Source organism: Rhinolophus sinicus, chromosome 16 (genome assembly GCF_057876585.1).
Source record: "Rhinolophus sinicus isolate RSI-liver-muscle chromosome 16, RSI-T2T, whole genome shotgun sequence".
NCBI lineage: Eukaryota > Metazoa > Chordata > Mammalia > Chiroptera > Rhinolophidae > Rhinolophus > Rhinolophus sinicus.
In genome coordinates this window covers 145457565-145529653 of record NC_142516.1, presented here as the reverse complement: position 1 = coordinate 145529653, position 72089 = coordinate 145457565, and the positions used below count along the sequence as shown (strand labels likewise).

Sequence of the window (72089 nt, the reverse complement as noted above, 5' to 3'; positions counted from 1 at the left end):
ATATATTATTCATTTTGGAAATTTTAATCTTGAATTTAACATTCTTAAAAAGTGGTTTGACTACACTTTTGGGGTTAAGTAGAGGCGATATTTTGATGAAATGCCATTAGGAATGTCATATGAGGATAAAAGATGGTAAATGTCCTTACAAAACAGTAATATGCTCAACAAATTATCAACATAATATGCTCAACAAATTGTCAATTAAGTGGCTTCATTGATGATAACCTTTGTAGGTTAAGATAGAGTAGGGGAGATAGAGTTGTAGCAAATATAGTGTCATATAAATAATATGGATTCTGTTATCCAGATTATTACTCCACTTTGTTGTTCTTGGGAAGGATGGAGCCTTTGTGGTTCACTACTTTTTCTCAATTCCTCGGAGGTATATGATGAACTCAGTGGTTTGTCATAGGTTTTAATGTAGGGCTACATTATCACAACCAAGAAAACAGGGTAAATCGGAGGTCAGAACTGTGGATGAAAGGCAGGAGTCTGAGTTTGTGATTCGCTCCATTATTTTAGTTAATGATAGAAGATGTTGCAGCTCTTGTTAGATGAAGCCCCAAAGTTAGGATCTTATCAGTCATGCTGATTCGATGAGCTTCCGCAGTCTTGTACTTTTTCCTTCTCTCTCTTCTGTTTCTTAGATTATGGATTAAGGAAACACATCATGTAGAGCGCTTCTCATCCCTTGCCCATTTTGGACTAGGCAATCTTAAATAAAAATAGTGAGATAATATCAAGGTTAGGACATATCAATAGGATTGTCTAGGAGTCACAAACACACATGCATCCTATCTGCTTCAAAGGGTTATTGAGAAAGCAAATGATCTAAAGGTAAGTGGAATCAAATTGGAAAAGGTAGTTAATTTTTGTGTTCAGGAATGGCATTGTGCCTTAGTCTGTTCAGGCTGCTATAACAAAATACCACAGACTGGGTGGCTTCTAAACAACAGATATTTATTTCTCACAGTTCTGGAGGCTGGACGTCCAAGATCAAGTGCCAGCCTGGTCAGGTGAGGGCCCTCCTCTCGTTTGCAGACTTCTTGTATCCTCACATGGTAGAAGGGACTAGGGAGCTCTGTGAGGTCTCTTTTATAAGAGCACTAATCCCATTTACAAGGACTCCACCCACATGACCTAATCACCCAAAGGCCATACCTCCTAATACCATCGCATTAGGTATTAGGATTTCAACATATGAATTTTGGGGGGAACACAAACATTTAGACCATAGCACATTGGATCACATTACTCCACATAGCACATTATTGCACAAAAAAGTGGACTAATAACCTGGGTAACAGAACCCATGTTATTTACATGACACTGTATTTGCTACAACTTTATGTCCACAGTTTCATTTCTTATTTCTCAGTAGCCAGTAACATTTCAAGGTCAAGAAAGTAGTTTGAGATTATAGAGAATATACTCTTATAATCTTAGTTTACAAGCAGAGATGTATCCTCAATCAAATCCTTTGTAACCAGAGTCACTGTGTGTATAGTATGCATCTGAAATATGTGAGTGGAACTGTTTCCTCCAGCCAGATGATTCTGATCTTTATTATCATGGGAAGTGATAATGTATGTGATGTCAAAATTCCTCCCTCTTTTTATGTTTTTGATCAATAGTAGCACTTTGGATAGTAATACTGTATGCTACCAAGTCTCCAAAAATGGCCCCAATAAACTATGCCTTGAGGTCGCCACCTCTTTGTGTAGTCTTCTCCCACAGTAAGTCTGAGGTCATGTATGGCTCATATTAACCATGGAATGCAGTGGAAGTGACATTGTGCCAGTTCTAGGCCTATCTTTTAAGGACAGGCAGCTTCTGTTTCCTCCCTCTTAGAACACTTACTTTTTGGGTCTCCTGAATCACCATGCAGAAGTTTGGCATCTTGCTGAAGAAAACATGTGAGAGGCCCTGGAACTATGAGGAGAGGGGAGGGGCTCAGTCTCTCCAAATCCTAGTTAAGCGTCCAGATGACTCCAGCCCCAGCCAACATCTGATTACAATCTCATAAAAGATTCACAGAGAGACTATCAGAATGATTTGTTACATAGCAATAGATAACCAAAATAGTGTCAAAATATCAAAATCATATCACAGAATCTCTAGTATAAAATTATACATTAGAAAATGATTGGTTCTTTGTTTCCAAGAGGGCTCAAATTGCTGTTGGGCAGATGGAGGCTGTTGGAAGCCTGGTTCAACTATGATTTAAGGTGAACCTTATAGTGAAAAGATATAATAACTTAGTTGCAAGGATACTCTTCATTGTAAGAACCCCAAGATGACCCATGTAGTTTAGGAATAAAGGATGTTTTTAGAAACTCTCATCTTACCTCCACAGAAGGCCTTGGAAATCAAAATTCTTCCCAACATTGTTTTGTATTCCCCAGGCCTCATACTTGCAATCAAATCTTCTTATCTTGTTCTAATATTCATAGTCTCAGTCTTTGTCAGAAGTAAAAGGAATAGATAGAAGAATAAGATATACCAAGCTTACGATTTTGTACAAAGATTGAACCTGCAAAGATCCAGGGATGGATGGATGAGTAAGAAAGGGAGAAAGGAAAAAGGAAAAACATAATTAAGATATATGAATTCTTTCTTAAATCTCAAATCTTTTCTTATTTCTTATAATTTTTGTAATGCTTTATAATTATAAAGCTCTTTGTGATTTTCAAAACCTTTTTCACTTACAGTTGATTATTTGATTCTTAAAACAATCCTGTGAAGTAAGCAGGATATTATTCTTCCTAGTTAAGAGGTTGGTTTTAAAAATTATTTTAAGCAATGGGAGCCCCTTTTATGGTAAACTCTCATATGGAGCCACAGTACATAAAAGTGATATCAGTGTTTCTATTCTGGTTCAGTTGGGGGGTTGGGGGGTGGGGGTGGGGAGCTGGGGCTGCCCTCCCTTGGCTTCTCTCCAGCTTCCTCTTCGTCATCCTGCAGCCAAACTTGGGGCACTTTTGTAGAATGAGAGCAATACTCAACTCTGCATTTTGATTTGATCCCAAACTTGGTGAAATAAATATGTTTTGTTTGCCTGAAGAATTCTTCCAGCTAACACTACTCATTTCTAATCCAGCTTAGTTCTTCCTTGTCTTTATGGATGTTCTATTCGCCCAGATAGAGCTCCTACTGGACGCCATTTGAGTCTTTGTGGACTCACTTGTGGCATAAAATTGCATCTTAAGTTATGGTCAGCAGTACCATCCATCCATGTATCCATCCACTTACCATTTATCCATTCATTCATTATCCATCCATCCATACATCCACCCTTCCATCCTTCTATTTCTATAGCCTACATCCATTCACTCACATCTTCATTCACCAATCCATATATTCATTTTTCCATTCACTCACTTTGTCAGATATCAAACATTTGGAGGAAGAGATAACATATACCAAAATTATATATCTATATCTATATCTATATCTATATCTATATCTATATCTATATCTATATCTATATCTATCTATCTATCTATCTATCTATCTATCTATCTATCTATCTATCTATCTCTATATCTATGTCTATATCTATATATCCATCTATCCATCCATTTAGTAAAAAACACAAAATATCTATTCTCATGAAGCCTAAATATCAGGAATACACTATGACTCTCATTTGATTATTAAGTAATTAATAAGTAGGCATCTTATTTCCCTGAGTAGGATGATACGCATATTTTCAAAAATAGATTAATCATAGTGCTATTTCTACTTTCCAAGGCTTCTGTGAGGATTTAAGAGATAAAACACTGACCAGTGTTGCTTGGAGTTCTCTGAAGAAAGATGCCAGTGGAACAAAGAATACCACAATTGATGCTCTCAGTTACTTACAATTATGGCCCCAAAGCAGAAGCAAAGTTGATAATTCAAGTCCAGAGTATTAAAATTCCATAATGATCCTCCAGAGAGGTTAAAAAATGGAAGTAAAGTTGTGCCCAAAATGATTTCTTCTAAATTAAAAAAATTTTTTGGCTGTGATAGTTTTCCTCTGTCCCTAAGAATGGGGGGGGGGGGGTTTGGCTATTATGAGTTGACAGGAAGAAACTGAAGCAAGCTGCTGAATTTACAAGTCACTTTTAAAAATAAGTTTTGTAGCACAGGGAATTGGAGTAGTTTGTCTACTACCCACAGTCACTGTTGAAACTTGGATAGTTACAAATGCTGGTAAAGGGTGAGGAAATGAAGTAGTTTTTTAGGCTCAGATTCAGGAAAGAAACCTACCCAGACTCTGGTTGTAATGTCTGATAGGAGACAGCATATTCCCTTGCTACTTGTGGAAATGTCACTTGATAATGAGTTTTGACCCAATTTCTTTCCTCATAGCAGCATAATAATTTCAATCACTGGGGACACATTCTGAAACCTTTAAAAAAAATTATTCTCCTTGATTAAACAAAAATGGCCCCCTTAATCCGACCTAATCTTTCACAGCATCCCATTCTCACACAACATTTTACTCAAGATTACAGTGGTTTTGGCCCACAAAATATTAACCGTTAGATCAGTTGTCTTTTAGAGTTTTCCTGGAGCACATTCCTGGACATGTTACATTGTCATGAAAATTCTATTTATGTATTATTTGTAGAGCATTTATATATGTTCACCTAGATTGATTTTTCCCTCCTCAGTTTACTTTCAAGTTAAAATGTGATCAGTGGTATTCTTAAGGCTGTTCTTTCCTGACTGAAATTTGTTGAAGTTTTTATTTATTTATTTAGTCTTCTCCAAGAAGCAGAAGGAGAAATAGGACATAAACACTGAGCGTTCACATAGTAAGAACACTTTAAAATCATTACTGATTTCTGTTTTTTATAAGCTGTTTATCAGAATGCACAATGATGCTTATTTATGTGAAGACTACAAGGTCAAATTTTGAAAACAGTCTCTAGTTTTAATTTGTATTCATTTGGAAGAAAGAATTTGAAAGGACAAAAGGAGTTCAAATGGGGCATATCCTCAGTACCAGTGGAATATAGTGGGCAATGATTGGATTAGAAGTGAGGTAAAAGTTTAATCCTGGTGCTCTTGTTACCTGTGTGAGTAGCCAAGTCTCAACCTCTCTGAGCATCCTTTTTCTAATCTTACAAATGAAAGTGGCAATTCAATGGGCTGGAAAGAACACAGAAATGTCCCAGTTTACAGATAGATGAGGGTGATGAATCAGATTGCTTTCACATTGGTTTGCTACCAAACCAGCCAAAAAGCAGAGCAAAGGTTGTATGTGACATTCAGGGCACAAAGCAGTGGAACTGGATCTCTGATGATGTGAGTTTGTCCCTCAGGGAAGCCTACGAAAACTAGAGGTCCCAGCTGCCTAGGTTGTGTGAGGAATCCCCTCTTCCACTTAGGCTAGCAGTGTGAGGGGGTCACCACTGTTCTTACCTCATTCTCTAGCACTCTTCTGGACTGCTTCTCAACTTCTTTACATTTCTTTTTTTTTTTTCCTACCTGCCTAATGGATGTTATTACCTAGAGTTTCCCCTGCATCTTTTTTTTTGCACACCCCTTACCCCGCCTTTTGCATGATCCCCATTGATCTGACACCATTTGACGAACTCAGCATTTCCATGGCTTCCACTGCCTCCTACATCCAGAAAATACTCAAATTCATGTCTAGCGTGTATCTGTAGCCTTGATGTCCTACTGGACACCTGTACTTGGATATCCCAGAGGAAACCCGAATTCATTCAGTCCAAACTCAGTCGCTAAACTCAGCCCTCCTCAAACAGTCTCTGATATATTTATATATATTAGGTGCAATTAGGAAATAATCTATGTTTTTAAAATTGAAAAAAAATTCAATTGTAGTTGTCATGTAATACTATATTAGTTTTGGGTGTATGGCGTAATGGTTAGACATTTATATAACTTATGAATTGATCCCCCTGATAAGTCTAGTACCTGTCTAGCATCATACATAATTATTACAATATTATTGACTACATTCCCTATGCTGTACTTTACATCCCTGTGACTATTTTTTAACTGCCAATTTATACTTCTTTATCCCTTCACCTTTTACACCAAGCCCCCAACCCCACTCCCATCTGGCAACCATCAATTTGTTCTCTGCATCTATGAGGGGTTTTGTTGTTGTTGTTCATTTACTTTGCTTTGGGGATTCCACATATATGTGAAATCAAATGGTATTTGTCTTTTTGTATGACTTATTTCTCTTAGAACAATACCCTCTAGGTCCACCCATGTTGTCACAAATGGCAAGATTGCATTCTTTTTTATGGCCAAATAATATCCCACTGTATATAAAACATAGTTCCTTTTGGTCAATGGAACTGTAAGTCCTCTGTCTCCAAAGCCAGAAGTTTGGAAATCCTCCTGTATTCCTCACTGCTCTGTCCTGGTTCAGGCTACTTCTGTTGCCATATGAGCTCTTACACGGATTCCTTCTATGTTGCTGCTATAGTCATTTTTGTGATGTTCAAATTAAATGTGATTTCTTGTCTGAAGTGCCACTAGGATCTATCATACACTCCATAGTTGGACTGCTGCCTTCTGTCTTGTCACTGTTCTGGCACTCTCAAGTGCAACAAATGCTCTATCCCTGGCCAATGAACCCAGTTCCCTGGGTGCAACATTTTCAATCTCACTTCTGAACATGAGCCCCTTCTCCTGTCCCCCTTCTCTCTCTCCGTTAAGTGCTTTTCTCTCTTTTATCCCCATGGCAAACTCCTTGTCTTTAAAACTCACTTCAGGGTTTCTTTCTTGTTTAATAGACTCTACCCGGCTGGAATTTTTTTTTTCTGCAGCACTACGGAAATACTTCTTTCAAAGCAATTGTCCCACTATCTTGTAAGTGATGGTTATTTTTTTTCTCTCTCTCCTCCTTACACCTTCCGTGAGTGCCTTGACAGTGGGGATTCTTCTTCCATCTATTCATCCCTGGCCCCAAGCAAATTGCCTGGCATATAGGGAGATCTAAATAATGCCTTTTAAAAAAGTGAATTTATTTAATAAAACATTATCCTGAGACAATACTTACATCATTGTTTTGCAACTGTGTTGTTATTAACATTTTATGATAAGGTTGTTTGCCCATCTGCACTGAAAGTCCATGTGAAAAACAGCTGTGTGTTGTGATTCTTCATACGGTCTCATCACAAGGAAATCAGGCCCTCAAAGTTTGTTTTTGACTAATGAAGCTATGTTAGGTGACGGAGAAGGAAGAGAGTAGACTATATCATGCGCTGGCCTGAAGCTGTAATGAGCCATTGTCAATCTCCTTTCCCATTGCTACTGTAAATGAGATGACCTTAGAAGGAATTTTATCTCTATTTATTCTCCAGCTTATCTGCTCCGTAAGCTGCAGTGGTAGATGCATTAGCAGATACAGTTACTGATGATCTAAGATGGTACACAATAAATACAGGCTAGTATAGTCTTTGGTTAATCTAGCATTGATTATAAAGAAAACATTTGAAGCAATTACCATTGCCAAAGGGGTCGCTGAGCATCAATAAAGGGACACTGGTGATCCTGAGGTATGTCAATCAAGCTTTCTTGGGCTCAGTTTGAGTGAGTTGTAGAGAGGATGCTGATGGTGAGAGAAGAGGCTGCCCATTGGGCCAAGTCCTGCAGGAAACTGTGGGCGCCATCACCCAGAGAACAGACAACACAGGTGATTCACATGGTAGGAAGTGTTTTCATACATCTTTTCAAATACAATTAGGTGGAGCTGAAATGGAATTATTTAGCTTTCACTACACCTTGACATCAGAAAACCCTGAATAAATAAAATTACAAAGTCAAAATGCAATTCAAAAGGAGTCCATATGATAATGCCTTTTTCAATAAGCGCTGCAGAAAGAAAACTGTGATAAACCGTATCATTTCAATTTTATCCTCAGGGATTTTATAGCCATATGCTTTTATGTAGAAAAAGGTGATTAAAAAAGAGCTCTGCAACCATGACTTCTGAATCCCTGGTAGGTGTCCAATGGTGAGACGAGGCATGGAGGGGCTACAGGGACCTGTGCTAGGCTGGCTGCATTTCCCCATGACATTTCCTGGGACTGGAAAGGCTCTGCCCCTCCCTTGTCCCTCAAGGGACTATCAGTTGCACAAGAGTTTCTCTCCCTAGGGATTGTTCCCTTGGGTGAACATATATTTCTAGGAAGTTCAAGTTAAATTATAAAACATTAGTAGGGACAAAGAGCACATTAATCCAATTATAAGCATAGAAGCCTTAATGCATTTTACAGAATGTTATTTCTGAGAAATATATGTAAACCCAGGGGTCTCTGGTCAGATAAGCTTGGCAAACACTGGCTTAAACAGAAACAAATTCTTCTCCTCCTTCTCCTCCTCCTCCTCTTCCTCTTTCTCCATCTCTTTCTCATTCTTTTTTTAGCTATGAATTTCCCAAAGGCTTTAGTATATGCGGAGTGAATTTCTAAGAAGGGAATATAATCAACAGTTTCCAAAACTTATTTGTACTTGACAAACTTTTTGTTTGTGTGTTCAGAGAAACACAGTTTGGAAAATTCTGTCTTTGTAACAATTAGGTTGTCACCCTTGGGACTCGAAGATGTGGGAAACGAAGGTTCTGATTTTGAGTGAGGCAGGGGCTGCAGGCATGGGAGCTTTAGAGGGTAGGTGTGAATGAGTCTACAGCAAAGAGGCACTGGGCACGTGGGAGGGGGCTCAGGAGAGGAGAGTTTAGAGGGCAATGAAGGCAAGCTTGTTTTTAACTCCCAATTTTACCTTCTGAGGAAAGCCAGAGGAACAGGCAGGTGGGAGAAAACAGGAGTTGTCTATTTGTCCTGGGCTTCAGTTTCAGATGTGGTTTTGTGCTCAACTTAGTAACTGCATGAGAAAACCTGTTTAGGGATGAGTTTGGACCTTCTCCAAATCAACTGTCTCTCTTAGAATTGATTGGCCTTAAGTTTCTTCGTTTGTCTTAGGCCCAGGCTGGTCTCCCCCTGTTCTCCTGGGATGGTTGGGTTTCCAACATTGACTCTGGGATTTATAGGCTGGGAAGGAGACAGCAAAGCAGCGTGACAGAATGAAAAGTTCATGAGTTTGGGCTTTAGAAAGGACAGGTTCTGAATCCCAGACATGTTTAGTCTGAGCTCTGCCACTTACCCAAAAGATGACCTTGATAGATTACTTCAACTCTCCTGCCTCAGTTCTTTTCCTAGATGAAATGTGAATATATAAGTTGGGTCTCAAGGTTTCATCTGTCAAATAAAAGTATCACACTAGGTGACCTGTAAAATTATATCTAGTTCTAATATTCTGAGATCGATTTTACATATTTATGTCTATATCATCTGTATCTGTATCTATATCTATCTATATGTAGGTATATATGCATATACATGTATAAATAGGTCATCAAACAATTTTTTCGTAATGAAGAAATGTCTAAAATAATTTATTTGCTCTCATGTATACAATATTTTCTTCTGCTTACATCTCAGGTATATTTTGAATGATTATAACAAAAACACAAACTCTCAGAAGGAAAGAACATAGTTTATAAGTCTGAGGTAATATCTGTTTAAATGATTTAACTAAGCAGGGAACTTTTAGCACTTAAATATCTAACTTTTGAGTTTATTCTTTGACTAATGTATGGCTTGATAATCAAGTTTTGAGTTACGATTTCAGAAGTTCCTGATCAAAAACATTTAATTGTTAAAGTTAGTTGTTCTACTGACATGTGTACTTATAAGTTGTGTGTCTTGGCATACTAATTTTTATGTTTGCATAGCAGTATTATTTTTGGAGGGCTTCAATTATTCACAAATGCTGTCTCACTCATTTAAAAATAAATTTATGAGGTAAAAAAAGGAGTATTTGTCTATTTCTATTTTGTTAGATGGGAGCAGGTGTAGGTAGCAGCACTCTCTTGGAAACTTAGAAGTTAGAGACAGAACTTGAAATTATGCCAAACTGAGCATAATTCTTCTAGGTTCTTACTTTTTGATTGGCCAACCCATGAATAAAGACTTAATGCTCTATATTAATAATGAAGATGATTATAATAACAATGTTTGAGTTTCTTATTTTGAGCAATTCAACCTGCTTACTCCAAGCTTCCCATCCATTAAAATATACCCGGGTACCAAAACATGTACATACAGTTTAAGAGATGTTAACACTTTGTCAGCGTTGCTCAAGCAGTAGTTCACCGTAATCAGAAGTGTCTGGACACTGATGGTAACCACTTTGAGCACCTCTTGTCATTTCAGGAGTTAAACGTGACTTCTTTCATCTGTTGTTATCCATATATATTAATACAATTTTTTCCTTTCTTAGGATTCAGGCCGACTCTTCCCTCTCCTTTATTCCCAGTTACTGGACACTGTTGTAGAAATCTTAGAAATGCTCGTTAGAGTCACTCCCTCATCGCTATATTTCCGGTTATTATTTACATCACACTATACGTGGATAATAAAAACAGCTTCCTAGCTTGCGTCTCTGTTTCCAGCCTCATTCCTTTCCATTTCTCCCTGTACACCATAACCAAGATAATATTCCAGGGACACCCATTTACTTTTGTCACTCCCCTCAAGAACACATAACCTACTGTATTCGGCCTAATCCTTCTGTCTGGTTTTTGAGGCTTTCCATATTTGGAGCTTGTTTTAGTCAGCTCAGGCTGCCGTAACAAAATACCATGGGCTGGGTGGCTTAAACAACAGACACTTATTCCTCACAGTTCTGGAGGCTGGGAAGTCCAAGAACAAGGTGCCAGCAAGGGTGGATTTTTTCTGAGGTCTCTCCTTTTGGCTTGCAGGCAGTGCTATCTCTCTGGGTGCTCACATGACCTCTTGGTGAGGAGAGCACAGGCTCTATGGTGTCTCTTCTTGTAAAGGCATTAATTGTATCAGACTAGGGCCCCACCCTCATTACCTAATCTAATCCTAACTACCTCCCCAAAACTCCATCTCCAAATACTATCACATTGGAAGTTATGGATTCAACATAAGAATTTGGGGAGGACACACACATTCAGTCCGTAACAGGGCTCCTTCAGTCTCCTCAGTCTCATCTCTGTTGCTCCTGGGTGTGTACCCTCATCTCCAGTTTTCTCACTACCAGCACCTGTCGCCCATACCAAGTGATTTTTACCTGTATGCTTTTGCATCTGCTGCCCACAAGCCCCTTTCCTCCCCCAGCTCCTTTCATACTCCTCTCTTCCAGAAGAATTTCTTCTTCCTTTGTACTTCCTCAGATTGGACACATCCTTCAAGGTCCACTTCACATTGCACTTGCTCCAAAGAACACTTTCTAATCTTCTCCAGTTTATACTAAGACCCTCTTTCTATGAACTAGTACTATAGTCACACCATAATTTAGCAATTAATTATTCTCTAATTCTTTTATAATATTACTAAAATATCTTATTGGGATTAATATTCTATGGGGTATTTTCAATCTATAGTACATGTGATTCTCTCAAAAGCCCTGTCATATAGAAATCATTATAATTTCTATTTTACACATAAGAAAATTGAGGCTCAGTGAGGTTAAAGGACTTACCACTGGTTACAGAGCTAGTTTCCAATGCTGTTTCCTGACTCTAAGTTTCATGGTCCGTCAACTTATTCCTTACTCCATTTCATGAATTTTTACATGAGTTTTCTTCTTTCTCATCTATTCTAATTTACGTTATCTTGTGTTTTATGTATCTTTATAGGTAAAACTTAGTTATTTTTTGGGAGGCAAAGAAACACAACGAATATCCTTGAAGAAGTTCAGTGTGTTCCAATTGAGTTTCTTACCACTAAATAATAAACTAGATAATTCTATGATAAACAGTAGTCTCTCCATCTAATAAATGAAGAAACAAGGACATAATTTCTGCATTATATCTACTGGATTAAATAATTCCTTTTTATTTTTTTCCAAGTAAAAATGTTACTGAGAAGCTCTTTGCAAAGAGAACACATTTATTCAACAAAGCAACAAATCATTTTTACTTTGCTGTGATTGCGATATATCAATCTAACTTTTCCAGTGCCTAATCTCAGAATATTTTGGCCTCCCACACAGAAGATGAACTCTGAGGTTACAGCCATTAGGTGGGGGGTGAGGGAGTGTGAAATAATTTAATAGTGGAAACCCACCCATCACACCTGACCCCAATTCGTCCAGACATAAGTGCAAAGAAACCACTTACAAATTCTTTTAGAATGATACCAAATCAGAAACATTTAATGTGCACTGAAAAAGCCAAGTTAAGAATCAAATTCAGACATGTAGAGGTGTGATATCTACAATGAGAGCCAAGTCAGAAAAGGGTTAGCCCTTTAAATGGCCAAATTAAACAAGACACAATTGAGGGTAACTCATCCCTCTAGGCACCTATAAACCTACACGTGGGAACTTTTGAAAATGAAGTTAGCACCGATTGTGTCTTATTTTGCTTGGCCATTTAATGGGCTAACCCTTTAGGAATTTGGCTCTGACTGGAGATATCGCACTTTTATGTGTCTGACCTTCCCTTTCAACTCTCTTTTTTTTTCTTGCATATATAAAATTTTTAAAAATCAGATATGGTGTTACATTGTTAGGTTTAATAAGAGGGAAAGATAAAAACAAAATATGAAAAAGAACAGAATGTGTTGAAATAACAATGTAATTAGACTCCCAAGGACACACTGCTGCTTTCTTGCCGGTCTACTTTACAATTAAGAGCCGAGTTGCAAAGTGCTGGTTCAGGTCAGCAAAGAAGCTGCTTGGAGGAATTCTCAAACCCACCCTCGCTGACTTACGGCCTGTACACTCAGAAACAGGCAAGCTTCAAAGGGACAGCTGAGTATGTGGGCACAGGAAGGCATGTGTTGGGAGTCACACAGAAGACAGATAATCTAGTTAAGTCCAAAGATGGCTCCTGTCCAATTTGTTCAGTGTTTGCAACTAATAGAGTGCGTGTCATTACTGAGGAGCTGTCAGTTCCTGGGGCTGTTATGCATAGGTGGGGAAGAGGATGTTGAGAACATGATGAAAAAATTGCTTTCAAGAGTGTTTTCCTACTAAGATGTTCTGTGTCATTACCTGTCAGCAAACTCCCCCTGCTCTGAAGCTGTAAATTTAAACAGCTACTTGCCAATGTAGTGCTGGCTGCATAGATTATCAGGGAAAAATTTCATGGCATTTGATTAACTTGTAAATTGTTATTGCAATGCACTGAAGAAGGCATCTCTCCTGAATCCCTTAAGCACCCAATTCTGAGCCACTATCTCAAGTGACCTCATACTGAGATACATTTATATAGAAAACTATATTTTTGGGCCAATAACCAAGTAATGATATTTTACCATTCCTTTAACAAGGCATTCCGTTGAAAGGAACATAAAGTTTAATAAGTTACAATAGATATATTTACTGTTATGTTTTCTAGATTTAGGTCCTGCAAATTGCTATTTTCCCTTTTAACATTTATGTATCTCAGCATTGCTATGCCTATGTGATAAATAGCCTCAACTATATCTTTCATGGTCTGATTTAAGGTTTTATCCTGAGGTTGATTTTGAAACAAAACTGGTGAAATGATGTTTTCTGCTGTCAAACATTAGGCAAGATTCAATGCATTGAGCTCAGGACAAGACACTATAAATATGTGCCTTTTAATCCTTGCTCAGCCCTCTGACTGTTGTGCAGCTAAGGGTAATTCTCTTAAAAATTTGTTGGCACTTTTTATTTGGCAGTTTAGTGCTGAGGTAAATGTTGGCAAGTGAACAAACAGCTTCTGTTCCAGCTTCCCTATGGTTCTGTTCCAGGTCAATCCCAGGATTCTGGTGTAATTTGAGAAGTTTCTGCTTGTCTATACCATTTCTGGTCAAGGAGACCTCTGGAGGCCAGCTTAGAATGGTAACTGCTCTGCTAAACCGTTGTTCATTGGATGACTAACTTGGTCATCCAGTTTTTTCTCTGTGCAAATTTCCTGGATATATCTATCTACTACTGAAATTCCTAGACAAAGATAGCATTTTATAATTTGACCAGTGGTTGTGTGTGTGTGTGTTTTTTCTTAAAAAACTGGGGCTAGCTTTGCTAAGCATCTGTTCTGTTAATGTTGGTCTGTAGTTCCCAGGGCTCACTTCTAAAAATCAAAGACCCCTTTGAAGTGGCTCATTCTATGAAATTACTAAACCCTTATTTTTCTCTTTCTACAACACCCCCTTCACATTTTTTTTTTTTAGTATCGCTAACGGTGTTTATAAATTTATAATTAGTTTCTCTTCATGACAAAACTGGTGGTGTCAAAATGTACACTGATAGAGAATGCTAGTATATTGGAAAGACTCTTCATGTAGAGAGATGAGAAATGAAAGGACATTTTATGCATTCATCAGACATTAATTATATAGTTGCTCTGTGCAAGGTGCATAGTAGATGCATATTGACATTTATATTTTAGAATAATCTAGATATCTTATGAAATTGATTGGGATGTGCTTTATTTGAGGGAACATTGTGACTGACCCTATGTGTAAAAGGATTTCCTAGGAGACATAATCTATTGCTTGAATTTAAGAAAAGCAATTACGTCTTAGTAGAGATAGAGTGGAAAGAACATTTCCCAAGAAGGGGCAAGATGGCAAAAAATTGCGAAATAAAAGTTTGAAAGGACTAAATCAAGTATGCATTTATGGCATAGAAGCTATGACTAACTGACTTTAGCTAAGATAATATATTTGATGTCTTGAAAAATGGGAAGAATTTACATCTGTACCCAAACAGTTTGCAGAAGTAAAGGTTTAAAAAAAAAATAAAAAAGAAGAAGAAAAATGATAACGATGTTGGAGAGCTGCTCTTATGGAATATCTTTGAAGACCATAGCCAGGAAGTTTATTCGACCATGTAAAATTGCTGGTAACTTGACGTTAAACTCGTTTGTTCAGATCAATCTTCTGGAGTGGCAATGTTCTCTGACTTGCTAGTCAGATCATTTTAAATAAGAACTGAGATATAAAAGACAATCTATAGTATCCTAAAGAAAGGCAATTGATCTACTCTCAATGCTTAGTGCAAGGCCTAGAGTATACTTGCTCAACGAAGAAGTGATATTCAGATGAATGAGAGGTCCAGAGCAAGTTCACCTCCTGGGCGTGAGCGTTTACTGCACACACTTATAGTTGATTGGCAATTCCTCTTTCACTGAATAATTACTACTCTTTATATTTTGAAATCTCCCTCTTAATCAATTTATAGGAACTCAAACTTTTCTAAATAGAAACACTCCATCTGAGAGGTGGTAAACAAGATGTTAAAGTCTGCATAATGGAAAACAAATTATGCACAAGAACTGTGTGCAATGACTTAGAAGGAAAACAAATGGACAATTTTTAACCCACTCCTGCTTTTTTAATTGTTTCAGCATGTGAGAATCAGACAGTCACTCAGGCGTGCAGATTTTTGCATCCCTGAAGACTGCCATTGGGCTGCTCAGATCCCTTTCTGGTTTACTTTTATTCTTCAGAAAAGACTCCTATATGGGATGAAGCAAGCAAATGTTGTTATGTTTGAAACGAGTGAAGGTGCTTTTGAATTTTCTCACTGAAGCCAGTGTCATGGGTTAAAGACTTCAACCAAGACTGCAATGAACCATAAAATCTTCTCTAGAACCCAGCAGATTGTTCATAACTGAGGTTGGATACCCATCAAGGATTACAAAGTGGTATTTGACAGGAAGGATTTTTCCAGTATCATTTGTTTGGGTCTTTAAGACTGAACATATATATTATAAATGTTTCCTTTCCTTTGTTTTTATTGCCTTCCCATCCTTTTATGAGTTTGGAAGAAAAACTTCAGAAAAATACAGTGATAAGAGTCAGTAAATTTTCTGCAGAGAATTTAATGGGACAGTTAAAATTTCCTAAATAAAGAATTCTTTCTTGCTATAGGCATGGCTATTCTTCCAGTTATGGATGGAAGGAGATCATTAACAACAACACAACCCTGACAGTACCAAAAGCCATACTGAGAATACCTGATGATGCTCACATTTTGCAGATGCAACACCTGAGATTGGTGGAGGATAAGTAACAAAGCCAAGGTCACACTGCTCCTGCTAGTAAGTGATGAAGCCCCAATTTGACTCCAGGTCCTCTAGCTCTGAACCACTCTGTTGCATTTATTAAACACATGTTTGCTGAGTTCCCAGTTATTTCTCAGTACATGTATGAAACTGCTTGTCTTGGTGGTTGAATCACACTATATAAGACAAAGCCCTGCTCTTAAGAAGCTTATACTTTTGTCAGGGAGATAGGAGATGTTTAAACAAAAACCAACCAAAATAGAAGGCAGAAAACAAGGTGTAAAGATTTAACAGGAACTCCACACAGGAAAGTGCAAGAAAGAATTAAAAGAATAGGTAGGCATTTTCAACAAGGTAGGCTCGTATTCTTGGTCCAAATATAAAACACGGTATCATTCTACCAGGACAGGCACACCTACTTGAGGAGAGAAGGCATAGCATTTGCATGAATGTTACAGCACTGCAGTGTTTCTGAAGACTCTGATGTGATCAGGGAGTGCTCCACAGAGGAGGTGGGACTTTAGTGGGACCTTGAAAGATGAGTGAAATTTGAATAGGTGGGTAGGTGACAGGAAGATGTTAGAGGTTCCCATTAAGGTTTGGAGTCCCATTAAGTGGTTCCCATTAATATGTGTGAGGAGTGATTGTAAATATTGAGTAGATTGGCCTTATTGGACAATAACTTTTCTGGGGAAGTGATATGAGTTAAGACCTGAAATTTATAATGACCCACAGGGAGCACCTGGCAGGAAGAGGGCGGCAGTACGCTGGGTAAAGAAGATACACAGTTCAGCTCACAGGATGGCCTTTCGTGGGGCTCTCTTCACATATTGGTATTTTTGTCTGGGATCTTTTCTTAAAAACTCTTATTTTATTAGTAGGAACCAAAGCCAAATAATGCTGAAGTAATTATCTGAAAGCAAAAAAACAAAACAAAAAAATAAACCAGGATAAAGATTGGGTAATTATTTCCATGAACAGCAGGGTATTTCCTGACGCTAAAAAATGTGAATTATTTCCTTTGTTATTTTTAATACTTTACTAAATGCCCGCTAGTCTTTGGAGGGTCAAAAATAAACTCTTATCTTCATTCATTCTTATCTTTGAAACTTATCCAATAAGAGCATTTGCAACTTTTGGGTTGCAGGAACAAGCATTCTTAGTAAAATTACATGGTACTTTCTTTGATATCTGATTTCTATTTCCATTTATTGTCTTTCTTTTGACATTACTATTACTGGATACTTTTAAAAAACAGGTTGTGTAGATTTGTTATTTTTAAATATGTAGAAAATGGTAACATTAAATAAATATCTCTAGATATTTATTATCTAAGAACAGGAATATATATATTATTTTTGGGGGGTCAATTTTGGCATTTCAGAATGCAATAATAAAAAAGTAAAATATTCTGTTTCTAATTCTGAACTTTTTACTCTCTCCCCTCCGCCCCCAACCACTTCATGGCTAAATGTAAGCATTTAGAAAGCTCTAGTTACAAAGGTCCTCTTAAGTTATATGCTTCATGTTAATCAATTGGTGTAGAACGTGGGTTTTCTCTCCTTTCAGGAGCCTGCTATGTGTAGATTTTGTTCTGCTTTAAAATTTGTTTCTTTTTCATTCTTCACAGGAAGTATACAAAGGCAAAATAAAGCATGCAGAGTGTTTTATATCATTGTAGTCGGTCAAGCCAAGATCTTAAGACGTAGTGTCCATTTTCTAGGATTATGTAAATCTTGCTGAGGGAAGTAAACACGTGCAAGAAATAGTGAAGTGACATTGCAGATTACAATGCTAAATTTTATTACTGGGAATGTTAAAAGAATTCAGAGAAGATGGATGGCTAATTAAGGGCACACATCAATCTAGATGTTTATTTATGTAAGTAATAAGACAAATTTTGCATGTGTGAAAAGAAGGGATGCTTTTCAGAGCTAGAAAATCTTGAGTCCGCCTTGCTTAGCAAAAGCAACCTAGGACAGTGGGGTAGTTTGGAAAGACTGGACAAAAGTTGGAGTTAGATTGTAGACAGATTTGAAGTCTGAGTTGAGACGTATTGGGACAGGAGTGACTATTATGAACTAAATGTCTAAGGCACATTATGATAATATATTAATTAACTAATTCATTCATTCATTGAACAAATTGTACTTAATTTCTAATATTTGTTGAATATGCTGTCAAGTGTTGGGTGTATAGGATTTTGGAGGGAAGATGAACTGGAGGAAGGGAAATCAAGAGGCTAACATAGTTTCTCATGTCTAGCCTCCAGATATGAGAAAATGAAGCCCAGTATTGGAATATGGAGATAGAAACAAGGAGGAAAGGCTGAATTTAGAAGGCTTTTTGAATTAATGCTAAACTAGTCATTTTAACTGGTTGGCTCTAGGAAATAAAGAAAAAGGAAGAGTGAAAGATGGCTTCAGATTTTCAACCTGGGCTGACTTGGAGAATGCTATTGACAGAAAGACTGGAATTAGGTATATGGTTATGACTTTGGTATAAAGAGGACAGATGTTACTCTATAGTAGTGGTGTCCTATATGCAATTAGAGGTCTAGGACTAGAGCTTAAATGAGAGATCAGGGTTGGAAATATAGACATTTCAGTCATTGGCAGTGTAAAGTTAAAGCAATTAAACATAATTTAATGAGACAAATTACTTATTTACTGTAGTTGAATATCATAGAGTTAAGAAATAAATATTGGAGATGGTCACAGCTGGCACAAGGGATCAGGGAAAGATAAGAAAAGAGCAAGGAGCAAAGTAACTGGAGGAAAATGGGAGAAGCAAAATGTTTTATGTGTTGATATATTCAACATAGATTTTATTGTAATAGACTTTTATTCAACAAGTATGATTGAGCACCTATTCTGAGCTAGGCACTATTTTAGGTGCTAAGGCTTAGGATTGCATATAAAAGTCCCTGACCTCATGGAGGTTGTGTATTTGTGGGGAGAATGCGAGAGAGGTTAAAATAGTCTAATGCCATGGGATACAACACACAGGCATTTTAATGAATGGATATGCAATATGTTAAGTTTCAAAATATGGATACAACCTCCAAATAGTATAAAATATATTTTTAAATGGAATTTTCCCCTTTAGGTTTATGATTCAGTAATCCCAATGACAATAAAATAGAGTCATAAAAAAAGAGATAAGATGGAGTGTAGAATGAACAGAACTTTAGGTGTATGATTGATATCATCATCAGATATAATAGTTTCTTTACAAGTCCATAAAGTGCTCAAGTCCTTGAAAAAGGGAGTTGTAGAAGAGGTGGGGCAGGGACTAGGTCCTTAAGGCAGATTGCCTTGGGAAATGAAGCTGCTGAGTAGATTTTAACTACTAGACATGGCCTTTTCTGAATTGTCAGAAGTGAGTGTAATAGACAAAGGGAAGGAAGCAAGCTTCAGAGAGACTGACAACTCATACTAAAGTCATCGTCAAATGTTCTCTCCTTTGCAAATATGCAGGTTGCCTTTGCAAGGATAGTGTTGTTTCTCATGGAAAACATCTTTCCCATAAATATCAGGATTGTGTTTGCACTAATTGGACACACACACACACACACACAGACACACACACACATAATTATACAATTTGCCCTTTGGTAACTGCCGTCATTACTCGCAGGTCTTTCCAAGGATTGTATGAGCCCTAGATAAATGCTTGTTTGTTTTACAGGAAACTTTTGGTAAGAATAAGAAGGTATAACTGTAAGTGGGCTGTTGGCACCTGTGTATGGAGCCAATGTATATGTTGTGAGTTATGAAATAATATGTTGTAGGACTAATGAATTTCTGAAAAACAAGAATAAGAAAGCTTTTTGGCCAGGTGTCATGGAAAAGGAATAAAGATACTTTGAGTCTTTTAAAGATCTATACTACTTTAAGACAGTCATGAGCTGCTTAATGAAGGAAATATGTTCTGAGAAATGTGTCCTTAGGTGATTTTGCCATTTTGTGAACATTGTACTTACACTAACCTCGATGGTAGAGCCTACTATACACACCTAGGTTATATGGTACAGCCTATTGCTCCTAGACTATAAACCTGTACAGCATGTTATTGTACTGAATACTATAGGCAATTGCAACCCTTTGGTAAGAATTTGTGTATCTACACATAGCTAAATATAGAAAAGGTACAATAGAAATACGGTATAAAAGGTAAAAAAATGGTACACGTGCATAGGGCACTTACCATGAATGGAGCTTGCAGAACTGGGAGTTGCTCTGGGTGAGTCAGTGAGTGAGTGGTGAGTGAATGTGAAGGCCTAGGACATCACTGTCCTACTGTGGACTTTATAAATGCTATACACTTAAGCTACACTAAATGTATAAAACAGCATGAGATTAAATCAAGCACAAGAGAAAATGATGTAATTAAGAAACACGGTAAACAAGATGTACAAGGCTGCTGCTGGTGTAAAATGGCATACTGTTTTACACCAAACTTTGTTTTTATATAAGTAGAAAGAGTACCCTCTAAAATAACGATAATAAGTATAGTACAGTAAATACACTGCCCAGTAACATAGTCACTTTATCATCACCAAGTATTATGTACTGTACCTCTCTGTGTGTGCTATGCTTGTGCACGGCTGGCAGCACAGTAAGTTTCTTGACACCAACATCACTACGAACACATGAGTAACGCATTGCGCTATGAGATTATGACAGTGATGTCACTAGGCGATAGGAATTTTTCAGCTCTCTTTTAATCTTATGGGACCACCATCATATATGTAGTCTGTCGTTGACTGAAAAGTTGTTAGGTGGTGCATGACTGTATATCCACTATTGAACGAATGCTCATCAAATCCTAGCTATATGAGGCTTGGAGAAAGGGAAAGAAAACTAACCGCACAAGCGTCTGGGAAACACCAAATGACAGTGACGATAATAAAAACTATGGGTGTAGAAAATAATAAGGAGATAACCAAACCTGAAAGTTAAGTATTCTTCAGCATGCGGTGTGTGTTATGTAAGATAAAATGATTCCTTTAGAGATACCAATTCGTGCTGGACAAGTGATTTTCTCGTCTCCTTGGTCTCTAACTAGATGGAGGATTTTACAAAGGGAGGCTGGATTTAGCAGCAAGTTCTAGCAGTAGACCTTGTCTAGTGCTCTGGGGGTAGGCATCAGAGTTTGGTTTGAGGAAATTTCTTAGACTCAATAGTAGACACTCCAGATGAAGAAGAAAGTGATCAAGTGTCTAGTGTGAATGCAGAGGTGGGGGCTGAAAGTGTGGGAAAACAACGTTTGGGTGGTTTAGAAACCAAAGGTAACAAAGCTCTTTATAATGTTGGTGATTCATTCATGGCACTTTATGCCATGAGAGTTAATGCTTGGCTTCTAAAGTTAATCATATTATATCATTTAACCATTTTGGAGAATATCATTGACACAGTACATTAGAAATCTCTGGTTTATGAATATATTACTTTGGGATTCTAAGAAGGTCTAATGAATAAATATATAACAGTTAAGCAATTTCCTATGAACCTAGTCTAGATTCACTTGGTAAACCAGATAAGCTCACTGCTGTGTTTGTTCTATGTGGCTGAGCTAATAATGAGTGCTTAAAATCACACCTAATGCATATTTACTTAATAGTCAAAGAATAGTCTGAGTGATGATTGTGTAATTAGAAACCCAATGTAATAAATATGTATTTGGAAGCTTTAAAAACTATTACTATACATTAGAATTACATAATTTAATTTTTTGTTTTCTGTCCTTCTAATCCCACCTGATCACTATATGGCAGGACTTCACTTTCATTACAGCAAATAAGTAGTGTAATTATCCTTTAAAGAAATTAGCAGAGTCTGGGGAGTATTAATAAAAAGTATAATCAGACTGCGTACAAAGTGAAATATTTCAACACATAGCTTGGCAGTAACTATTTAGAAATTAAAAAAAAATCCTATTCCCTATATATGTAACTTATGGGCTTATTAGCTTTAATTTTAAGTCTATGGAGAAGATTCTTTTGGCTTGAAAATGAGCAACACTTTTCATAATCTGATTCATGGCCAACATATTCAATTTCACAAGCATGTACTGAGCTGCTTTTGTGATAGGAGATATGACAAACTAAATGTTATAGTCATCGCCTTTCCAGAACTTGCCACCGTGTTGTGCCGTGAGCCTGAGCAAAACTGTACATGGAGAAAGTTTGTCTTCACAGTCCCCCTAGAACTTTCAGCCTCCTTTTGTCCACCATGGCTGCTTCATTAGATGTTTTTTTGGTGGGGAACCTTATACCCAAGACAACTCCAGTTACAGTAGTCACCAGGCCTGTAAGTTTGGAATGCTTCTAGTTGCTGGTAATAACACATTTGGGCAACAACAGCTAAAATGAGTAGGTGTTTGTTCTTCTCAGGTATCACTAAGTCGAGAGGCAGGCAGCTGCTGGCATTTGTTCAGTGGCTCAGCAGCTGTTGAACTGGTGTCTGTGCAGGTCCATGTTCATTCTCTCGTGGTCACTCCTGCAGCAGCAGGCACCCGTTTGTCTTGGAGGAACAAGGATGTGGAGGAAGGAGCAATGTCAGATGCACCTATTACCTTTACAGCAACACCAACAAAAATTTACCAAAGGCTTTACTAAAATCTCCCTGGAGATCCCTGATTATGTGCAATTGTCTAGAACCGTGGCATACGGCCATCTAGCTTCTTGTGAAGGTACGAACCCGAGTCTCTAGTTGAGGTGAGAATGGGAGAAGGGAATTGGAAATGTGTGTTGGGTTAACCAGACAATAGTGTTTGCCACACCTGGAGAAGCTGTGCTTTACTGGTTAGGAGCAGAGACTCATAGGAACCAACTGGGAAGACAAAAGGTGTAGGTGGCAGAAGCTGTTAGAAGGAGTGGGGGCATATTTCTCCCTCTCCAGCCAACCTCACCCAGAGACACATATTGATGTGAGGGGACACAGCTTATTCCTCAAGGCTATTCTTAATGTTTCTTTCTTCTCTTGACTTTATTTAGTTCTCACATATCATATAGTAGTAAAGACAAATATTGAAAAATCATCTCGTAGTCCCATTTCCTTAAACTGTTTTCATGTTTCCATTTTTTCTTTTGATCCTTATCATTTGCATGCATTTCAATATAAAAATGATACTTATTTTTTCACTAAATATTATTTCATAATGTTTTCCCCCCTTGCTGTTCCATTTTGTTTTTAATAAATGTCTGTATCATCTTCACCCATTCCTTTAAAGTATTGACACTAGGGATATTAGATTAGTAACCACAGCCATTATGTTTCTTAGTCCCATGAAACTGCTTATGAAAGAGTCATTATATCCATAGTCGTAGAAGGACAGAATCATATTTGTTATATTTTAAAAGATATTTTTTGTTTTTATTTTATTTTTTATTTAATATTTTTAAAATTAAATTTATGGGGTGACATTGGGTAGTAAAATTATATAGGTTTTAAGCATACAGTTTTATAATACATCATCTATACGTTGCTTTTTTAAACTCTCCTAGTTTGAGAATGATGTAAACACGATGACTGAAGAACTTATTCATAACGAATGGATCAGCAATTCAGCTGGAAACCCTACTGGTTCAACATGCAAGTAATCTTTGTGTTTAAACATCCCAAGTCGCTTTTTAAATTTTGAATAATGATGCTTTCTCTCATTATTTTAGCACTGTATACAATTATATTTGTGTGTGTATGTATTTAACTTGCCGAAAAATTGATCATTCATTTGCTTCCCTTACCATCTTTATAACACTGACGAGGCTTTTAAATACTTCGCAAGTTAATAAAAAGCTAGAACACTGGAATTAAAACAAATAGAAATTAGATTATATACCCCAGCAAATACCTTTTATAAATGCTTTGTACCTTTTTAAGTGATATTTGCTGTTTGTCATTAAGTAACACCAAATTCAGTTTCTGAAGATAGTTGCAAATACAATTTTGTAAATACTGAAACTTTAGTATTAAATTGTTACATCACTTTTAAAATTATCCAATGGAATCTGCTTACCTCAGATGTATGATACTTATTGTCAGTTTTTTTAAAAAAAAGTTGGAAAAGTTCTGCCTTCACATTTGGGAATTTCACATTATTTTCTTCTATTTGAGTTTATATTTTATTTCCATGTTCACTGCAAAATTTATTCGAATGTAATGTATTTATGAAAAGTTTTAAATTCCACATATCAGTGGGTGAATATTATGTAGTTTATCACTGTGGTCAACAGTACGGAATGTGCAGCCAGATTTCTTGAGTTCAAATCAAGTTTTGCCACTTATCAACTGTATTGAGAAAGTTACTTATCTCTGTGCCTAAATTACCTCATCTGTAAAGGTGTGTGTGTTGGGGAATATTACACATCCCATAGAATTGTTGTGAGGACTAAATGAGTTCCCATATGCACAGAAGTTAGAGAGCCTGGAAGAAAATAAGCACCGCATAACAATTTGCTGTTACTGTCAGACTGAGAGGCTTCAGCATCTACTCTGTTCCTCTTTTTTTGTATTTATAGATTTTAATGCTGATCAACCTTGTTTCACATAATGAGGTAGATGACAATGGGAAGACTTTTGGTGTATGTTGTCCCTCAAATGTGAATGCCTTCCAAGTTGACATGCTAAAGAAATCAGTGATCTAGTGTTAAAACTTTTTTTTTTTTTTTTTAATGCAAGGGTTCGCAACTTGATGGGAACCTCTTTAAGTTTTGTTGAAAACTAAGAATTGGAAGTACCTGTTTTTCAAAATATTTCTGGAACTTGAGCTATTAACTGTTTCAGTTTCTAGAAAGCATACTACAAAAGTCTTTACTAGACTTACCAAATAGATCTTAGAGCCTGTTACTCTCTGAGTCTCCAAATGTAACTCAATATTCTCAGAGACTCAGGTTGGGAAAAATGAAATAAATTTTCTTTCTGCATCATAACCAATAAAATTTTTAAGCAGCTTTTTAACCGTATAATTTACATAGAATACAATTCACCAATTCTAACTATAGAGTTCTATGCATTTTGACAAATGAAGTTTTATAACCACCACCAAAGTCATGATACAGAACATTTCCATCACCCCAAAATGTTCCTTCATGCCTCTTGTAGTCAGTTCCTTCTGCAGGTTTCTGGCTCCAGATCTTTCTGTTACTATGGTTTACTTCTAGTAGCTAGGTAAATTCCTAGGAGTGAGATTGTTGGCTTATATGGTTAGTGTGTGTTTAATTTTATAATAAACTGCAAACCGTTTTTTGAAAGTAACTACTACCAGTGATCTATAAGAGTTACAGTTTGTAGTCTCATCAGTACTTGCTATCATCAGTAGTTTTTTATATTAGCTATTTCATTGGGCATGCAGTGGTACCTCGTTGTGGTTTTAATTTCCACTTATCTAACTTAACGGTGTTGAGCATCTTTTCATATATTTATTTGCTATTACCAGGTACTTATTTGCTTTAGTAGCTATTCTTTGCTGAGGTTTGTTCAAATTGTTTTGCTCACTTTTTTAATTGAATTACTTACTTTCTTGTTATTAGGTTGTAAGAGTCTTTATATATTCTAGATCAATTACTAGATTTTGATATTATCACATGTTTTTAATATATTTTTAAAACCTAGGAGCTGCAGATTTAGCTCATTTAATTTATGGAAAATGTCCTTCATATTTCCTAATTGGCAAAGCAAGGGCCTCTGTCAAACCAATCAGCGAAATCAGACTTTATCTCTGTCAGGAAAAAAAAAAAAAAATCTGACTTCATTTTTCAATTCTAACCAATGCATTAATATGAGTCCCTGTGTCAGTTCTCTCACATCTGAATTCCAATTCCAAGATAGATAAGGTTCAGGCATTTGCCATATATTTGTTATCCCTTGGATGAAAAAAAAGTATTCTCTTTCAGTGTTTCTAACCAGTGCTCCTTTGTTTGCTCTCACAGGATTACCCTCAAGTGTGATGCTTTTTTGGGTAAATAGTTGGGGATGGAAGTGCTAGCTACCATGTTAATGGAAAAATATCTTCATTCCCACTCCACTTCATAGTATTTCTATATCCAAAGTACTCCAACATAGGTCAAAATACTCCATTTCTAAATTCTTAAATAAATATGTATACAACTGAGAAAGATAAGAAGCCTTTCTCAGATACCAATATTCTGAATTGTTTCTTTAGTTGATGTTCAAAAGTTTTTCTACTCTGGGCCAATGAACCATAGCAAGACTACGGATGGTGAGAATAAAGGTATTCCTTTTTAAAAAGGTGGGACGATGCCATAAAGAGGAGGTAGGAAACGAGAACTCAGGGCAACTCAAGCATTTAAAACAGGGCAGTTTTGGGAAAGTAAACATATGGAAGTTGAAGAAATGGAAACTGTTCATGGCCCTTGGACAATTTGTATCCATACTGCAGTTTGAAGAGTCTTGTTCTAAACTAAAGTGGTTTATGAAGTTAGGATAAAGGCTTGAGAGGTTGTCAGATGTCCCAAGGAAGATAAGTTGTTTCCTGCAGAAAGAGATAAGAGTTTCTTGGATGGAAAACAGAGTGATGTTTTTGAGTAGTGAAATTAGGCTTATAACCTGAATTTCTTCAAGTCTTGTTGATGAGAAATTTTAATGCACTGGTACTGTATCTGAAGTCTTTCCCCGCCCCCATATATAGTGATGGTAGTCTTATTTATAAGTACCCGTATGCTTTTATTATTATTTTTAAATAAGCTGTTGTCATTACACCATTTTAAAGAGTGTATGATCAATGTTCTCCTGGTATGGATTTCTTGGGGACAACCTCAATCTGTTTCAGTGGGAGACCTTTAATTAGAGTATTTAATTAAGAGTTTCTTTCAGGAACTTTTCAAAGGACAACTTAATATTTGAGTAACTTCACCTTATTTATATCTCTAGAATTGAACAGTGAAGAAATCTTGACAGTTGTCACAAAGACTCAAAGAGACCAAACATTACAAAAATTATTTTCATTTATTCAAGACTTTCAAATAAAATATTCATTTAATATGATACTCACAGAGGCAATAAAATACATAATTTATTTGGCGTTTCAAAGTCATTTAAAAATAGAGAGCTGTCATTTTAAAAAGCTCCGCTATTTTTCTTCCCTCTAGCACATTAGGAAAAAAAAACACAACTCACAAGATACCACATCATGTAAGAAAGCCAAGTTCTGTCTCACTCACATATCTTGATCAACAGGGAGGAAAAACCTGCTTGCTGCAGCTGCTGGCATCCAGTCCCTTGAATTTGGGTGTGCTGAAATTATGATATGAATTCACGGTGTGTCTTTAGTGCACCTGCCTGTTGTCTATTTGACGAGGAAACTGTGGGAAGTACTTCACAGATAGACTGAAAGTCTTCCTTTTGCACTGTTGGAAGCGTATTCTCTGACACTCCCTAATAAGAAAATCTGTACCACCTGTCACCTATTATTTTTTAATAAAAGTCCCCAGTCCCTTTTAATATATCTGTTTCATGATAGAAAAGTATAGGGGCCTTATTCAATTGTAAATGTGAGCCTTGTATAAAAAGGTATAAATATTACAACATTGAAAGGCAGAATCTCCCAGCCCTCCACTGAAAGTGAAGAGTGGTGTTCATATTCCTGTAACACTGAGGTGTACCAGCAGGATCTGAACTCACATCATCCAAAGGCAGAGGGCCCTGTGGAGTCAAAACAAGTGAAGGAGAGTCTCTGAGGCAGCGAAAATGTCCAAATGGAAAGGTAACTAAACCACTATGAACTGAGTTAAGATTGCGCCTGCATCTTGCTGCAGAATGAGGGAAAGGAAATTGAATTAGACACTATAACTGAGAAGCCAACACTCAGCCAGTTATTTGTCTCTTGCCATAAAACCCTGCTGTCACTTATCAAATCCCCTTTGCTTCCTCTTGTTACACATACTAACAGCATTCAAGGAACTCACTCAGCAACGCCCTTCCTGCTTCCAGCCCTGGGCATGTTCTCCTCTTTCTCAAGTAATGTTTAATACTCACTCCCCCATGGCTCCCCAACTTCACTCTTCTTACTGCTACTTACTTCTGCACATCTCCTGGATGCCAGTCATGCATTTCAAGTAGGCTTCTGTTATTTGTGCTTTTCCATTTATTTCCTACTATGTCCCATTGAAGTGAATTCACCCAGTAGAGCAGTGGTCTCTCTTCCCATACTTCTACTGTCTTTGTGCCTCTTGCCACCTCCCCACTCCATGCTGTCTACTGTGGTGCTTTGTGTGACCCAACTGGCTGTCATATTAGCCGGTGTGGGCCTGACTTACGCAGGCAAACCTTGAAGAAGTCCCTCTCCAGGGCGTAAAGAGTGCTTTGCTAAATTCAAGCCATTTACTAAAACGTCTAGTGGGTGTCATTGGACTCCTGAGGCAGAGCGAACGGTGTACAATATTACTGATGAGTTATGGGCATGATTCTAATTTGGTTATTCTATTTAGTAACTCTTTTCTCTTAATTTTTCTTTTGGATTCTCACTTAGAGAAGGCTAATGTTTTTAAATACAGGAAGTCAGATATTTGCCCATGTTACACTGCAAAGTTATATAAATAAGTTGCAACATTTTCAAAATAATAATATGTCAGCAAAAGACATTCATTTCAATCTTTTTACAATCATAAATACTGGAAAAAATCTTGATCACTTTATAATAATAATTCATTGGATCTATTTTAACATACAAAAAGTCAGGTGCTCTTCTCTGGGTTATGAGATTCTGGGTAAGAATTCAGTTCAGGAGTTACGAGGTTCTCGGTGTTACGTATGTCAGGTTTAGTTTGAGGTCTGAGGATATTTTGGGGGGGATATTTCAAAGACACAAAAATATTTATATACATATAAATATTTGTCACATTAAATATTTGGACCATCAGTCACTTGGTACCAAAACCAATATATGGATTCAATTGGAATTTAAGTTTTCACTTTAACTTTTTCCTGCCAAATATCCCATCAAAACAAACAATTAAATATTGTTACAGCTGAAGCTTGATCTTTAGAATTCTTCTTTTTTGTCCACTTGGTGTCTACTTTTCCTGTGGTTGAAATCCTTCATTCACCTTATAGAGTGATTACTCGGAGACTGTTTCATTGTCTTTGATCTGGAAATTCCTCGTTGTTTTTTCCATAACATTTCTTATATGCCACATACACTAGAAAACAACACATGGAAGGTTAAGCAAATTTTGTAACAATTAGCTGCAAACTTACTTTGGACAGTGACTATAAGCTATGGCTCAAAAAGCAGCCTGCACATCCTGCAGGCAGGAGACTACTTAGAACAATCACCAGTCCTAATTGCATGAGCACTCCTGGTAAGAGGAATGACTGCATTTCAGGAAGACCTACCATACAGCTGCACAGAAGACTTGCTCCCATGATTTCTGCAGGTGGTACTCGCCAACAGCCACAGCAGCAAGCATTTATTCTGTACCTGTCTCCCAGTGAATGTGTTAGTCCTCAATAAATATGGTGCCTGTGAAGGGTCAATGTTTAGGACCTTGGTCTAATGGCCTATGTGGGAGGACTTGAGCTGGAATAATACTCCATTTCTCCCAGGCCTCATTCATTCCTTCCCACCAGGAGGGGGGCCTGGTTAGTGATCAGCCTTCCTCTCTTCCAGGGAGCTGCTAGTCTCTGGTAGCAGCCATTTCTCAGTATGTTTTTGAGGTTAGATGGCCCTGCAAGGGGAGACTTGCAGTTCATGTGTATATATGTGAATTATGTGCACATGTGTGAGGCATTGGAAGGGAGCAGTATTAACCAGCCCGTTTGGTTGCAGTTTCGAGCTATATTTTCTTTTTATCTGTAATAAAAGTGCTTTTTTGTTATCTATATATTTGATTTTTTTTTCTTCTACCGCTTAATTCCAAAGTCCACAGGGAAAGAGAAGGTATTATTTACCCTCAAATTGCAATAACTCACACTTAAAATTGGTATAATAATGTTGACTACCTCATAGGGCAATTCTAATCATTAAATGGCATAAAATAGTAAAGTGCCTACTATGGGAAAATAGTAAGTGCTCAGTAAATGTTAACTATCATTATGATACACAGCTGAGAGAAGTAATCTCCTGCTTCCAAGATCTTACTATGTCAACATCAATATCTCCTTGGATTGGTCCCTGCACTTTTTGAAGCCACTGAGCTATTGAATTGCACTTATGATTAATTAAAATATCCCAACACTTTTATTATAAGCTCTTTTCAGCTGGGATTACCTCAATTTATACTTAGATCACTGATTTTGTTTAATCAAACTGTTTATTCCTTTTCTTTCTCCCCATCCTCCCTCCCTTCCTTCCTTCCTCCCTTCTTTCCTTCCTTCCTTTCTTCCTTTTTTCCTTCTTTCTTCCCTCCCCACTTTTTCTTGTTCCAAAAAATAGATTTCTAATCCTTTTACCAAAATATATTTCCAAGCATTGCATATACTTAGTAAAAATCCTTTCCTTGTTTTCAAAACCAATACATGGATTCAATTGGAATTTAAATTTTACTGCTAAAACTGCGGGAAAGTATAAGATAATACTAGTGCTCACTTTTCCATCATTCCTTCAGCTTATCTATTAATTCCTTTTGAGTTATTCAACTAGTAAAGGTATTTAATTGCTCTATCAACCAGAGTACTTTCTCTGGCTTGTCTACTGGACATCACTAGCTAATTATTTGGAAAAATCTCAAGGTGCACTAAATTGGGTATATCTGTATCATATAGGAAAACAGGGAATTAGGCCATGAGTGCCTGTCACCTGCATTAGTGATAAATCAGTGGAAGGTTTCCAATGGTTTCAGAGAGTCCTATAATAGAAAGCAAAACTCTGCTCCGAGAATGACATTCAAAACAGTAATACAGAAAATGATTCACACCCACAGGCAAGTTGAATACCTAATGAAGCTAAGTAAAAAAGGAAAACCAAACCCAAACAAAACTGTACCTTCAGGCATTCTATAACTTAATATTCACATCATTTGCATCATTCACCTTCACTATACAGTCCCTGCTAAATGTCATTAAGCTTAAAACAGCAGTTCATTTATTAAAAAAAAAAAAAAAAAAAGAATTAAAAAATAGAGGTTAAAATTCCAGTCAAAATAGCAGAGTAGGTAAATGCTGTGTTTGCTTCCTCCAAAGACCACATCAAAATTACACCTAAACTATAAAACAACCATCATTGAGAATAGCCTAAAGTCTAGTAGAGCAGAAGTCCTATAACTAAGGATATACAGAAAAAGCCATGTCAAGACTGGTAGGAGGGGCAGAGATGCGGAATGGGCTGGCACATGTGGTGCTTAAAAATTGGAAGGGGTATCTCAACTGCAGAGGAACCCTCGAGGAGTGAGGGCTCCCAGCCCCACACCAGGCTTCCCAACCCAAGCTTCCTGTGCTATGGAGAGAAGTCCCTACAACTTCTATGTATGAAACCAGTGAAGATTATGGATGGAGGATGGCTGGAGTCCAAGGCATTCCTCTTAAAGGGCCCACACATGGGACTCACTGATGGACTCACTCACTCTGAGTTCCAGTGCTGGGGCAGAAGCTTGAAAGGTGCTGGAAACATACAGGGAGGAACTGAATTTCTGGCTTTAGAGTGAGAGCTGGAGAAGCAGCTTTCTCCCAAACAGAGGAGCTAGCAGTTAGCAGAAGCCATTGTTCTTTTGTTGGGCCCTTCCCCCACCGAGCCTGCATGTGTAAGTGGGCACAGTTGCTGAGTCTGCATCAATCTGACTACCACCCTTGGCCTGCCCTGATGATTCCCTGATACCTCACCCCACCCAACTTGTGGGCCACCCAAGCTGCTTCTAGTGGCATTTCCATACACTGTCTTGGCTCATGCTGTAGATTTTTAAAAAATCTCCCAAACAAACATCTAGTCTCAGTGTGCCCTGTAGCACTTGCTAAGCAGCCCTAAGTCTGGAAGTAGGTGCAGCCAGCCTCAGATTGCTGCTTAGCCTCTCGCAGGCACCTCCAAGCCTAGCACAGGTAGCAACTGTCTGCAGAACACTTTATAGCTTATACCAAGGGGCCCTGGGCAAGGAACAGGCAATGGCTGATCTTGGCCTGCACCAGAGTCCCTCCCAATAAGCTCCAGAGCCAACACACCTGGTGGCCAGCTTCAGAACACACTTAAGTACTGCCCAACTGTCTCCACAAATGACACACCAAAGGGCAGGCTCAGCAGGTACCAGGACCCTTTTAAAGCGAATCCTACTTCATAGGATCATCCCCTGCACAACAGCTCCTCCACTGTAGTCATGGTCAGTCCTCACAACTAATCAGACTGAGAGTCAATAGCTCCCATCAATGTGCCAACAGTAATCGAGGTTCAACTACAATAGGAGGGCACATATGACCCACAGAATGGACATACCTCGTGCACCCAGCTCCAAGGAGACTATGCCACTGGGCCCAACAGGACACCTATGGGCTACTGGGCCCATAAGGACACTCTACCAAGACTGGGAGACATAGTTGATCTACCTAATACATAGAAACAAACACAGTGGGGCAGCCAAAATGAGGAGACAAAGAAGCACGTTCCAAATAAAAAAACAGAAAAAAGCTCCAGAGAAAGAACTAACCAAAGTGGAGACAAGGGATCTACCTGATGCAGAGTTCAAAACACTGGTTATAAAGGATGCTCAATGATCTCAGAGAGAACTTCAAAAAACAGATAGGAAAATAAAAATGTAGATAGAAAACATAAAAAAGAACCAGTCAGTAATAAAGAATACAATAACTGAAATGAAGAATACATTAGAGAGAATCAACAGTAGATTAGACAAAGCAGAGAATCGAATGAGCAATTTAGAAGATAAGGTTGCAGAACATTCAATCAGAACAGCAAAAAGAGAAAAGAATAAAAAAAAATGAGGATAATTTAAGGGGCCTCTGGGACAACATCAAGTGTACCAACATTCACACTATAAGGGACCCAGAAGAAGAGAGAGAACAAGGAATTGAAAACCTACTTGAAGAAATAATGACAGAAAATTTCCCTAACTTGGTGAAGGAAATAAACATACAAACCAAGGAAGTGCAGAGTCCCAAACAAAATGAACCCAAAGAGGCCCACACCAAGACACATCTGAATTAAACTGCCAAAGGTTAAAGACAAAGAGAAAGTCTTAAAAGCAGCAAGAGGCAAGTCGTTAGTTACCTACAAGGGAGCTCCCATAACACTGTCATCTGATTTCTCAATAGAAACTTTTTGGACCGGAAGGGATTGGCATGGAATATTCAAAGTGATGAAAAGCAAGCATCTATAACCAAGATTATTTTACCCAACAAAGGTAGCATTTAGAATGGAAGGACATTCTAGATAAAAAGCTTCCCAGACAAGAAAAAGCTAAAGGAGTTGATCACCACTAAACCAGAATTACAAAAAAGATTAGAGGGACTTCTTGAGGAAGAAGGAAAAGGAGGAGAAAAAAGAGGAGGAGGAAGAGGAGGAGGAGGAGGAGGAGGAGGAGGAGGAGAAGAAGGAGGAGAAGAAGGAGGAGGAGAAGAAGAAAAGATAAAAAATATGGATAATAAAATGACAATAGCTACATATCTATCAACAATCACTTTAAATGTAAATGAATTAAATGCTCCAATCAAAAGACATAGGGTGACTGAATGGATAAGAAAACAAAACCCTTACATATGCTGCGTACAAGAGACTCACTTCAGATGGAAAGACATACACAGGCTAAAAGTAAAGAGATGGAAAAAGATATTCATGAAAATGGAAATGAAAAATAAAAAACTTGGGTAGCAATACTTATACCAGACAAAATAGACTTTAAAACAAAGGCTGTAACAAGAGACAAAGAAGGACTCACTAATTTTGCTTCTGGGTATTTATCCACAGAAACCCAGAAACACTAATTCAGAAAGACATATGCATCCAGAAGCTGATTGCAGCATTATTTACAATAGCCAAGATATGGAAGCAACTTTAGTGTCCATCAATAAATCAATGGATAAAGAAGTGGTATATATATACAATGGAATATTATTCAGCCATAAAAAAGAATGAAATGTTGCCATCTCCAACAAGAATGGACCTAGAGGGTATTGTGGTGAGTGGAGTAAGTCGGATAGAGAAACACAAACACCATATGATTTCACTTATATGTAGAATCTAAAAAACAAAATAAATTAACAAACAAAAAAGAACAAACTCACAGATATAGAAAACACTTTGATAGCTGCCAGATGGGAGGGATGTTGGGGGACAGGGTGAAAGGGGAAGGAATTAAGAAGCACAAATTGGTAGTTACAAAATAGTTATGGGAATGTAAAGTACAGCATAGGGAATGTAGTCAATAATATTGTAATAACTATGTATGGTGTCAGATGGGTACTAGATTTATCAGGGTGATCACTTTGTAAATTATATAAATGTGTAATCACTGTTGTACACCTGAAATTAATATAATATTGTACGTCAACTGTAATTGAAAAATAAAAAATATATATTAAAAAAATAGCGGTCAACTATCATCAGTCCTTGGAAAACAAAATTTAGAGAAAAGTTTCAACTAATTGAAGGCCAGCAGATGGCAGGGGCTAATGGATCAAAGATACATGATACATCAGTGTAAAATTAAAGATCAGCTTAACTACCCCTAGTACTTGATATAAAGAACCCGTTTGCATCAACTGTTTCAAGTATATGGGTATTAAAATATATATGCATACACACACACACACATATCTGTCTTCCAATATAACTTAGCTTGATAAATAGTCTTAGTATACATTTTTTTCTGATAAATTTCCTATATTTACAAAGCATATCAAAACGATGTTTTGAAAAAAAAATAATGACCAGTTCCTGGAAGCCGGTAGGAAGGCATACAAATAAAATGGTTCTAGCAGGTTAATGTGCTTCCCTAATTACTGAGGAAAAGAAAGTCAGTGGAATGAATCGATCTCCATTACTTTTCACTTAAAAGTAATCTTTACTAGAATGTTTTGGTAAAATTACAATCTTTTCATCAGTAGTTGGGAAGTCATGATAATATTATGGGTGACTTTTTCCACCCAGTTATTTCACTTTTAGAAAAAGGGCACTTAACCTAATTTATATAATTAATTGCCAGAAAAATGTATTTTAAAAAGCACCATATTAGCAACTCCAGTATTTCTCAAAGAAGAACATTATAATGAAATGTGATTAGCATTATTGCTTACTTCCTAAGAATATTGCTGCGAAGGCGAGCTGGAAAATGCTGTAGATGAGTGGGAAGGTAAACACCTGATTAAGTTGCTCTTGGGTGAAGGAGAGCTGGACTACGGTGGAACACAGTTGTGTGTTCTGCATCCCTGTTTCCAAAGCAACTGTTCGGCACCTAAAAGAAATGTTAAGAGAATATACATTTTTATTGTTTGTTTTGCTTTGCGATTGTATAAAATTCAAAGCTGATATGAGAACAAGTACATAAAAAGTGAATATATAAGTATATATTATATATATATACTATATAGTTTGCTTTTAATATATATATATTCAATATATAATTTTATTTATATTGAATAAGTATATAACGTATTTATATGTTATAATATAGTATAAATAAATATTATCTCTCTATATATACACATAAATAAAATCTTACCCGTGTCATCTTTTACGATTGTTATGATAATGAGAAAATGAATATAAAACCCTATGAAAGTTGAAAAGACATATGCAAACAAATGACACTGTTATTGTTTTTTTTCTTTTCACATCAAAAAAATAGATTAGAACATCTTTTTATCCAGAGAAACAAAGAACACCAATTAGCTCATTTTGCCCCTGAACAGTGGGATATATCTACATCTACATGTGTAAATATATATACATAAAATATTTATATTTAATATATTATATAATAATGTTTATTAATAAGTTATGTATTTATTAAATATAAATAAAAGTATTAGGTTGGTGCAAAAGTAATTGTGGTTTAAAAGTTAAAAACAATTGCAAAAACTGCAATTACTTTTGCATCAACCTAATACATATTGAATAAATATATATACATAAAAACAGATATAGATATATATAAATAAAAATATGTATGTATCAAAGGAGGAAGCTCATTTATGTTAGTGGTCCATAAATGGCAAAGGGGGTTCATTTCAGAAACTCTTTTCAATTCTGTCCATGGGAACTATACAGAGCACAGAGGAAAGGCTGAGAAAACACTCAAGATAGAGTATTTGTTATAGTTGTTTTATTATTAAATTGGTTCTGTTTTACTGATTAAATCTCGATCAAAAATCTGCAAGGTAGGTGTTACCGCCTCCAATCTACAGATAAGAAATGTCAGAGCAAAAGTACCTGGTCCCACAGCTGGTGAGGGGCAGGTCAGAGTGCAAGTCCAGGTCAGCCTGACTCACACGTCCAACTCGTTCCACTGTCTAGGGCTGGTTATCTCTTTCCCAACTTCATACATGCAGCAGCTCCTACACCTACTTTTCCCACTGTCTATTGATTCAGTTGGGTTAGTAGGAGAGGAAATGTTTTTACTCAGTGCCAAACCCATAAATGCTAACCCTGGTTCTAATATTTAGCAACCTTGAATGATAAGTTCCTCCTGTTGCTGCCTGGAGGAATCCTTGTGTATTACAAGGCCAGCGTAACTTCTCTTTTCTTTTTTTCTCAACCTAAGTGCTTTTGTTAAGTTACTTTGTTTGGAGACTAAGGATGCAAGACAATGGAAGAGCTCACTCTGCATTGTATAGAGAATGGTCCGGAAGAATTTGAGTAAAAGAGGGGCTGTCAGTATTTTCTTTCTGGGGAACTTGCATAATTTAGGAATGAATAAGTCTATTTAGAATTACATATTCAGAAATAGTTATCACAGCTGAAATAGTTTGAATTTATTACCGGTATCTACAGCTGTTATGGGATTGATTGTATCCTCCCAATAGCATATGCTGATGTCCTAATCCCCAGTACCTCAAAATATGACCTTATTTGGAAGTAGGGTCATTGCAGATGTAATTAGTTAAGGTGATTAGGGTGTGTCCTAAACTACTATAACTGGTGTCCTTACAACAAAGGGAAATTTGGACAGAGAGACACATAAGAGGAAGAGAACATGAAGAGAAATAGGGAGAAGACGGCCATCTACAAGCCAAGAGGAGAGGCCTTGGACAGATTCCCCTTCACATCCCTCAGAAGGAACCAATCCAGCCACACACTGATTTTGGACTTCCAGCCTCTAGAACTGTAAGACAATACATGTCCGTTGTTTAAGCCATCCCGTTTGTGAAAGCAGCCCTAGTAAACGAATACAACAGCTATTACAGGAGAAAATTCCCAGTCTGATTTACCAAAACACCATACCTGTGCCAGGGTTGACCAGCTATTCTAGCCAGAAAAAACCCTAGAGAGTAACCGGCCACAGGAAATATTGTTCCTACAATCCACAGTTTAGGAGCGATGATCCAGGCACTCTGGTACAGAATTCCTCCAACCACAGCTATGAGCACGATAAGGATTGCACCTGTGACGGACCCAATCTGGAAAAAGACACAAGCAGACCCAATCGTTGTCATAATGATGTTACACCTCTGTATTCCTTGTCTGATGGCTGTGGTCAGACTACCAGAAATGCTGTTGCTTGTCCCATGTTTTAATTTTTAAGAAAATAACAGAACAAACAGTATGCACACTCAATTAGCCTGAAGAATGTTCTAGCTTGCAAAGTATCCTTGACAGAGAGAAAGAAAATCCATTCAATAAAAACTAGAAGACCTGGCCTCCAGATTCCACTCCTGCTGCTCTCCTTCCTTTTGTAAATCACTTCTCTGTCTTAGTTTCTTCATCTGTAATTAAAAATAAAATCTTGCCCTAGTCACCTTTTATGATTGTTACGTTAAGGTGAAAATGGATAAAACTCTACAAAAGTCAAAAAAGACATATATATACAAATACCACTGTTCTTGTTTTCTCCCTTTCACATTAAAAAAAAAAAGTTTGGATTTTATAACTTATTTTTTTCATTCAGAGAAACAAAGAATACCACCTAGCTTATTTTGCTCCCTGATCAGTGGATTGTCTGTATCTCTATCTCATCATCTATCTTTATATCTATGTCTATATACCTGTATGATCCATATCTATATATCTATATCATCTTTATCCATATCATCTAGTTGGAATATAGTTGGTGAAAGGGAATGAATGGTTTCTAATTTTAAATAAATATATCATATATATTATACATCTAAATATATTTTCTACCAATTGCCAGGCACTGAATTGGCCATATGGATACAGAGATAAGAAAGATCTGATCTATTTTCTAAGGCAGCTGAGTAGATACACTATATAATACAAACCCACATAACAGAGGTAAGAGCAAAGTGCTGTGGGAGTAAAGAGTAGAGCAAAACCAAGAGGCGATTGAATTGGATATCCCAAAGGGTGGACAGAAATTTGCCCTGTGGATGGACAACGAAAAGCATTCTAGAAGAGTGAACTGCATGCATGTCTAATAACTATAGACCTTCTAGAACGAGGTTTATACTATAATGAGAAAATCAGTGTAGCAGCTAGAAAGATCTATCATTTTAACTCTCACTGTGGAGCATTTGTCTGTAGCCTATAAATTGGGACACTTACCTTAAGTATGATCTTGGCTTTCTGGGGCCATTTGTGATTAACAAACATTCCAATGGAAACAGGAACAACAAGAGCAACCAAAGATGTACCTAAAGATGACAGAAGAGTAGTTTGATCAACTGAACACATAGTACAAGGAAAAGAGACTTAAGTAATACATCAGTCTCCCTTCTTGAATACACAAAACAATAACAAAAAACAAACAAACAAACAAACAAAAAACCTGTCCTTCTTTATCCACTTCAGTAAGTAATTTAATATTACTAGTGATAATTCATAATATTGAAGATATAAATCCTTTCCCTAAATTCTGGGTAAATTTTTTAGAGCTCCTTATACTGCTAACCCGTATCTTTTAGTTTTAATTTGTCAGAATCTTGCCTTATTTGGTGTTTGGACTTCTATGTCCTAGGAAAAATTCTTTTCAAAGTGTGTGTGTATGTGTGCGTGTGTTCTTAGGGAGTACATAGATAATATTTTATATCTGTCTGTTACTGCCTGGTAGTAGAAATAAAAGAAAAAGTTCAAACTTCTCCAGATTTTCTGTGGACTAATGACTTCTGGTTAGGACTGATTTTGGTTATTCAAATCTACAGCAGAGAGGTGAGAGAATAGGTTGAAAGGCACGCTTTACATTTTCCATGAGATAATATATTATCTCAAGTAATTATAATTCGTTGCAGGAACGTGCTCACACAGTCAGATAAAAAAGTCATACTTCGATTTCACTGTGTTAAATTCACTGCTGTTCTTGTGACATGTGGTTTGTTTCTCCGAATTGTTTAACACTAATTTTTCCAATAGCTGCTCTTATGTAATATAGCACCCACGACTTCTTGATATGAATTGATTGTACTCTGGTAGCTTAAATCTAGGAGCAAATACTGTGCTTGGAATGTATGTGGTTAGGTTTTGGTAATATATTTTTAATGTGTTGGATTTGTGAGAAGGCAGCTCACTCCCATGTTTGACCCCTCTTGCCTTATAAGAGGCTTTATGTTTGGGGGAGCAGCCCAAGGCTACTGAATATACAAGCAAGAAAGACCACCTGCCAAAATACATGGCAGATTTACATTTCCTCTCCTGACAAGATGTGGCCAGATAAAGATTTTCCAGGACTTGAAATTGACTGGAAAAGACACACCTTTGACCTTCTTCACACTCAGAGTATGTGGTTCCCACCTGGAGAGGTGGGTTATGCTAACTCTTTACTCCGCAGTGGGCCAGAGTTCCCGCTCTTCCCTTCTCCCAGGCTCTGCTTGTTTTCCTTATTTCCCATATTGCTGGGCTTTCTGTCCAACGCTTGACTATTTAGATGAGGCAGCATCTGCTTATAGTTACACCATTGGAACCATAACTTGGTCTTTAATCAAGTTTACACAGCAGGTGTAGGAGGAAAGAAAGGGAGAAAGAAAAAAAGAGAACGGAAGAGAATGGTGAATGGAGTCACGTGTTGGAAGTAGGAGCCAGATAGTCTCTGAGCTGAACCTTATTTGCAAACTGGGAACTGTGCAAGTCATTGAACCCCTCTCAGTCTCGATTTCTGTTTGTGAAATGAGAAAAATTGTGTCTATTTCACAGTGCTGTTGTGAGAATTCAGCGGTGAAGTAGGTGTACAGTTCGTGGTGCTGGATGCTTCCCAGTGTAGGGTAGAGAGGAGTAGGAATAACAACTTGCTGCACTGTGTTCCTGGTGGTACCAGCTGCACGAGCTGCCCCCTCCTCCATCCAGATGCCATCGTCTGAAGGGGCTCAGCGGGTGTTTATGGAGTGAGCACCATGCGGAACCTGTGCCTAACAGCCCTGTGCACAGAGCAGAGTGGGGAGCAGACCAGGTCATGCCGACAGATGCAACAGTGACCCTGGCCCTTAATCTCCTCATCTAAATAGCAGCAAAAACACTTTCTGAAGTAATTAAGTTGAAGTAGCAATAACATTTTCTGAAGCATTAGGAAAACCAGTAGCAAGAAGGTTAAGTTGGAAATAAGCCTGGGCTGAATGGTGAGTAAGCATAATTAATGTCTTTGTTTTTCAAACTCTTATTTAAAAAATTTTAAATCTTTCCCTTTTCTTTCTCTTCTATTTTCTTTCTTTCTTTCTTTTTTTTTTTTTTTTGGTCTTTTACTTCTTCTTTGATGACCCTTACCTCCATTCTTAATTACTCTTTCTCACTTTCTCTTCCTTTCTAAATTTACTCACATTGAAGGATGTGATATAAGTCATTCACACCATAGTTAGAATTATTCATATAGCTATAGGGCATTTTCCAGAAGGGAATGTGAATCAAGAGACTATTTTAAGGCTTAAATTATTTTCTTAAATAGTGAGTAATACATAATTAAGTCTCCTTATTCCACAGACATTCCTTGAGAGGCCTACAATGTATACCACTCAAGCAAACTGCATTTTTTAACTCTAAGGAGGGTGTTCTCCGAGAGAACAGACTGAGAGCTCAGCAGCATGAGCATGGGCAGATGGTTGTGCAGGGTCATCCTAAAACCTGTTTGCAGCAGGAGACTATGTCTGATTTGGAGGAGTTCCTCAGGGGTCAGTAGAAGAGCAGGTGTGTCAAGGGAGACCACTTTGTTTATTATTATTTTGTCTCATGGTCATGGTAGGAGTGGTGAGAGAGAAAAGACTATCTGAAAATATTGCAGTACAGATCATCCCTACTTAGGGTTCCCAAATTTTGTTCTGAACAAGTTGTGTAGACCGTGAACCATGTTTTATCACAGAAACAATCTTTCTTAGAAATGGAGGGACTTTAGGTGCTGTCCAGTCCAGCTTCCCATGCCAGCAGGAATCCCTTCAACAGACATTCTGCTGAGTGACCATTTAGCCTTTGGTTGCATGCTTACTTCAATGGGACACCCACACCTCTTTGAGGGAGTCCATTGGGGAGATGTTTGTCTCCAAGATCAGCTGAAAATGGACTATTTAGCATGTAATGTACCTGGTGACTGGTAATGATGTGCTATCCTACATCTTGTCTCTCATGGCGATAGTTCTGTGGAAAATGCGTGACTTGGGTAGACCAGCAGCCGTCTTATCCTTCCCTTGAGACCACGCTACACCAACAACTTAGTCTTCCACCATTGCTTACTTTCCCAGAAACAGGAAAAAAGCTCCGTTGTGATGGTGGTGACTATCTGGGAGTTGAAATGAGTGAAGATAGACCATAACTAGCAAATTTGACCTCTGGGCCATGACACACAGACCATGTCCGTAAAGCAGCTTCTGAAACAAAATGTGGCTGCCTGTCGAGTGTTATCGTGTAGTTTCCTATTGCCACACTCTGCATTGCCTCCTGGGTGCCCTATTTTTAAATCATTAGGGGAATGTTTTTGTATTTCTTCAAGTTGAGTGTCTGGGAGCAAAGTTGTGTTGCCATGAACTAGTTGCCCTGTGGGTTAAGGAAAGGCTGGAGCCTCTGGTGCCGCAGACACTTCAGCCTCTGCAGGTCCAGATGGCTGTGCAGGGGAACCCCTTAAGCTGGGTCCACTCCCTGGTGATTTCAGTGGAGGAAAGAACAGGTTCTCCCATAGTTTCAAGGTTTGGAATTTAAATTCTGCCAACTCTAATTCAGATGCAGGGGTGACTTGTAATGAAAACCTAATTAGGCACAAACTGCTGCTGGTGCAAGAGGCAAATACTAGCTAGGTCTGAGCCTGGCCGGAGAACCTAGCTGGGGATAAGCAGAGAGTAGGAGAATAATATTCAGAAATCTTGCAGAGGAATGACTTACCTATGTTATCATAGGGAATTATGATCGTCCCAGAGTCGACCCACGCTTTGGTATAGATTAAGAGGCACAGCGGCATCATTCCCAGGGCCATCAGCGTGGAGCATGTGGTCATGCTGACGCTGAAAGGAAACAGGCAGGTTGATACGTCCACCTGAGTTTTCTAGGGGAGAGGTTGTTTCATTTTTCAATTCATTAGACAGTCCTACAAAAGACTGTCTCAACCAGCAGCACCCATCCGGTCTGATGGACAGAAATATATGTGTACCCCAATTTGTGCAGGGTCCAACCTCGGGTAAAACGGTGAGATATGTGTTTGGTGTCTTCCTACTTTGTTTTGTGCCATCCCTCCCTCCCCATTGGTTCTCAAGAATCAAAGAAGATATTTGGTGACCATTTACACTCATTACTAAACAAGGTTCGAGGTGTTTAGACATGCTAGCCTTTGAACCTCCAATCAAAGAACAAGAAACACATTTATATCAGAAAAGACATCGAGGGCTTCACCATGTCTGTCTGTGCTGGGACGAGATGGGCCTCCCTGGGCCCTTGAAAGATAATGCATGACCAAAAGAGGAAACTTCAGTGTTTTTCCTTAAAGCATTTGCCCAAATGCTCACAGCTTGAGAAAAGAAGAAGAAGCTGACTTAAAAAACAAACAAACAAATAAACAAAAGATGCAAGCAGGCAGGGTAGGCCCCGGTTCTATTTCTGCTGAAATTTACCAAATGTGTATTCAGAAGAACAAGGTCTGGTACATTCCTCCTGAGAGTATCTGAGTTTTAGCAGTGGATCTGGGTAAGGAAGTGGACTTTGGCTTTTGACATGGAGACATTAATATGGAATGATACTATTTTCAGCACTGTCACAGTAGATGGAAAAGAGGTTTTGGGTAGTGGGTCTTCCTGTTCCTATTAAGTGTCCTGTATACAGGAGCACATTCTCTGCCCAGGGAGCAGAGCCTTAAATGGCTGGGCCAGACAATAAAGCCAGACACTGCCTGGATGGAAATCAAGCATGTCCACTTACTATGTGACTTTGGGTCATTTACTTGTCTTTTCTTTGCCCATTTCCTTATCTGTAATATGAAATCATAACCATTACTACCTTACAGGCTGTGAGAACAGACTGAGCCAGTGAGTCCAGGACTTAGAACAATGCAAGGTGCTCATTAAAAGGTAGTTACTGTTATTATATATTCAGCCATAGTGTGTGCTGTATTCCAGCATAATTCCAAATTAGGAAACTAGAAAAATTTTTCTGAAAGACTTTTTCTCCAATAGCTGTTGCACTGAGATTATCAGAGTAGTAATTTCTTAAAGGTATTATATGGCGACTGCGAGGAAGATACTAAATTATTTATATCACCTGTCTCTCCCCCTCCCTCCCCAGCCTCCCCCCAAGAATAACAGATGCAACCATTCTATATAATGCTAAGGAAAACAGCTGCATGTGAGGAATTTCATTTCAATGTATCTAACTTAGCACAGTTTTGGCAAAGTGAAGAGTGGGGACAATGTTTATCAGGGGACTTAACTTCCCTAAAAATCATTTTAAAACAAAACAAAACAGGAATGACCTCACTTTAAAAGTATTTAAAGGATTTAGAAAAAAATACTTGTCTTTGTAGAGCTAAAATACTGTAACAATCATCAATGCTAGAGTTGTATGTAAACCATTTTCAAGAAGTTCAATCGATTATGGTGACAGGCTAACTTAATTTAGGTACAAAATAGGATGCAAAGGCAGAGTCCTACAGCACAATAAGTTAATTTGTTATAAATTGTGCTTTGTCCTACTTAAAATTGAAGTACTCCGGAGTATCCATGATTCCCCCCTCCCTACCTACCTCCTGTTCTATGCCATTCTCTTTTTTATATTTTATTTTAAAAAATAAATTAGAATGGATTTAAAGTTATCCCATCATTAAATTACTTTTATTCCAGTGCATTCTATATGCTTCCTAGAGTGGAGAGGGTGAAAAGGTGGTGGTGGAGAGGGCCAGTACTCATTACCTGGATCATAGTGAAGAGAAGCCTGGGATTTTTGTCTTTAAAAGGATGAGAACAACTTTTAGAAGGAAGTCTGTTTCTCTCCGTGTTTTTCTTTCAAATTTTCTTGTGAAAGGAAATTCTGAGCTATTGCTAAGACAATTTCTGAAGTTGCAGCATGGTAGTGAGATTCTCAAGAGCAATTTCTTAAGGGCCGCAGGAGGGAAAAGATAGAGATTGGAGAAGGAAAAGGTTTAGCTTTAGTGGGACATCGTGAGAGTGAAGTGCTGCCAAAAGACGAGAGGAGAGGTGGTTGGAAGTCAATGCCATTTGAACTAATACGAGAACAACAACAAACCACTCAAAATGAGGTGAAAAACAGCTCACAGATAAATTATTTTAAGAAGCAATGTACAGCAATAAATTAGTAAAAGAAACAATCGTTTTGCATGAAAGAAATTTGAAGATCTATAAAAAGCACAGTTGTCAACAGTAGGAACACTACCATAAATGAATATTGGAGTGAGAGAAAATGTAAGAAAAGAAAGAAATCTCTTGTCTTTAATTCTTGGCTTTGGCTCTCTTCACCACCTGGGAGAATTATTTTTCTTTCTGGAAATAAAAGCAATAACTGAGAATTCAGTGACTGTGGATGAATTTGGTAAAGTCAGTGGTAAGAAATGCAAAAGATTGTAATCATATTAGAAGTGAAACACCAAGTTTGAAAGACCAAAGAGAATGTATATAGGTGATGCTAGAAAGTGGAGATGTGATCAATCATAGAAATAATGTTGAGCAAAGGGTAAGTCTGGACAGGGATAAGGGGCTAGGTCTGGATTGAAATGCCAGCTCTGTGACCTTGCTCAAGGTTGTGAGCCTGAATTTTATCACCTGTCACATGCAGAAGATACTAGTACTGACCTCAGAGGACTATTGGCTATCCAATACACCAGTGTGTGTAGAGTACTTACATTGTGCATGACTCATAAGAGTGCCTAACAAATATGAGCTAGAAAAATAAAAATAAATGCTACATGAGACAAACAAAGCTTGGTCACTCTGAGGAAAAATAAAGGAAAAGTCAAATAGTGTTGGGTTAGTTCTTAGGAGCTTGACATTTATGTGGTTGAAACGGGAGGGATTGCTTTGGATTTATGACACACCTGAGGGCCAGGGATCTCAAACAACTTAAAACAGTGAACACTGAGCTAGAAGATGAACAATATAATACTATTTGGCTACAGAACAAAGAATGTGGTAGGAAAATCTAGAAACGATTAAATTTAGAAAATAATAAAAGGGAGTATAGAAAGTGCATGGCAGTGCATAAATTGGGGGAAACTGAGAAAAGGATGTGAAAGGAAAGTGAGAAAATCCTGAGTAGTATGGCTGAGGCCATTGCTACGAAAGGAGAGATTTGAAAATGAGGAATCTCTGGGGATAGAGCACACACAAGAAGGTAGGATGTCTCTGTCCCCTGAACTACAAGCCTGGGCCCCAGCAGATATACCGGAAAATGTCACCTTCATTTCTCCCTGAAACCTTTTGTGCATATTGTGCCCACAGCACAACTAGCACACGTGAAAATGCCTGTGCAATGATCAGATCCCCACGACAGCTTTATAGGCTGGAGTGGTCAGAGGAGAAAGTGAAATATCATTGTGTTTTAATGAGCAAGGATTCAATGAGCAAGATCTGTTGTTTTGTGTGTGTGAATTATTTTGTTGTGTTTTTTTTCGGTTTTGTTTTTGTCAGTAGGGATTTCAAAATGCAATGGTTTCCCAGGTTGGGAAGAGATAACAGAGTGAAAGGAAGATGTTTTGGTTTCTTCTCCCAGGAACCAATGAAGTTAAAGCCAGGTGGGGTTGTTTTTCTGGCATTGTGTGGTATCCATTCAACCAGTATGGATACCTGTTGGTGTAAACAATTATATCTTCACTGCCATTGCTAAAGTTCAAGTAGAAATGGAGAAAGCAAAGTTCCAAGAGGACAGAATTGGAAATATAAATGGTAGATTAGATAGGATCGTATCTCAACAAATTATCAGGATACTTTAGCTATTCAGTGCTCACTTCAGAAGAATGGAAAGTGTTGGAAAACTGTTTCCCAAAGCTGAGGTATTACTCTCTTAATTTGCTCTAAAGAAATATTTGAACAATTTTTCTCCTAACATATGCAATGCATGTCATCATCTTTATGCAGTGACATAGTTTAACCTCCTTGCAATGATTTTGGATATCTGTGATAAACATTATTATTTGCTCTGCTGAAATATAGCAGGGGCTTCTGGGTGATTGTGTTTGTCCCTCAGATAAGCAATGCAGAGGTTGCTGTGCTTCGTGAGCGTTCTCTTTGCTCTGGAGGCATTTTGGTCTTCTCTTCTGAGGTCAGGCTTTTGGGGCCACTTGCTGCTATGGGACTCAGGCATGCCTCTCTAGCATCCCTGTCCACTTCTTATTTCTCATCCTCTGGGCCGGGAAATAGCACAACAGAGCTTTAGAATTAGGAGAGTAAGTAGGTCCTATGAAATTAAGTGGGATTTATTTTGGGTGTGCAAAGTCTTTTATTGGGTCTTGTTTGAGTTCTGAATAGGTGAAATTGATAGAGAGGTGACTATTACACTGGAGAGGTGTTGGTGTTATTTTTAAGACAAGGGGGATCTTTGGAATGCACACTTGCTAGAATGAAAATTAAACTTTTCAATGCCACTCCTTCCATTATAAGACTTATTCTGACTCGCTAAAGGATTCTTATAGACTGATTCAGCTGGATTTTTCCACCAAGGTTTCAAATTTTGACTTTGGTTCTTAATAGTATTATTTCCTACAGGAATTGTTAAAAATGTAGACAAGATTACATAATCATCTCCTGTTTCAAGAGAAATAAGATTTCCCTAAAACCACAGAAAAGTGTAACTTGGAGCTTTAAAATTAGGGTTTTTACAGTTTTAGTCCATAGAAAGGAATCTGTTTCAACAGCCAAACAAATCAACATCACACATACTTTTCTCTCTTACAAAATGATTCACGTGTGTGGCATTACATTGACGTACAAGACTCTTCCATTTTGTTAAAAAGTTACAAATACAGTTTACACTTGCAAAACTCTTAGGGTTAGGGGCACTGACCCTCCGGCACCGCAGAAAATCCACAAATAACTTTTGACTCCCACAAAACTTTACTGACAGACTATTATGGACCAGAAACCTTACTGATAACATAAACAGTCGATTAACACATATTTTTATGTTATATATATATATTATATACTGTTTTCTTATAATAAATTAAGTTAATGAAAAGAAAGTATTAAGAAAATCATAAAGAAGAGAAAATATATTTGCAGTATTTATTGAAAAAAATCCACGTATAAGTGAACCTGCACAGTTCAAACCGGTGTTGCTCAAGGGTCAACTGTATTATGTAAAAGCTGTTTAGCCAAAGCCCCATACGCCATTTAGTTCACGCTCATCAACTAGCTTTTAGAATTCTCACCTTTGTGTGCCTATGTCCAGATCAAACTAAGTTGAAGTCTAAAAAGACTTTATTGCTACATGGTGGTTCACAGATTAACTAAACCTGAACAGCGTTTGTCATCCTTTCTTCTTTACAGGACTTTCCTTAGGGGGGAAAAATCTATTGCAAGTAAGATATAGTATTTCCTTCTGTGAAAAATATGTACTTGGAAGGTATATAGTTTGTATGGTTTTTCTAAAGCTCCTGGAGAAATCAGCACCAGCTGAGACATGGTGGCTGCCCCCCAGTTGCTCACTAAGCACTGGGTCAGCCTGGAATAGTTTTACATTTTACAGTGGTTACATTTCTATACTTTGAGCTTCTCTCTTCTGAGTATAGTAGCTGGTGATTAACAGAGCTGATTGCCTAGTGTACAGTGTTTAATAAGCACACATTACATTAACACCTGGCTGGTTTGCAGAAATGCATACCTTTCACAGGAAATGAGGAATTGTGAGGTAAGGAAAAAGACATTTGTCTATTTGACTTGTAGCATTAAAATTCTCGGTCTTGTCATTTAATGCTTTGTCTTATTTCTATTGGTTTTTTTTTTTTTTTTCTGTTTTCTGGTGCTAGTTCAGACTGGCACAGGATGAACTGGGAAAACATTGCAATTTAGATTATTCTGTGGGAAGCAGAAAAACTATGTTCTGTTTATTTTATAGTAAGGTAAGCATAATTTTAAAAAAAGAAACTGCTGTAGTGTTTATTTTCTTTTACCTTGAAACAAATGTACAAATTCTTTCTTAGACATTATACCAAGAAAAAGCTTGTCCAAAGAACTAGCTGTGTTTGGTGGAGTTGACTATTGTTTCATTGATAGTTCTAATGTTTAATGAGCAATTTGATGTCATGATTGCAGACAGAGCTCCACATCACCACAAAGAAAGCTTTTTGTTTTTGTTTTTCTGATACCAACAAGGAAAACTTTCTCAACTGCAGCCTGTGGGACTTGGAAAAGATTTCTTTTTTTGAAAAACTTTGAATCTCTTCCCAAAGATAAACTGCAATTATCCAATGCCCCATTAACTGTGTTATATTAAAAAATACTAACACAAAATATACCCCCCAAATTCCAGTAGCTAAGCAGCTGTGCAGGAAGGCCGGTGCATGTGTTTATTCTCTTCTGTTTACTTCCTCCGTCGTACCCTCCTTTAGGGGCAGAACGGGTTGGTACTCACAATGCCACAGGCTTCTGAGACTAATTTAATGTGACAGCAGAATGTGCAGGTTTAGATATCTTACCTCAGGTCCATGTCGCCATCGACCCAGTAGGCCAGGATATTGGAGGCAGTTCCTCCAGGACAGCAGCCCATGATCAGCACCACTACGGCCTGGATGGGGAGGATGTTAAAGGCCACTGACAGGATGTATCCCACGAGAGGCATGATTCCAAACTGACAGAGGAAGCCAATGCATATGCCCCACGGCCGCTTTATGTGTCCCAGGAATTTCTCGATTTCCACATTGCATCCCATGGAGAACATCACCAAGGCCAACAGGATGGTCAAGACAGTACTCAGGACCACGCTTAAAATGTCATTGAAATTGCTGGCAGTTACCACACAGGAATCACCCTCGCAAATGGTCGCATTGGCCAAACAGACCGTTGAATTATTCATTGCTGGGGTTCAGGCTCGAATGGTCACAGAAATCCACAGAAGCACCAATCCTCTACTCCTCGCTAGGTAGATGATACCTGCTCCAACCGCGTCAAACTTTTAAACCCTTCTTAAACATGTGTCACTTGGTGTCTCTTTCAAAAGCCACCTCAGAGGCAATAAAAAACAATAAATGCTAGTATGTCAGTTTCGAGAGGTAACATTCCAACACAGCACAAATTATGAATCATAAAAATCCTGCCAAATTATTGGCCCAGACGGAGGAATTATAATTAATCATTTATTGGCATGGTAATGAACCGTGCCATATAAAAAGAGCTGTGTTAATGTTTAATGCTGGGAAGGTTTGTTAATTTCAGTTAAGTGACACTCAGAATATTACAGAACACTGGAGGGGTTAAGTTGTAGGAAAGCATGTTGTTCACTTATCTCCTTTAAATAAGGAGGGTTGGCTCCTGAAAAGTCGAGAACCCTGTCCCAAATTAAGTGGCAAAATGGTGTCAGACTCTGCATTGAAACCAAGACCTCCAATTTCCTCCCCCAGTAGTTTTCCTACTGTATCAATCTGCTCCTATCAGTCTGCAGTGTTCATAAAGTATATGTAAGTTTGAGAAACTTGTAGGGTCTCGATGCAAACCAACGGGAAGGTAAAATGCAGCCGCATAGAATGTTTTCTGTATTGTCTGGGGGGACGGGCGGCTGACCATGAGAGCCACCCTCAATTACTCACACGCCCAATTATGTAGGCGTCGTCATAGTAACAAAGTGCTTTATAGATAGTGACAATACAATTATTTAGAGGGATGAATCTCAGAGGATTAGGTCAAAGTGACAGGGGCAATTTGTGCTCGGAGTCAGAAATTGAAATTAGAATTTTTTGGAGTGGGGGAGGCAGTCAGAGGTTCCAAAGAAGCTTCATTTTTGTAAATGTCAAATAGGCGACCTCATTATGGGCAGAACACTGCACTCAGTGTATAGGGAAGATAAACAAGAGGGAGAGAAGAAATTGTTCCTGTTTTCAGGAGTTTATGATATAATCATTTAGTCAGGATGCAACATAAGGATAAAATTGGATATTTTGATCATAATTCACAGTTTATAAAAAACAATTGTATTATTCAATTTTATCATCTTCAATTAAGTAGGATTAACATCCGCATTTTACAGAAGAGGGCCGAGGAAATGAAGTGCTTTATTCAAGGTTACCCAGCTGATAACTAGAGATACTGAAACTCAGTTTGGCTTGGCAGAGATTTAGAGAAAAGCTTTAGAAAAGAGTTTCTCAAAACTCAGTGTGCCCATGAATCCCCTGGGGCTCTTGTTAAAATGCAGATTCTGATTCTGGAAGTCTGGAGTGGGACCCAGATGTCTGCATTTCTGACAGACTCAGAGTTGAGGTTGATAATGCTAACCCAGGGGCTACACTTTGAGTATCAAGGCCTTAGAGTCCGTGCCAGGGTGACGACAACTACCCAAGCTGGTAAATATTGAATTTACTGGTCACAAGTGAAAGCATTTACAGAACAATTCAATACGGAAAATTAACCTTTGGCATAACATGAGCAAACAGGAGCTGTGGGTAGGGGAGTGGGCCACCAAACTGAGGTGTGAATGGAGTCAAACATCCCAGTTGCTGGGGGCCTAGGGATGATGTCCCTTTAAGGAGGGATTGAGCCGCTGAGATAGTAGATGTGACAGTGAGTTCCACTCTCTGTTGGTGAACTCCGGTCCCAGGAGCGCTCCTCCCCAGCTGTCAGGCTCCACTGCCGCCTTACCTTGTGAGGGTGGGCGCCCATTAGCTCTGCCTGGTTGCCGGCAGTTTCTGGAACATCCTCCTGTCTTTCCCATCATGCTTTCCACTCCCACAGCTATATGATTAGCTAGGTAATAATTCCCAGAAGGGCTCCCCTCCCACTCCTGGGGGTGGAATGACTTGGCCCTGCCCTGCTGGCCCCCTCTGAGCATCTCCTGGGACTGACCTCTGGCCTACTTCTTGGCACAGGTGCCAGCCTGCATTGGGCTGATGAGCTGAATGCGCCCCCTGCTGCTGCACCTTGGCACCTGTCAGTTCTGGCTCTTCTCCCAGAAGCCCAGGTGAGGCCCAGTGCAGAGCTGTAGAATGCTGAGCCTGACACATCTGCAGGGTTGATCAGCTTTCAAAGCAGCTGCCCTACTTTAATCTCAGACATGACTGAGAGTCTGAAAGTTAGTCCAGGACCTACTCACAAACAGACCAGGTCCTGTCTGCAAAGGGAAATAGGAGTGCTGTTGGTAGGAGGGAGTGATTTGGAATTTTCCCAGGGTGGGCGTCAGGTTCTGGCCAGGCTTGGGGTTGCCAGGTGAAATCTGTACTTAGCCTTTTGTCCACACTGCTGGAAGCAGAGAGGAGAAAGTGAAGAGAGTGGAAAACATGTTGAGAACAAAGCTCTTCTCAAATTTCAGACGACTTGCTAAGGAGATTTGAGGCTCCCAAGGGCAGAATGCTTTGCATATAGACAACTTGCAAATGAGCAGTCTGTTTGACTAGACAGAGTGCTACAGTTCTGGTTAAAAAAATGTGCCAATGTATTTCTAATTTTCACATTGTTTTTACATAAATTTGCACATTAGGCTCGAGAGGCCTTATATTCAAGTATTGGAGTGATTCACAATTAATTAGTACTCTTAACTTGAACTGCATTTAAATTCAGGCATCAGACCAGGATAAATGGAAAATATCTCAATATGTAAAAAAAAAAAAAATCCTCTTTAATTACAACACAGAATCGGGGAACAGATGCACACCTGAGTGGGCCATCAGGAGGTTAGGGCTTGATTTCCACTGTAATCTTTCTCAATTTTTTCTGCTCAGTTTCTTCATGCACTCGGCTCAGGTACACGGCGTCTTCAAGCAAATTCCAGCTCTTGATATCCTGGGTGGAGATACGGCTGGTTGTGGGTCAATTTGACCTCTCTGCTCGACCTCTCAGGCTTCCCTTTTCTTCCTATTTTATCACTTTGGTGAATAAGGATTTAATAGCTTTCCAAAGTGTTTGCCCTGAAGGTACCTGATAAAAGTGGAGCTTTCTATTTCCTATTGTGTTTCCTTGGGGATGGTTCTATTCAGATCAATAGTCATTTGGGATTTGAGTGATTCTGTTGAACAATTCTCTGAAAATCTCCCTCTCTCTTCTTCCCTATTCCTTCCTATGTACTGAACTTTTATGGAACCTGAAAGCCTCATAATTAGAGTTATTATTTGAAGTCTCAATTGGTCCTCTTTGAGGCAAAAATACTCTGGGGAGAATAGCCGAGGAACGGCTAGCTGTCCATTCATTTGAGTGGCATTAAAGGAAGAAGGAAGCTAAGTATTGGGGAGAGGAAAGTAGTGTGGAAAGGTTTAAAATGTATTGAATGTTAGAAGCATTGGACTAGGAATCACAAGACATGAGATCTAGGTCTGCCCATTTTGGAAATACTGTGCAATAGTTCTTGGAAATACTTAAGGCTCTTATGCATGAATGTGAAGCCTGGAAATCTGGAGGATGGTACAACCACTTTCATAAACTATTAAAGCTAAGTATATACATGCCTTCTGAACCAGTCATTCTAGTCATGAAACTGGAGGGCAACTGAGACTGGGGCTCAGGCTGCCTGCGCCACTCAGCCAATAGACCGACACAGGAGTTGAGCTATAGGATAAGCATTTATCATCAGAGCACCAGTGATCTGGGAAGGCAGCAGGTTAACACCTTCAAAGGCAGACTTAACATTCTCAGACCGGCTCAGGGCATTTAAGGGAAAATCTGGACTTTCCTCCAGATGCTACGTGATGGTTACGGGGGTCTGCATGGAGCCTTCCCTCTGGCAACATAGTTCTCTGATGGCATCAGCGACCCAGGAACAATGATGAGAATAACTCGGAAACAGTGCTAGACCACAGAGATTGTGCTCAATAAGCCTACGGGTATTAATCATAAGTTTCAGGGAAATTTTCTAAAACAGGGAACTGGGATAGGGGACATCTCAAGCTCAAGTCACAGGGGGATGATCTATTGTTAAGCTATAGGAAGGTCAAGGAAAGGTGAGGCCTGAGGGCGATGCGAGACCTCAACTCTGAGGTCCCAACCAGGCCCTGCTTCAGTCATAGGTAAAGGTCCAAACAAATCCATAGATTGAGTTTCCCCAAAGACATGAGCTAGAACGTTCATAGTAGCCCTACTCATAGCAGCGCTAAACTGGAAACTATCCAAATGTCCTTCAAGAGAAGAATGGGTAAATATATTGTGATCTATTCACACAATATAATTCTATCCATCAGTTAGGATAATGATCTACCATTGACAAAGCTAATGCTGAGTGAAAGAAGCCAGACACACAAGAGTACATACAAAAGGCCAAGCTAATCAATCTGTGGTATTGGAAGTCAGGATGGTCTCTATCCTTGGAGTGCGGGAGAGCAGAGACTGAAAGGGTCACAAGTATGCCATACTTCAACATAAAGCTGAAACAAACAAACAAACAAACAAAAAAATCCCCCCCACTTCTGTTCTAGTAAGAACAGGCTGGGAGAAGATATATGTCCTGGCCTAGAGAAGGCAAGAGACAGAAAGATAACACTAGACTTGAGAAGACATCGTGGGGGAATAAAGCAGCGAGTAGAACTGGGGTGTGTGGAGGACAAGCTCTAGAAAGGAGGGTGGGAGATGGCTATTTCACCTTTATTGTTTTAACAGGGGTTGGCTCCGTTAATCATCCTGTGATTTAGTAATTGACATTCTGTGGTTTAGTGATACTTTTTAAATGTCTAAAAATGTTAATCTCTGTGAACCTTTGTGGGGACAGAGTCCCAGGGAGCAGTTTCCAGACTCTGGGCCTCCCATACAAAGGTGCTGGTTTGGTTATTAGATGGCCATCAGTTGTAATCAGATGGCCATCCACTGTAGCTGGGTGGCCATAAGCTGTAACCAGTTAGCCATTAGTCACTAATATAACTTCTGTGGCTACGCTGGCGGGTTGGTTGATTGGCAAAGAAGCAGACGGCAGATTGCGGATTGTATAGCTCCTGCTTCCTGTGTCTCCAACCCAGCCGCCAGCAAGGGAACCCCCTATCCATGGCTCCGTGGGTGTTCCTTTTTGGCCTCACCGTATCCTGAATTCTGGTGGGGGAGTGGGACCAGAGACCCTGCATTACAACCTTTAATAAGGTACTCTTTTGTTAATTGATTCTAGATAAACCTTCAAGAAAATCCTCCTAATTTAGAAGGCAATGTTTGTGTCCGTTTGGTTCCATAGTTACCCATAAACTTAAAATGGAAAATTGATTCATGTATTTTACTACCGTCTCTGGCTGTCTGTTGTGAACTTGATAAAATTTTTGCTGTTTTTGAGTTTACACATAGAATCTTGATGAATAATAAATTTCTAGGAATCCTTGACATACCTTGTGGTAGATTGTATTATTGTTCTCAATTGAATTGCTTCCTAATCCCCTGTGAAGGGATTGTATAGCCACAGCTGTTGAAATTGCCCTGCAGTATTTCCTGTTGAAGAAGCATGCCTTCAGCTTGGGTGTCAAAGCCATGTGGATTGCTTTGGCCAAATAAATGTTAGTGATGGTGATGATATGATACTTCTAAGCAGAAAGCTTTAGGAATCATTGTGTGTTTGCAGCACATTTCCCCCGTTTTCCCTTTGCTATGGGAATGGCTAGTCCTAGGTAAGAACTCACCATTCGTCTTTTCTTGGAATGAGAAGACACATTGAGCTGAGTGACAGCTGACCACAGCCAGTATGAGCAAGAAATGAACCTTTGTGTCGTAAGCCACTGATATCTGGGGTGGTGGTGGTGGAGGGGCTTTTGTTACATAATACAACCTTGCAAAACCTGTAACTTATCTGCCATAGTTTTCAAGCCCATCAGATAAGTGTTTCTTATGAATTTATAGGAATTATCCCTGTTATGGGCTGAATCATGTCCCCTTCCAATTAATATGTTGGAATCTTAACCCCCATTACCTCAGAATGTAACCATATTTGAAGAGAAGGTCTTTAAAGAGGTGATTAAATTAACATGAAGTCATTTGGGTGGGTGTAAATCCAATTTCACTGATGCCCTTACAAGAAGGGGAAATTTAGACACAATGAGAGATACCAGGGGTTTCTCTGAGGACACAGAAAGAGAAAAGCCATCTGAGGACACAGAAGGAGGACAACCATCTACAGAACAAGGAGAGAAGCCTCAGAAGAAACCAAACCTACCAACACCTTGGACTTACAACCTCTAGAACTGTGAGAAAATAAGTTTCTGCTTTCTAAGTCACTCAGTCTGTGATATTTTGTTATGGCAGTTCTAGCAAACTAATACAACCCTTAATGAATCAAATGTTCTCAATATGGTACTAAATTTGAACAAGGCATTTCCTTTAAAAAAATTGGAGAACTTGGATTCCCACCTGAGTTTTTTCACTGTTCCTCAAATTCTCACTTTGAATCTTTAACCATGTGCTCACATCATCAAGAACTGGCTGAAACACAGATAAATCATTTCAAAGAATGGATCAAGACTTCAGCTCTTTATTTATTTACATAGAGCTTTATTCCATCAATAGATTAAGAAAAATTTGGCTGAAAGAGAGTGTCACTGGGATCTTAAATTATTAAACTATCATCTGCCAAGCTTTAGTAAGTAAAATTAGTAGAATAGTAAGATTATGACATTGTAAGATAGAATAATAGTCTATGACGTTGTGAGAAAGGTATATCACCCCCATTTTACAGGTGAAGTAACTGAGGCTTGGAGGAATTGAAGTATATGCCCCAGATCACACAAGCCGTATGTGGAAGACCTGGGGATATTATCTCCATTTGGGGGGTGGTTTTTCTTTAGAGCCTTGGATCAATTTGGACACAGTGTTGGTATTAAATAAACACTAAGCGACTCATATCACATTGCGTTGTCATTTCCTATTGTCAGTGAGAGGAGGGGTGGTGCAGACATTTATTCCCATTCAGTGTGTGGACTGTCCCCACTCTGGTGCCCATACATACACAGACCATGTCCCCTTACAAAATTCTCATGACTTGGCAGCAAAAAAATACCTGAGACTTTGATAGCTGTATCACAGAAAACCTAGTATTGCCCTATGGCTTCAGGCTGATTGTATGTTAGTTCAGTAGCACCTCTACCATTCACCCTGACCAGCCCATTTAGCAGGAACTTTCTAAGAAACTCAACTCCCCTTCCTCACATCTGAAGTTTTGGCCAACATCTCAGCCAGATTGAGCACATGTTACTGCTAACTCTTCCCTCCTGTTGATTACTTCTCAAGGCACCCTACTACATGCCTTCACCTATTCCATCACCATGTATCCCAAATGCATCCTATAACTGCCTCATGACTCCCCCACTCCAGCCACCATTAGTACATATCACCTGAAGCCCATCCTCCTGACTTCCAGCCTTCCTCCCCATAGTCTGTCTTTAAAAGCTATCTTTAAAATAAAACAAAAGAAACAAAACAACCCAAACTAAAATCGTTAGATTATCCCAATCCCAACTTAAGTTCTCCAATATGTTTCCATTGATATTAGGGGTGTGAATTTCCTCACTTCATTTAAGTCTTCCTCAAATATAATTCTTCAGAGAAGCTTTTCCTGATGACTTTGTTTAAAAAAGTACCCCATGCCCCTGTATTGAATCCTATTAGTCTGCTGTTTTTTTAAAGCCCTTACTATTACTGGGAATCTATTGTATATTTATTTGTTTACTTTTTTATTATAAGTTTCCACCTATAGCATTTTGCACCTGCTACTATAGCCGAGTACCACAAACTGTTCCACACAGTTCTGGAGGTTGGAAGTCCAAGATCAAGGTGTCAGCAGGGCTGCTTCCTTCCGAAGGCTGTGAAGAAGAATCTGTTCCAAGCCTTTCCCGTCGCTTTTGGTGGTTTTCTGGGAATCTTTGGCCTTTGTTGGCTTGTAGAAGCATCACTCTAATCTCTCCCTTTAAGCTTACAAAACATTCTCCCTGTGTGCATGTCTGTCTCTGGGTCCATTTCCTCTTTTTATGAGGACACAGCCTCATTGGATTAGAGCTCACCCTAAAGACCTCACGTTAATTTGATCATCTGCAAAGATCCGTAAGGCCACATTCTGAGGTGCTAGGGGTTATAACCTCAACATATAAATTGGAGGGGGGGATACAATTCAGTTTATAGCACCACCCCTGTGAGTTTCTTCTGGGCAGCGTTCTCCCTTACTCATTACTAGAAAAGTGTCAGGTAAGGAGAACATTCTTTTTCTACACACATTCAATTAGACTTTTGCTTAGTCTTCTGTATCAAGGTGTGAAAACCCGTCATGGAGGTTTCCATGGTTGACACCCGTAGGCAGTTTTCCTCCATCCTGATTGTATAAATCATCCTCGTCTGCCCTTCCTGCCAGTCTATCAGTGTTACTGTGAGATTGGGATTTACTGTCCTTGATTAGCACCTTTCCCCCACTGCTCTTTGGCCTCAACTTTATTGCCAACCCCAACCTCATAAGTGCTTGAGTGTGGTTTCACTTTGGCTCCTCTCTACAACTGCCTGGATACTTCTTGTCTCTCGTGGCCCTCAAGGAACTGGTTATGCCCACTATAGCCTGACATCTCACACATGGAGAGATGCCCCAAAAGGTGGTTTTATGGCTGACTGGACCTTTGGGGAGATCAAGGGCATGGCCATTGCACCAATTGTATGTCAATCATGTTACAATGCACATGGTCACAGTACTATGGAAAACAAAGTTCAGCGTAACAACCTCTTTAATAAAACACATACCCTCCAACACTGAAACAGTCGGGTTCTGGTAATAGACCTTTTCAAGTGGCAGGGACAGCTGATTAAGTGGATGAAGACTACACTGGAATGTGCCCTTTGGTTGTGTCTTCTTTTTCATATTTTCTTCCTTTGGTTCCCTTCCAAATACCATCATCTCTTTACCATCTCCATGTACTCTAGCCCCTTTCAAACTTCCAGTTTGGGGAAAAGCTAAGACAAAAAACGTGGATAGACCATCTTTCCTTGTTTTCCTCTGCACTTCTGAGATAGGTTTGGCTTTTCAAAAGGAACTTTATTAACTACAAGGAGAGAAAAAAAACAAATGAAATACAGGAGACCCTAAAAATAGGCAAGTTGTCCAGGCTTTTAAGGATGTAAAAGGGGTGCCAAGGATGGGGAGAGATAGTGCCTGAGATAGGAAGGGAGGATGAGGACAGATTCTCAGATATTTGAGTGATGTGTGAAAGAATTTAGACTTCTTCCTACAGAGGGTTCTGATCACGGCAATGGAATTGAGGAGCATAAATGGATTTGAGACACTACTTAAGATTAGAAACAAAGAACAATTGATAACTAGTTGCCTTGTTAAGGCAGAAGGACTTTGATAAGCATCAAGTTGCAGTTTGATAAGCATGACTCATCTTTGATGAAGCACAAGAAAACAAAAGTTATTGGAATAAAAAGTAATTTTTTTTCTTTTTTGGAGGGTGCATGTTGAATATGACTTTTGGAACATTTAAACAAAGATAACTTATTAAGCAGTAATTTATATTTTAAATTTAACTTCATAATTTTTACAACTGATAAATATTTATTATAAAGGGTTCAATTAATGTAAGCAGGTTAAAAGGAAGTAAAAAAAAAATGTCCAAATACCAGACCCCAGAAATAACCTTTGTTAATATTGAGTGTCCCTCTGCATGTGTTTCTATGCAGATAAACAGAGGGAAGGATAAGGTCTTTCTGTCTGCGTAGAAAAAGATAAGCTTACAAAAATGGCATCTTGTATGCATGCTCTTGTAAAAATTAGATGTATTAAAATTATTTCATATGAGTTTAATAGAAAAATATCAAATAAAGGAATTATAGAACTTCATATGAATATTGAGGGAGTATTTTGAAAGCATGGGATGTTGAATGCATTTAAAAACACATTGAATTTTATGCATTGTTGACTCCCTAGTATGAAAGATAGGAAAACCAGCATTCTCACATTTCTTCCCTGCCTGACTTCCAGCTTCCTAATTATATTAATTCATATATACTGAGTACCAACTATGAGCCAGGAACGAATGTAGATGTTTGGGATACCTCAGTGAATAAAATGACCACTAAACTGGATTTTTGCCCCCGTGGAACTTATAGTATATTCAGGGGGAGATAGAAAATAAATAATGAAGGTAAACATGATAATAATTTAGTAAGTAAAAAATAAAATAGAGAAACAAAGGATAAGAAACAGTAGGAGTGCCATGTGTGGGATGAGAAAAGAAGGTTGTATTCTTAAATGATTCGTTGAGAAGGCAAGACTGCAGAAAAGAGGTGAGTGGAGTGAGATAACTATTTTAGGTGCTGGAAAACTAGATTAACTCCCTAAGGGCAAGCCTGGCAGTTCTAGGACCAGTGAGGAAGGCAACACTGCTACAAGGGAGTGAGTGAAGAGGAGAGTAATAGAAGAGGACAGAAGTTTACAGGATGGAAGAGTTGATCAAGGAGAGCTCTATAAGCCATTTTAAGGACTTTGCCTTATACTTTTTCTGACTATGGGTCACATATTCTTTTTCTCATTTCAGTCATTGTAATATTTACATTCTGTTTCATAATTATAATTTTCACAGATGTTTATCTTTTAAAATGGATTTAGTGCCTATTATCAATCATTCTATATTAGTGTTTTACTTTCTAATGCGGTGTAACAAAATACCTCAAAGCTTAGTGATGTAAAACAATAACCATGCCATTATCTCTCATGATTCCATGGGTTGACCAGAACATCTAAGATGGCGCATTCACATGCTGGCAGTTGATGCTGGCTGTTGGCTGGAAGCTCAGCTGGGGCTACCAACTGGAGCAACTACACATTTCCTCTCCATGTGGCTAGCACCCCTTACAGAATGGCATTTAGAGCATCCCAAAAGTTGCCAGTCCCCTTAAAGTCTAGGTCTAGAACTGGCACAGTGCCATTTCTACTGTATATACTAGGAGGAGGGAAAGGATTGGTGAAAATGACAAAAAAATTGTAGCCAATTTTAATTCACCATAGGTAACTTCTCTCTTTTTGAGTTTTCCTTTCATTTAAAAAAAATTTTTGATTTTCTTTTTAATTGTATGTATTCCATTGACTAGTTTTATCTAGAAGGGCTCATGATGCTTACATTATCTCCTCTTTCCTGTTTGAGAATGTATATCTTTATTGCCTTTCTATTGGAATAACAGCTTGTCTATGTGAAATATTTTTGTTTTGCATTATTTCCTCAGACTTTTCTGGACATTATGTATTCTCTTCTGGCACTGATTATTGCTGTGGAGAAGACTGAGACTGGCTTATTTTTTTCCTACTTATAAATAATATATAATTTTTTCTGCCTGAATACTTTAAGAATTTCTTCTTTGCCTTTGAAGTTCAGAAATCTAATCAGAACATCTGGGTTGGTCATACTGTATCAACATATCTTAGAACATTATATAATGTTCATGTGTAGATTCAAATATTCCTTTTTCATCACTTTCTCTGTTTCATATTTTAGCTTTTATATTTAAGGAAAACCAAATTATTTAATTTGGATTAACTATGTTAGTACTCCATTTCTGTTATCTATTCTCTAATTAAACAAATATTTCCCCCTTCCTTTTAATTTATAGTGATTATTGCAACATCTGTTTGATTCCTTGTCCTTTCCAAATTATTTTTTACTGTGAAAATGATATATTTTTGTCCTCAAGTTATTTACTTAATTCTCCAATATCCACTTTCATCCAATTCTTTATTTTTAACATTTAATCTGTTAAATTTTGTTTTACTGAATTTATTTTTAGTTATTCTAAAGTAGGAAGTACTTACAAGCAATTTTTTTCTGTTCCTTGAGTTAGATTTTCTTCCAGAGTTGATTCTTTATTATGTCTTGCTTGCATTGTTCTTTTCCTTTCCTTCCCTTTCTTTTTTCCCTATACTTGCCTTTCTGTTCTTTCTTCCTTCCTTCAACCCTCTCACATTTTTCTATTTAATATGCAATTCTGTATTATTTTACTCATGTTTGAGTATGAATCTTTAGGAGTCTATATCTTGTATTTCCTCTTACATAATTTGATGATTTTTCTTTTATCTTTTGATACTTTATGTGGCATATTTTTCTTTAATTCTCTGATAGACAGTTTTAGAGTCAATATTGCATTCTGTTAATTTTTGTGTATGTGTTTGTGACCCTTAATGTGCACGAGAGCTTGGCTAAAGTTGTGTCTCAAAATATTTGGGTTCTGTTTACTTTTTAGATGTTGCTAATTATCCTTGGCAGACTTCAGTCTACCTAAAGGAGAAGGTGTAGTCTATCCTAGAACTTTGGATTATTTTCCAGTTCAGTATATACTGTAAAATATACACAGTGACACAGCCCCAAGTAATTCACATCCTCATTTACCTTTTTCCTTAATTAAAAAAAAAAGAAGATAAAAAATGTAAGGATATCATTTCACCTTGCTTGGTTCCGTATTTTGGAATATTAGTGACCAATTTTAGGGTATTTCTTCCTTGTTATGGGAGAATGGATGGTGTTTGCAGAATAGTTCTAGAAGCTCTGCTATAATAGAATCTAGAATCTTCTTTTCCTTACCTTAGATACTACCTATTGAAATTCTTAGCTTTATGCTGTGTATCTCAACTTGTTTGTTTCTAAATGATTTTTTTTTTTTTTTTTTTTTTTGGGAGTAAGTGTGCTGGACTTGATTATTTTTTTTTGAGGCAAAATATTACACCTTGAAATCTGTTTCCAGACCTCATTACTTTTTCTCTTGACTATGGGTCACATTTTTTTGTTTCTTCACATGTCTAGATTTTGTTTTCTTAAGAGTGTACTGAGCATTGTGCATTATGTGTTCCAGAGACACTAGTTATGGAATCTTCCTCTGAAGAGTGTTGTTTACTGACCCAGTGGGCAGTTAAACTACAGGTTTATTGCATTGAATTTGTATGGGCTTTTCACTTTGCAAGGATGAGTATCATGGTTTTACACTGAGTGTAGTCTTAAGGCTAGATTCTTAGTCCTGAGACATAGACTTCATTTCTGAGACATGGCCCTTCTTTGATTTTAATGGAAAGCTTGAGGTATTTACAAAACCCGTTTAATTTTGACTAACTAAAATCCAAAGTTGTTTCATCTGTGATGGGCAGGCGCTGACATTTACCATCAGCTCTTTCAGATTTCTAACTTTCTTTCTGCTTTGCTCCTTGGAAGCCAAAGATTTGAGGGGGAATTATAAACAGAGTTGGGGGAATCTTCCTGGGATTTCTCCCTTAATTTTTAGTTTCTTTGGCAATCTTTTCTCTGAGATCACAAATTTGTGTGGCTTCTGCTTTAATTCCATCATACCATGCAGAATGGATTGATGGCTACCTTCAGGGGAAAAGCTTTGTAATCATATGTCTTACCTACGGTGGCTCTCTTTTATCAAGGGTCAAATCTCTTTAGGTTTTTCCTGCCTTTGGTGACTATTCATTACCTTCTAATAGTTTTTTGTTAATACATTCCCTAGAATTTATAATTGATATTTTCAGGAGGATGAGTTTGCCATGAGCCACTCTGCTATTATGGGAACCAGATGCTCTTAACAATATCCAGGGACATCTGGGGACATTCTTCCTCTGGTTCCTCCTATACAGTTTAGTGCCACTGCTGCAACCAAAACAAGCCTTTCTGCACTATTTTAAACAGTTCTCCAAAGATCAAACCCAATCCAGTTATCTTCACTTACTACCTATGGATAGCGAATGTGAGGGTCCCCTCCAGTAATTGTTTCTTGTTTTTATTTCAAGACTTCATTCCAGGAAGCCTGCCAATGATGCAAACACAATTTATATTTCAAAAGAATGGTCTTTTTCCTGTCTTCTTTGGAGAAAGGAATATAGATACTTTAAGAAAAAGACTACTCTTTGGGGATAATTGATATGAAATGTGCATAAATATGTTTATGTGTATGTTAATTTTTGAATGTAATTTATAGAATTAGATAAATGCCCACCCAAAATCTAAAATTAAAGTATCCCCTGTGAATTAAATTACTGAATAAACATGTCAAAGAAAGGGCAGGTTTGGATGTTTTCTAGGTAAAACTGAAAGACCAAGGCCTAGAAGCCCACTAAAAACCTGATTGGTGTATAAGTTAGGATTCTCCAAAGAAACAGAACCAGGAGAGAGAGATAGAGACAGAGACAGAGACAGAGATAGAGATAGAGATAGAGATGATAAATTATGAGAATTTGGCTCCTGTGATTATGGGAGCTGAGAAGTCCCAAGATCTGTCATCTGCAAACTGGAGACTCAGGAAGGCAAGAAGTGTAATTTAGTCTGAGTGCAAAGGCCTGAAAACCAGGGGATTCTATGGTATAAATACCAGTTTCATGGCAGGAGAAGTTGAGATGAGATGACTCAGCTCAATTACTGAGACAGAAAAACGGATGAATTCCTTCCTCTGCCTTTTGTTCTATTCAGGCCCTCAACCAGTTGAATGATGCCCACACATTTTGGGGAGGACTGCCTACTGAGTCCACTGATTCAAATGCTAATTTCATCCAGAAACACCCAAAAGCAATGTTTAATCTGGATACCTGTGGCCCAGTTGTCCTCTGGGTTTTTGTTAATTGGCAGTTTTTTGTTTGTTCAATATCTTGGTTGTCAAGGATAGGGAGTGGGGTGGGGAAGGGAAGGGTGCATGGGCCTACTTATGTGGATTTCTTGTCAATAAACATGCAGTTGGCCCTCCATATCCCTGAGTTTGTTGGGATTCCTCAGATATGGAGGACTGAGTATGTATACACATTGTTCTATACCATTTTATACAAGGAACTTGAGCATTTGTGGATTTTCATATCCAAAAGGGTCCTGGAACCAAATTCCTCATGGATACTATAACCACACATGAACTTCGTTTCTTTAGTATACATTTTGCTTTATCCAAGTTAGCTTTCATTTAGCCTGATAGAAATATAACTCACTTATGTTCTTTCCCTACCTGTGCATATACTGTATGCCACTCCTTTTAATCATTAAGCCCTTAGGACATTAGGTTCTGGTCAGCATCAAACTCACTTAAGAATAAAGCTTCAGATCTATCAACCATGGCCAGGACACAATAACCAAACCTCAAAATAGAATAAGGTTTTAGTAAAACAAAGAGAACACCTTGACCTCAGTTATGTTTCAGCTCCGGACTCCCGAAAGTGGAACAGCCCCACAGATCGCATCCACTGGAAACTGGACAGAACAACGCCATGACTGACACCAGGACCTGATACCATGATCAGCTGCTCCCTGACTAGCCCCGACCAATCAATAGAGGTGATGTGCCCAGCTCCCATAGTAACCATGATTAATGATTCTTCCCGTATATAATCCATCCACTAGAGTCCATCTGGGAATAAGGTTTTGAGAGCACTGGCTCATCTATGTCTCACACCTTGGCCCCGATTTCTTTAAATAAAACTTTACTTTCTTTGCCACAATCTCCTGTTCGTGTCTGTTTTTGGCTTGCATGTGTTCAGGCAAGTGGACACTTTAAGTCTGTGGTAACAATACCAAGGGAAACTGTAGTTAAGTTTTGGGGGAGTCAAAAGTTTTACGTGGATTTTTTGACTGCACAGAGGTGGCTGTCTCTAACTCCCACATTGTTCAATGGTCAACTGTATTTACTGCCACCTCCAAAAATTCCTTGGGGAGTCATACATACAAAACATAAGGATGTACAAAATTATATTGCATTTCTTTAACATTTTGTTCCACATCCTTAATCTAAAACAACTCAGTGTGTCTCTTCAGACTTGTTCCTAGATGCACCTAATTTAATCTTTGTTCTCTGTTTCTTTAAAAATCCACAGAAGGAAGAACCCAATGGAAAAGCACACAGAGACCCCATCTTGCAGGACGTCATAAAAATGGCAACATGAGGTGAGCCTCTTGAAATCTTCCCTGGAATTTACAACAAATTGAACAACTATAACTCCACAAAGTACTCCCTGTGCAGCAGACAGGCAAGACTAAGAGGCACACTACTGAAATCATCTAAAGGTGGGCAAATTGTACGAGCAGGGGAGGAGGGAAGGGAGAAGTGTGGAGACCGAGCTGCACCGGCCAAGGATGCAGACCTAACTCGGTGCTCTGAGCTTACTGCATTCCGGAACTACTGCAGCTGTGGGAGGGGGAAGAACTCGGACTTCTAGGGCTCCATTTATGGCCCACAGGGCTAAGGGGACAGCATATAACACAGCTGAACCCAACGGTCACGGCAGAGACCTCGGAGCAAAGACTGAAGGAAGAAGGCTGAAAATGGTAGTTTAAGCACTCACTGCAGAGCAGAGAACAGAAGCCTTAGGCACTAAACCTAGCCGCCCCCTCCCTACCCTCTCAGAGCTAACCCCACCCCCACCCTCCCAGTGCTAGAAACAGAACAGTAGCAGTGTCAGATCAAAAGAGCAGAATATTTGCAGTTCTGAGAAGTGTAGTCCGCAGACACTGACTCACAGCCCAACTAGTTCGGGCAAAGGGGAGGGAGCCTTGGAAACAGGACTGGCTGTGGTGGTGGTCACTGCCATTGCTCTGGGCCACCTCTCACAACCACACCCGCCCTTGTCCCCACCTATCTGGGAAGATCCCTGCAGGAGTAAACAAAGCTGCTGAAAAACATGGACTCTGAATCTGGTGCAGGAAGAGCTTTGGAACTTCAGAAGCTCTCCATATCCCCCCACAGAGGCAGCACCCTATGATGCTGGTTAATTGTTCACAAAGGAGAAGCCCACCTTCCAGGGAATCCCCCCATTGTGTGAGAAGCTAGAATAGTGCAGAGAAAATAGAACACTACAGTGCTAGAGAGAATAAAAGGCTGCAGTCAGAGAGAAAATAAAACATTCTCTCTAACACCTATTGGAAAACAAATGAAAGACCTTTCTATCAACCTGTTGCAGAACCCACTCCTGTAGATCTATAGGAGGAGAAATAATAAATCATTAATAGCCTTGAATAACCAACATAACAAGACAGCTCATGGAGAAAATGAAAAGTCTCCAGAAAATGAACTCAAAGACATGGACACATGTGACTTAAATGACGGAGAATTCAAGCTTGCATTCTTAAAAAACTCAGTGAGATGCAAAAAAACACAGACAGGCAATTTAATGAACTCAGAAACACAATTAAAGAACAAAGTGAACATTTTACCAAAGAAATTGAAATTTTAAAAAAGAACCACATAGAATTTTGGAGATTAAGAACTCAATAAAAGAAATGAAGAATGAAATAGCAAGCTTAGGTAGTAGAGATGACCAGATGGAGGAAAGAATCAGTGACATTGAAGATAGAAATCTGGAAATGACACGGATGAAAGAAGAAAGAGATTTGAGACTTAAAAGAGATGAAAAAACTCTACAAGAACTTTCTGACTTCATCAGAAAGAGCAATATAAGAATAATGGTCATACCAGAAGGGGAAGACAGAAGAGAACAGAGAATATATTCAAACAAATAGTCGATGAGTGTTTACCAAACATGTGGAAAGAACTGGATCCTCAAGTCCAAGAAGCAAATAGAACACCTAATTACCTCAATCCCAACAGGCTTCTCCAAGGCACATTGTATTGAAGTTGTCAAAAATTAATGACAAAGAAAGAATCCTCAAGGCAGCCAAGGAAAAGAAGATGGTAACCTACAAAGAAAAGCCCATTAGATTATCATCAGATTTTTCAGCAGAAACTCTACAAGCCAGGAGGGAGTGGAATCAAATATTCAAACTATTGAAAGAGAGAAATTATGAGCCAAGAATAATATATCCAGCAAAGATATCCTTTAGATATGAAGGAGGAATAAAGACCTTTTCAGCCATAAAGAAGCCATAAAGAATTTTCTAACACACGACCTGTACTGCAAGAAATACTGAAGGAAGCTATTCGACCAGCATAAATAGGGATAATTCGTGACAACCGAAACATAAAAGGGGGGAGAGTAAAGGCCTGAACCAGCATATGGGAATGGAGAAAGTAAGCATGCTGAAGAAAATGGAATACTCTAAATATGAAACTTTCTTTTACATAAACTTAATGGTAACCACTTAAAAAAAAAAAAAAAAAGGAAAACTAGATGTGAAATATATAATGTAATGAAAGAAGAAACATCAGGAAAATCATAGAATATAACCACACAGAAAAAGTAGACAACAACAGAAAGGCAAAGCAACAGTGGAGACACAGTCGTAACAGAAAAACCAAAGATAGAATGATAGGAAATCCTCACATATCAATAATCACCCTAAGTATAAATGAACTGAACTCATCAATAAAAAGGCACAGAGTAGCAGATTGGAAAAAAACAAACAAAAAAAAAACCTAAACCCAATCCTATGTTGCCTCCAAGAGACACATCTCAGCTACAAGGACAAACAGACTCAAAGTGAAAGGGTGGAAATTGACACTCCAAGCAAATGGAATCCAGAGAAAATCAGGCGTAGCTATACTGATATACTGATGAAACAGACTTCAGGATAAAAAAGGTAACAAGAGACAATGATGGACATTTCATAATGATAAAAGCAACTATACAACAAGAAGACATGACAGTCATCAATATTTATGCCCCCAATCAGGAAGCACCTAAATATACCAAGCAACTACTAACAGAACTAAAGGGAGAAATTGACCAAAACACAATTACAGCAGAGGACCTAAATACATCATTGACAGCTATGGATAGATCATCCAAACAGAAAATAAATAAGGAAATAGCAGCCCTAAATGACACATTAGATGAAATGGACATAATTGACATTCACAGAGCACTTCATCCTAGAACATCAGACTATACATTTTTTTCTAGTGTACATGGAACATTCTCAAGGATAGACCATATATTGGGACATAAAACTAGACTCAACAAATTTAAGAGGATTGAAATCATACCAAGCATATTCTCTGATCACAAGGCTTTGAAATTGGATATCAACTGCAAAAAGAAAGCAGGAAAAAGCACAAATATGTGGAGATTAAACAACATACTTTTAAAGAACAACCAGGTCAAAGAAGAAATAAGAGGAGAGATCAAAAGATACATAGAAACAAATGAGAATGAAAATACATCCTACCAAAATTTTGGGGATGCAGCAAAAGCTGTTTTAAGAGGGAAATTTATATCATTACAGGCCTATCTCAAGAAACAAGAAAAATCCCAGACAAATAACCTCATGTTACACCTTAAAGAACTAGGAAAAGAAGAACAAATGAAACCCAACATCAGCAGAAGAAAGGAAATAATAAAAATCAGAGCAGAACTAAATGAAATAGAGAACAAAAAGACAATAGAAAAAAATTAATGTGACCAAGAGCTGGTTCTTTGAAAAGATTAATAAAATTGACAAACCCTTAGCTGGACTCACTAAGATAAAAAGAGAAAAGACACTAATAAACAAAATCAGAAATGAAAGAGAAGTTATCACGGAAGCCACAGAAATTCAAAGGATCATCCAAGAATACTATGAAGGACTATATGCCACCAAATTCAATAACCTAGAAGAAATGAACAAGTTCTTAGAAACATATAGCCTTCCTAGGCTGAATCACGAAGAACTGGAAAATCTAAATAGATTGATCACTGGTACAGAAATTCAATCAGTCATCTGAAACCTTCCCAAAAGCAAAAGTCCGGGACCAGATGGCTTCACTAGTGAATTCTACCAAACCTTCAAAGAGGATCTAATACATGTTCTACTCAAACTCTACAAAAAATTTGAAGAAGAGACAGTACTCCCTAACTCATTTTATGAGGCCAACATTATCCTGATACCAAAACCTGGTAAGGACAACACAAAAAGAGAAAATTACAGACCAATATCTCTGATGAATACAGATGCAAATATCCTAAACAAAATTCTAGCAAATTGAGTGCAACAATGCATTAAAAAGATTATTCATCACGACCAAGTGGGGTTCATCCCAGGGGCACAATTATGGTTCAACATATTCAAATCCATCAATGTGATACACCACATAAAAAAACAAAGGACAAAAATCATGTGATTATATCAATTGATGCGGAAAAAGCATTTGACAAGGTACAACGTCCATTTATGATTAAAACACTTGATATAATAGGTGTAGAAGGAAAAATACCTTAACATAATAAAGCCCATATATGACAAGCCCTGGGCTAATATCTTAATTAATGGTGAAGAACTGAAGCCCGTTGCTCTATGTTCAGAAACACGATAGGCCTGTCCCCTATCACCTCTGCTTTTCAACACAGTGTTGGAAGTCCTCGCCAGAGCAATCAGCCAAGAGAAAGAAATAAAAGGCATCCAAATTGGGAATGAAGAAGTTAAATTGTCAATGTTTGCAGATGACATGATGCTGTATATAGAAAATCCTAAAGACTCCACCAAAAAGTTATTAGAAACAATAAACGAATACAGTAAAGTTGCTGGCTACAAAATCAACATACAAAACCCCATTGCATTTCTATATACTAACAATGAAATTTCAGAAAAAGAAATAAAAAAGAACAATTCCTTTTGCAATTGCAACAAAAAGAATAAAATACCTAGGAATAAACTTAACCAAGGATGTGAAAGACCTATATGCTGAAAATTATAAGACATTTTTAAAAGAAATTGAAGAAGACACAAAGAAATGAAAAGACATTCCGTGCTCATGGATTGGAAGAATCAGCATATTACCCAAAGCAATATACAGATTTAATGTAATCCTCATCAAAATCCCAATGGCATTTTAAAAGAAGAAATAGAACCACAAAAGACCCCAAATAGCCACAGCAATCCTAAGAAAAAAGAATAATGCTGTAGGTATCACACTCTCTGATTTTAGCTTGTACTACAGGGCAACAATAATCAAAACAGCATGGTTTTGGCAGAAAAACAGACACACAGACCAATGGAATAGAATTGAGAACCCAGAAATAAACCCATATAAATATGCACAGATAATTTTTGACAAAGAAGCAAAAAACATACAATGGAGAAAAGACAGCTTCTTCAATAAATGGTGCTGGGAGAATTGGAAAACCATGTGTAAAAGAATGAAACTGGACTGCTATCTGTCACCATGTACCAAAATTAATTCAAAATGGATCAAAGATCTAAGCATAAGACCTGAAACAATAAACTGCATAGAAGAAAACGTAAGTACTAAACTTATGGACCTTGGGTTCAAAGAGCATTTTATGAATTTGACTCCAAAGGCAAGGGAAGTAAAAGCTAAAATAAATGAATGGGACTATATCAAACTTAAAAGCTTCTGCACAGCAGAAGTAACCATCGACAAAATAAAGAGGCAACTAACTGAATGGGAGAATATTTTTGCAAACAATGCTTCTGATAAGAGGCTAATGTCCAAAATATACAAGGAACTCATACAACTCAATAACATCAACAAAAAGAACCCAGTTGAAAAATGGGCAGAGGACCTGAAGAGACACATCTCCAAAGAGGACGTATGAATGGCAAATAGACATGAAAAAATGCTGAACATCACTAATCATCAGAGAAATGCAAATATAAACCACAATGAGATAGCACCTCACCCCAGTTAGAATGGCTATCATCAACAAGACAAATAGTAACAAGTGTTGGAGAGGCTGTGGAGAAAAAGGAACCCTCATACACTGTTGGTGGGAATGAAGATTGGTGCAGCCGCTATGGAAGGCAGTGTGGAGGTTCCTCAAAAAATTAAGAATAGAATTACCATATGACCCAGCAATCCCAGTGATATATATATATATATATATATATATACAATGGAATACTATTCGGCGGTAAGAAAAGATGAAATAGTACCATTTGTGATAACATGGAAGGATGTTGAGATTATAATGTTAAGCGAAATAAGTCAGACAGAAAAAGTAGAGAATCGTATGATTTCACTAATATGTGGTATATAAAACTTAAAACAACAAAAGGACAAGACAAACAAATGAAGAAACAAAAACTCATAGACACAGACAATAGTTTAGGGGTTACCAGAGGGTAAGGGGAGAGGGGGGCTCTAAAAGAGGGTAAACGGGGTCTAATATATGGTGATGGAAAGAGAACTGACTCTGGTGGTGAACATACAACGTGAGATATAGATGATGTATTACACAATTGTACACCTGAAATCTATGTAACTTTACTAACAATTATCACCCCAATAAACTTTAATTTAAAAGAAAAAAAAGAAAGCATACAGAAAGAAAGAATGTATTTCTAAGACTAGCTTTGAAAAAACAAGGTTAAAAGCCAGAGCCATAGACAAAAATTGGCCCAGGCCATGAATTCTACTTTCCCTTCCCATGGCCATCACCTTGGTTCCTGCTAAGCAATGCAATCCCTCTATAACTACTTTGTGTGTCATAGAAATCCAAATAGTGGCCAACTGCTGGAAATAAAGATGGAACTCTTACAGTAAAACCAAAAAAATTAATATCTCAAAAAATATTCTGCCACACATGCACCAAATATTCAAAAAATGCTTTTCTCAATAATTATCAAATTTTAAGATAATCCTCAGTGAAA

The 72089-nt window shown here is 38.1% G+C and overlaps 1 protein-coding gene across 1 annotated transcript; it reads right to left on the bottom strand.

Moving 5' to 3' along the window:
• Nucleotides 1–26999: 26999 nt before the first annotated feature.
• SLC10A2 (solute carrier family 10 member 2) lies at nt 27000–51448 on the bottom strand. Its single transcript, XM_019731027.3, has 7 exons — nt 51313–51448; nt 49161–49685; nt 42413–42531; nt 38669–38757; nt 37388–37563; nt 35306–35399; nt 27000–29210 (listed from the first exon to the last, which is right to left on the bottom strand). Exons 2-7 carry the CDS (start codon nt 49535–49537, stop codon nt 29130–29132), a joined length of 936 nt encoding a protein of 311 aa, XP_019586586.2. The 5' UTR covers nt 49538–49685; nt 51313–51448; the 3' UTR covers nt 27000–29129.
• Nucleotides 51449–72089: the final 20641 nt, after the last annotated feature.

Excerpts from the sequence above, each read along its gene's own strand:
- SLC10A2 (XM_019731027.3), bottom strand. The coding sequence starts at position 49,537 with ATGAATAATTCAACGGTCTGTTTGGCCAATGCGACCATTTGCGAGGGT. Across the intron at positions 42,532-49,160 it reads GATGGCGACATGGACCTGAG|CGTCAGCATGACCACATGCT; the intron begins GTAAGATATCTA and ends GTTTCCTTTCAG. Across the intron at positions 35,400-37,387 it reads GCTGGTCAACCCTGGCACAG|GTGCCGAACAGTTGCTTTGG; the intron begins GTATGGTGTTTT and ends CATTTCTTTTAG.